We start from the raw sequence: 60,932 nt of genomic DNA, 5'->3' as shown, positions 1-60,932 counted from the left end.
TTCAGTTTTGGTAATCTTACTTATTACATAATTTTATTTAGTCTTCAAACTAATTTCATTATTTCTTTTCTTTACAAATGAGCCAATTATGCACTATAGCAGTGGTGTTAATTAAGGCTTTCTCAGTTACAGGTAACAGAACAACATTCAAACTAGTTTAAGCAAAAGTGGGCACTTACCATATAACTGGGAAAGATACTAGATTGGTACACCCTCAGGTACAGCTAGATTCAGGTGCCCAAACACTATTCTCAGAGTTCTGGCTCTTCCTTTTGTGTTGTTGCCTCTCTTAGTGTATTTATTTCATTCCAAGGTAGATCTTCAAGGAGAGAAATTTATGAGGTCCACAGACCAATAGATTGAGATTTAAAAAGAAGATCAACCCTTTTCTTCTCCAAATGTTCATGTATATGTGGCAGTACAGGGTATCATGGTTGACTTAGTCTGAGCCATATGCTGGCCCCATAGAAATAATTATATCCATGAGGATCACGTTTTCTGTGAGTACCAGACATTCAAAATAACAGTGACTTAAAGTAGAAGTTTATTTCTCTAACACAGGTAAGCAGCCCAAGACTGGTGTGGCAGCCTGGCTCAGTGCAGTTCTCAGAAATCCAGATACTTTCTATTTTTTAATTTGCTTTTCCCAAGGTCACCACATGGCCCCATTTGGCAGCTCTCACTCTGGCCATTACATCCCCTTATCAAGTCATTAGGATAGAGGAAGGGACTGTAGGTGTGCACCAAGACTCCTTTAGGAAAGGTTCCCAGAAGCTCACATGCAACATTCCTGCTTCCATTCCATTGGCCTGAATTTGATCATACTACCTCACTGTGTCAGTCTGTTTTCACACTGCTATAAAGAACTACCTGAGACTGGGTAATTTATAAAGGAAAGAGGTTTAATTGACTAGCAGTTCTGCAAGGTTAGGGAAGCCTCAGGAAACTTACAATCATAGTGGAAGGCAAAGGGGAAGCAAGGCACATCTTACATGGTAGCAAGACTTGAAAGTGAGAGAGCAAGGAGGTGTACCACACTTTAAAACCATCAGCTTTCATGAGAACTCACTTACTATCACAAGAACAGCATGGGGGAAACCACCCCCATGATCCAATAACCTCTCACCAGTTTCCTCCCTCTATACATGGGGATTACAATTCAAGATGAGATTTGAGTGGGGACACAGAGACAAACCATATCACCCATTTACCTGAAAAGGAAGCAGGAGAATGTAAACTAGACTCTGAGTAGCCATTTGACCAGTTGGAGTTTGGGGACTCCATTACTGAGAAAAGAATGGATGTTGGTGGCCATCTTTGTTGGAGGCTGGTATCTGAACATCTCCTCTGCCTCATGCTCTCTTCTCATACCTTTCTTATGACCCCATTTTTCTATTCTCCTTTTGTTCTCTTGACCAGATAGGATCTTTAAATGTTTTTAATGATTTTCATTGAGATGGTGAGCCACACATGGGTCAATTTGTCCTAAATTTGTCCAGGCCCTAAGTGATGCTGTGACCCAGATGAGGCCCATGTCTCAATCCATTCTGGATTCCAGGACTAGTCCTTGGTAAAATTGTGGAAGGCAAAGAGAGATGGGTTTTGTCTTTACTCTGATATCACTGTTAGCTGCAACTCTTACACACACACACACACACACACACACACACACACAGACATCCTGTTGGGCTGCCCTACCCATATCAAATCTTTCCTATCATATTTTTTCACATCAGTACTCATTAGAGGTCACTGGCACCTGACTCCATTATCACCCATCCCCCATTCATTAGAGTTTTCAAGAGTTTGCTAAATGACACTCACAGCTACAGGATAACTATAAATCTTTTCAAAGTTTTCTTTGCTTAGAGACTTTTGAAAAACATATTTATATTAAAACTGGCATAAGAAAGATGTTTTAGCCATATTTATAAACATGTAGAAATTTGAGTAGGTGACTAATCATCCATAAAACTGATATCCCTAATAAGGAAAACCAAGTAAAAAAGAGCTTTACATAGTGTTTGATGTAGATTAGCCTATATTTTATAGCACCTTCCAAACCTCTAATCTTATTAAGGTGTTCGGTAGTCAAACAAGAATAATAGATTCTGCTATTAAGTTGCTCTGTGACCTGCCTAAGGTACCTAGCCTCTCCAGAAATGCCTCAGTTTACCCAAATACAAGAGGTGGACTTCAGAATCTCTAAAATTTCATCAAGCTGTAAAACAGATGATATAATTCATGAGAAAGGAGGAGCTCAAGAAGGGAAGATGTGAGATCATCTGTAATGTGCTTGTAAATGCCTCCATATAGGTATTACACTGTATACAGACTGCAGGGGGACTGTAATCCACACCCTGGGGGAGGTTAAATAGCATGCAAAGTATTCAGGAAAGGAATACACACTCCAATAGCAGTTAGTTAGTATTTGAAAGATCCCAATCAAAAGTCTGTGCTGGAGAAGAAATATGTGTTGCAAAACTTTAAATATTTCTATAGCAAGCTACACCAGAGTGCTTGTTATTAGTATAAAGATGCTTAAAATAATTTTTGCAATTGGTTAAATACAATTATCAAGACAGCTATAGGTACAATACTCTGGCAGGCCCAGTGAACTAACTTTTGGGGTAGTACCTTAGACTAGAAATCTATTTGGTCCTAGTTTTCCCTCACTTAATACAAGGTTTCATTGGCTGATCCAACTAGAGCAGTGATTCCCAATAAGTAATGATTTTGCCCCTCAGGGGGACATTTGTCGATGTCCTAGAGATTTGGGGTTGCCACTACTGGGGAAGTGTGCTATGAGCATCCAGTAAGTAGAGGCCAGGGATGCCACTAAACAGATCACAATGCAGCCCTCACAGAAAAGAATATCCAGCTCAAAATATCACCAGGGCTGAGGTTCAGAAACCCTAGGGTAGAGAGTTGACTGATCCTGGCCTTCAGATTATTTGACTGCATGTGTCTAGAATGAACCTTTAATCCAAGAGGCTTGGTGGTGGAGCACTTAAAAGGACAGAACAGAGACTTCCCTACACATACGAAATAGGTTGGACAGCTATTTGTGGCTTGATGGTTTATCGGGGGAACCAGACCCCAATATTTCAACGTAGGTTCTTTCTATTTTCCCTAAGTGCTGGCCGGTCTGAGAAATAAAGAGAAAGAGTACAAAAAGAGGAATTTTACAGCTGGGCCTCCGGGGGTAACATCACATATCAGTAGGTCCTTTATGTCCCCTGAGCTGCAAAACCAGCAAGTTTTTATTAGGGATTTTAAAAGGTGAGGGGGTGTGAGAACAAGGAGTAGGTCACAAAGGTCACATGCTTCAAAGATCACAAGGTAAATGCAAAATTAGAATTATTGATGAGGGTCTATCTCGCACTGTGCACATACTGTCTTGATAAACATCTTAACAGAAAACAGGGTTCGAGAGCAGAGAACCAGTCTAACCAAAATATACCAGGCTGGAATTTCCCAATCCTAGTAAGCCTGAGGGTACTACAGGAGACCAGGGAATATTTCAGTCCTTTTCTCAACCGCATAAGACAGACACTCCCAGAGGGGCCATTTATAGACCTCCCCAGGAATGCATTCCTTCCCCAAGGTATTCCTTGCTGGGATAAGAATTCAGCGATGTCTCTCGTACTTGCACGTTCACTTATATGCTCTCTGCAAGAAGAAAAATATGGCTCTATTCTGCCTGACCCCGCAGGCAGTCAGACCTTATGGTTATCTTCCCTTGTTCCCTGAAAATTGCTGTTATTCTGTTCTTTTTCAAAGTGCACTGATTTCGTACTGTTCAAACACACGTTTTACAATCTATTTGTACAATAGTCGTCCTGAGGTGACGTACATTCTCAGCTTACGAATATAATGGGATTAAGAGATTAAAGTAAAGACAGACATAAGAACTTATAAGAGTATTATTAGGGAAGTGATAAATGTCCATGAAATCTTCACAATTTATGTTCAGAGATTGCAGTAAAGACAGGCATAAGAAATTATAAAAGTATTAATTTTGGGAACTGATAAATGTCCATGAAATCTTCACAATTTATGTTCTTCTGCCACGGCTCCAGCTTGTCCCTCCGTTCAGGGTACCTGACTTCCTGCAACAATGGTTAACAAATATGAATGTGTAGCAGAATTTAGTTTAAATCTTGATTTATTTTAACATAATCAGAGAGGGGGTTAGAGTTCCCATCCACTTCTAATTATCAGAGGCTCCAGATATTACTGAAATAACCTGACATTCGTGAATGGCCAGATTGGCTCAGGTCAGTTCACAGAAGGAAAGGATACAGATGGGGATGTATCAAGGATATGGTGGGGGAAGCATGAGAAATTTTCAAAATTTCAAGCCACTATGACTTATTCCCACTATGTATGATTAAAGAAGTAAGACACTCAGATTCAGGGAGTATTTCCCACATTTTTCATGTTGCTCATCTAAATCCCGAATTCCACACTGTCTAGAGATTATGAAATGCTTAATTTCTACCCATTCCCCATCCTACATGCCCACTCTGCCATCACCATCCCAACACCTTAAAAGAATAAAGTATCTTCTAGTCCTCCTGGAATGATTGAGGGTTTGGGCTGAAAGAAAAGCTGAATACCATGTCAGATTTACGGTGAGCCAGATCATTAATCAATCAACTGAGATGACCATTAATCACCAAAAGTGATAAACATAGATAGTAGGTATGGTACTGGTTGAGAATCTAGAGAGAAATAAATATCAAAATGCTTTACCTTCATTCTGGTACCTCCTTATCATTATTTTGACCTAGCAGTTTTAATTTGCAGTACAAGATGAAAATACTAGGTTATCTTTGAAATTTGAGCTTCTGCTTCCTCCAGAGAGAAACTCATGTATTAAAGAAATGTTGTGATTGGTTTGGGCTTGGGGCCTTTCCATGTGAGACAGACCACAGCATGCTCCTTTTAATAAAACAAAAGGACAATAATAGCAGCAGCAGCAACAAAGCCTAGAGTTCACTTCTGAGGTCAGCTACTGAGCAGAGTGTTAAGGGCATGGCTTTCTTTAGGCCTAACTGTGAGGTTAGTTGAGGGTTTGCAGGACTGTGAAGCACAGCGAGAAACAAAGCTGGAATCCCTTTCCAATCTGGTCTTTGGAGATAATACAACTGGGCTGGTGACAGGATAGCTTCCTATCTAGTCTGAACATTGAATAGTAATATTTTCATACATATTAAACTCTAAGATAGGTTCATATTCATTATCCCATTGTATTACGCTGCTACTCTGTAAGTGGTAAAGTCATGTGGAAGGAGATAGTCAGCTATTATTTGCATTTGACAAGTTAGTAAACTAAGATCAAGGGCTTAAATGATTTCTTACTAAAATTACCCAGCTAGCTGGATGGGCAATCCAAGCCTGCAGCTAGGATGCTTGGCTTCCAGACCTGTTTTCTATCCACTGGAGCAGTGGTTCTCAAGGTGTCTGTGAGGTGGGGGTTGTGGGGGAGTCAGTAGCAGTAGCAGCATGGCCTGGAAACGTATTAGATTCTGGCACATTCTTATATCTTGTTAGATCCTGGCACATTTAAGAATGCACATTCTTAGATCCCACCCTAGATCTACTGACCCAGAAACTCTGGGTGTGGGGCCCTGTAATGTGTTTTAATCAGTCCTCCCTGGGATACAGATGCACCTCAAGTTTGAGAGTTATTGCCCTCAGGGGTGCTGTTTTCACTTGCTACAAATTGTTCTCATACCTTTGCATTAAAGAAACTCTTGTTAATCTCTCATTTTGTTTCCAGTGCATTTTAACTCTACAAAATTGTCATAAATTCTCTACTTAAGAAACCTTATAACTTAAAGGACCACTCGGAATCCTTAAAATCTTTTCGTTTATTAAACTTCCTGAGCTGACTCATTGCTGATTGGGTATAGAAACTTTAGCTTTTTTTTTTCTTTTTTTTCACTTGATCTATCTTGGAACTTTCTTGCTCCAGCTAGATTTTATCTCCTTAGGAACTATGGAAAGAAAGCATATCTAAAAATACTTCTTTAAAGTTCTCTGATACCTTCAGTTTGTTAAAATGATAATGTACATAAATAGCTATAAAATATACTACTAAACTTAAAAGATCTGGGGAAGAGCTTTTGAACACCCCCACCCTTCAACAGACACATGCACACCCACGCTTACATAAAATACCAGATACAAAGAAGGTGCTAACTCAATATTTATTAAATTTATTAAAGGCCTTCTCTTAGAATCTCAGAGGAAAGCAAATTCTCTGAAGTCTGGCTGCCCAGAAGTACCTTTATTTGAAATCTTTAACAAGATCTTAAAAGAGTAATGACACTACTGTGTCTAATGAAAAAATGAGTATTTGATTCTAACATATTCAACATATGAATTTCATCATATATATTCAATCTGCAATATAAACGAGAGTTTCTATATCTTATTAATTGATTTATTGTTTTATTCATTCAACCATTGTTGAGTGCCCACAATGTGCCAGCCATGCATCTAGGCACTGAGACGAGCATGGTCAATGAGAACATGTGCCTGCCCTCATGGAGCTTACAGTCTATAGGAAAGACAATGAAACAAGTGATTTACAATGAAGTGTGATGAGTGTTGTCACAGGACACATTAGATGCATTAGGAGCACATAGCAAAGTAACAGAATTATGTGGGGCAGAAAGATGACAAGAGTCACACATGGGGCTGGAGGCCTTAGTCCTTGGAGGTCCTATCCAAAGCAAGGCTGATAAAAAAGCTGCCCCAAACTGCACTGACCATGGGAAGGTAAGGCCTGCATGGAGGAGGTGCTGCTGTGGTCTGGCCAATGCCAACAGGCAGGTCACTTCCTTGGCCTTTGGGAAAGGATGGCGATGATGGAGAAGGTCAAGAAGATCATGCCAGCCGTGCCTCCGATCACCATGCCCAGGACGCTGCCGTGCACCTGCATGGCCTGACAGCGCTCCCCCGTGTAGAAGAAAGCGTGTCCAGAGATGCACCTGAGGGAAAAGGACATGAAGGGAGTGTGGGAACTACCCAGGCCTCAGGTGCCTCCTAGCAACACTCATCTCCACAGCAATAAAAACAGCAAACACTCACTGAGCAGGTCCACATGGTACCTGGTCCCATTTCAAGTGCTGTATATGAACCAACTAATTTAACTCTGCAACAACCCTTTGAGGTGGAGGCTATTACTTGGCCATTCTCATCATCTTCATCTTACAGGAAGGTTAAATAATTTGCTCAAGGTCACATTGTTAGTAAGCGTTTCACACTTGAAATCTAATCTCAAGAGGTATGCCTCCAGATCCAGGATTCTCAGCCACCAAGGATTCAGGAGGAAGGTCTGAGACACTTAAAGGAATACATTGCCTGACACTGGCTAAGAATACAAGCTACAAAGGAAATTCCCCAGATACAGTCTGACTTAGAGCATCAGTGGTAGCTTGAAAACTTCTAAATAATATCAAATAAAGTGTTGCTGTAAGGTTAGTGTACTGTCACTATCTCACAAGGTTGCCCTGAAGTTCACATGAGATAATGAGGACACGGTACTTATCAAGGTATTTGACACAGAGTAAGCACATAATGGCCAGCCCTTAGTTTTTTTCTTAATGTTGTCTGGTATAAAGATAACTAATCTTATAACCAAGGCATATAACTGGTAGTGTCTCATCCATACCTTTGTAACAATTCCAGCCTTTGTTTCAAACATTCCCACTAGAAGATCTACTCAGCAGAATTCTAAAGGGCAGAGTGAAACAATCAGAAGTCAGCATTTTCTGGCTGGGCACGGTGGCACACGCCTGTAATACCAGCACTTTGGGAGGCCGGGTGGATCACCTGAGGTCAGGAGTTTGAGACCAGCCTGGCCAAGATGGCGAAACCAGCCTGGCCAAGATGGTCTCGTCTCTACTAAAAATACCAAAAAAAAAAAAAAAAAAATAGCCAGACATGGTGGTGGGCACCTGTAATCCCAGCTACTCGGGAGGCTGAGGCAGGAGAATTGCTTGAACCCGGGAGCTGGAAGTTGCAGTGAGCTGAAATCGCGCCATTGCCCTCCAGCCTGGGTGACAAGAGCAAAACTCTGTCTCAAAAAAAAAAAAAAAAAAGAAAAAAAAAAGAAAAAAAAAAGAAGAAGAAGTCGGCATTTTCTTTTACTAATCCTGAATGATTTTACCTTCCAAGGCCTCACCTCTATCCTGAGAATTGACTTCTTAGAAATCAGTGAGTAATAGCAAGTTTATTTCATTTTTTTCTGACCCAGTCCCCTCTAAACACAACTTAGTGATATCCCCTAGTGTTACCTTAGAAAAACTTATTCTGCCAACTCTCAGCTGCAGGTTTCTAGGAGAGGAATAGTTTGGCTGAGTAGAGGCTGACATACAAGTGGCAACCCTGGCATCCCTTAGCCTGGGAAGGATGAAGCCTGTTGGGGGCACATAATGGAATCTGGCATCTAAGGGCCTGTCAGGCAAAGATATGCAGACCCATGGCTTTGGAGCCCAGAAACAGATGGGCCTTTCCCAATAAAAGGAACCAGAGGGCTTCTTGGAAGAGTGATTGATTCTACGGGTGGGGCAGGAAAAATAAAAGATGAGCCTCGAGCATGCTATGGTGCCAGAAAGTAACACTGTGTTCATAAAATCTGATGTTGAAAGAGCACAGGAGCCAACCTGGAAGAGCTCCCAAAGGCCAAAGCTGGGACAATAGAAGCAACAAAATAAATCATGAAATTATTGCAACAGAGCCCACTGAAGAAAATAAATGTTTATGATTCCTTCGTGATGTAAATAAAAAGACGCATAAACGAATTAACGGGGTGAAGGGGCCATTCTTCTTTACAGAAGAATTCTAATTCATGAATGTGAAGGACATAGGAAATCAACATTAGAAGATCTCAGTGGTGAGTATTGCAGCAGGATGTGTCAATAGATGCTGAAATTAGCGTGTGAGGATTTGAGGAAAAGCAGGATGTCTCCATGGTCTTGGAATATCTCTCCCAATATACGTATTAATTACAGAGGGAGAAATAGCAACTCTTCAGTGGAGAGGCCTGGTGGACATGCTGTTGGCCAGATAATGAAGGTTGACATCACCAGTAATGACATGTATAGGCATCATGTACCTGCTCACGTGATGCAGACAGGAGGCATAGGACATCTTTACTAATCTTGCCACAAATGTGAAACTTCAATCTAATCATGAGAGAACAAGATGAACCAAAAAAAAAAAAAAAAGATTCCCTGACCAGTAATCTTCGAAAGTGTCAAGGTAATGAAAGACAAGAAAGAACTGAAGAATTGTCCCAAAATGGAGGGGATTAGGAGACAGGAGATATAAAAGCTAAATGTAACGTGAGATCCAGAATTGGATCCTGAAATAGAAAAAGAACATTAGTGGGAAAACTGGGAAGAGCTGAATAAGGCCTGTAATTTATTTACTAGCATTGTACCAATGTTCATTTCTTGGCTATGCTAATTGTACTATGGTTTGTGTAATATGCTAACATTAGGGAAAGCTGGGTGAATGGTATAGAGAAAGCCTCTATAGTATTTTCGCATTGTATCTGTAAGTCTAAAATTATTTCAAAATAAAAGCTACAAAAAGAAAAAATAAGGAGACTAAAAAGAACTCAGAAGAAATGTAAATTTTTGGGGCAGGCAGAATAGCTCCTACATCTGCTACTGTTCAAATGGAACTGTTGTTTCTGTCATCACATACCTCCTTTTGTGAAACAGTTTTTAGGGTTTTATGCAAGCAAACATGATAAAAAGAACTATTAAATATAGCAAACTGTGCTGCCAGACAGACCTAGATGCAAGTCCCAGCTTCAGCATTTTCTATCTGGGTACATTTTAGATAAATTGCTTAATCTTTCTAAGCTTCAACTTCTTGATACACTAAATGGGGATAAGGAGAGCCCTTATGTCACAGGTGGCAGTGAGAATGAATTTAGATCATGCGTGTAAGATGCTCAGGAGACTACATGATGCATAACAAGGGGTCAGAAATATCAGGTGTTCTTACTACTATTATTGAAAATATAATTGTAATAATAGTACAGTGTAAATGACAGACTATAGAACTAATAATCATTAGGAACTAATAATAACATCTGTAGTCAGTAAAGATTTAAGCTGGGTCTTGAGACCCACTCTCACGGAGTAGAAAGTCCCTAGGCTAGAAGCCATCTTGGGTGTTGTTAGAGTTAGAAATTCCAACAACATCCAAGATGCTGCCGACAATACCCCAGAGGAGGAAAAGAGGTGAAAGTCGAGAGACAAGGTGACCTGGGACGCCTCTGTCCTGGCAGCATAAGCCCATGAATCCAGGGCACACCTTTGTAGAGTCAAAGAAAACCGCATTCAGTTGACCATCTGAGGTAGTCTTCGCCCTACTCTGCAAACAGGAGCCTTTACCAGGAGTAAGCATGCACGCGGCCCGGGTCTGCTGGCCTGCCTGTCTCCCCAGCCACAGAGCCTACCTGCAGCTCGCCATCCCCTTCACGTTCACACAGATGCCGTCATTTTGGCAAGGGTTTGGGTCACATGGGTCTCTGAAGTACTGTGGCCAGTTATGGTCCTCCAGGGGGCCTGTGTTCTCCACTGACCGCTTCTGTCGGCTGGGCTGCCCCTGGCTCAGGCTGACAGGCAGGGCTTCCTCTAACACGGCCTTTCCCGAACCTTCTTCGGAGACCTGCTGCTCCTGGCCTTGAAGAATGAGGCCTTGGGGGCTCAGTCTTTTGCCTTTAGTGGGAACTTCAGTCTGGCTGAGGTGGGTGATATCTTCAGGAAACAGAGGGTCATGAGGAAGATCCAGGATTAGTAACTGACTAAATTAACTCCCACTTCTGGTGAAAGTTCCCCAGCCGGCTTCTATCTCCCATCACCCCTAGTGACATGGGAAAGTGGCTTTGAATCCAGCTGATTCCCACAGTATTAGCTATTTTTATTTTAAAGTAATCCAGTCACATTTTTATTTATTGAATTTGCAAAACGAAGCATAAAGTTAGCATGGATAGACTGATGGAAGCTAAATTGAAATCAGTAAACTGTTACCTCTGATAAAATTATCAAAAAGATGACACTAAAATTTCAGTTTCTTTCAAGGACAGTTAAAATAAAGATGTGAGTCCTTGACCAATTGAATAAAATGTGGTTCTCCTACAACACATTTTTTTAACCCCTTCCCCACCCTCCATGTGTGCTTTAAAATCAGGATACAATCAGTAGAGTGCCAAGAGCATAGGATTATTTACTCAGGAAGACCAACAAAAGTACCTTCAAAGTCCACAAACATTATGAGGTCATCATTTTTCAGGAAACTCCTCCTTTTCAGCATTTGGTGGGAGATGAAACCACTCCAGCCCATGTCGATGCTTCTAAAACAATTACAGTCCGTATGGTAGGTTCCCACCCTGGACGGCCTGTCCCAGATGCAGGTGTCATTTATCGCTGCAAAGTTGTAGGTAACATAAAATCACATTACCTCTTTAGACTTCACTTTCCAGTTTGTATTTAATGAGGATACAGGGCTTTGTGAATCAGAAATAAATAAATAAATAAATAAATATAAAAATAAAAAACGTGTTGGAAAAAAATTAGGCTATTTACTCTTTCCAGGAGAATTGCAATTCAGAATTGAAAGATGGGAGAGGCAGAGAATCACAGCTCTGAGTGATCAGTTGTCTGCTACTGAGTGACTTTCTTAATGAAAAGAGAGGGACAGCTACAGCTTCTTTCTTCTAAGGCTTAGGTCTTCTCTTTTGAAAAAAAAATTAATGCCAGGCGCAGTGGCTCACGCCTGTAATCCTAGCACTTTGGGAGGCCGAGGTGGGTGGATTGCCTGAGCTCAGGAGTTCAAGACCAGCCTGGGCAACATGGTGAAACGCCGTCTCTACTCTGGAGTCTGAGACAGGAGAATTGCTTGAACCTGGGAGGTGGAGTTTGCAGTGAGTCGAGATTGCACCATTACATTCCAGCCTGGCCAACAGAGCGAGACTCCATCTCAAAAAAAAATATATGTAGTTTGCCCATTTCTTTACGGTTGTAAGTTTACTTCATGAACATAGTAACATTGAGTACTATTTTAAGAGTAAGTACATTAGCTCTGCACAGAGCCTAGCAAGTTCCAAGTATTTGATAAATGATTAGCAGTATCTGTTTCCTCAATCACAATGAGCTCAATGAGGCAGGGATCACCTGATTCACTTGTATTCTAAGTACCTAGCACTGAGTTTGGCACATGGTAAGCCCTCAATAGATGTCTGATGAGTGAATTTAGGAAAGGGAAGGAGGATGTGATGGCAATGAAAATCTTGACTTGAAACTCCAACACGCCTATGTTATTGGTATTCCCAAGCGGACAATGTGAGGAGAACGTTACTCTTTCTTGCACCACAGAATCACATCTGTGGGCCTCTCTGGTTCAAGGGGGCAGTTCTTATTTACGCTGAAACCACCCACCTGGAGATGTGTGCAACTTCGAGGTGGTGAACACCATGCTTGAGGACATCCTGTTCCGGACATCAGGCTCCTGGTCGAGGATGGTAATTATCACCTGTCTGTTTTCTACCGGCCACTCCAGGATAGCATCGTTCTCCCCACTGCACACGTGAAAAGCAAGTCTCAAGTAGCCAGAGCTTTCTCTGCCATTTGGGTATAAAGTTAACCCAAAACCATATCCCTCTGAATTATAGAATCGAGGGCTCTGAAGCCTGTCCCCTTCACTGGTGTTCTCAAGGACTTGGGAGAAATTCCGCACTGTCCAGACCCCTGTGGGGCAGGGGGTTTCTGTCAGAGTGATGTCATCCAGGTAAATTCCCCCAGTTGAGTTCTGAGGATTGCCTTTTGTGCCCTGGAAAAGGTAGCGAAACTTCTGTTCCTCTTTGAGCACCACATGGGCAATTTTCCAATTATGGTCATCATCTCCTGAGGACAGAGGACAAGGCTGATGAGAATTGTGGCCAACACTTAATGAGTACTTACTATGAGTTTGGCACAGTGCCATGTGCTTTCCATAAATGATCTCATTAAATCCTCACAACAGCCCTATAAAATAGGTACTATTATAAACTGGTTGAGTAACTTTTCCAAAGTTACATATCTAATAAGGAAAAATGGTTTTTTAAAATACTATGATTTATTTTAAAATTCACATTCAAATCTTAACCATGAATTTGTTTTCCACTACCAGTATAAGAATCCAGGTTCTGGATTTCCTCCTGGGTTGGCTGGTTCAACTGTAACCCCTAATGTTAGCAATGAATACCCAAATGTTAGGCTGAATCGTATAAAATAGCCATTTTCTAAGCCAAAAGTCAAAAAATAGTAACTCCATATGGTCCGACCTGTCACTTGTTGCCAGAGAGATATAAGGAACGCTGAAGAGCAGATAATAACCTGTAGGACTGACTGCATCTTCCCTACCTGAAACTGACTCCCTCTCCAACATCTAGACTTTTTTCTCTTCCTTATATTATCTGAAAGTCCACCATGCAGGGGAGCGAAGTAAGCCAAAGAGAGTACTATTGTCCAGAAATTCACGTTCTAATAAAGATTAGGTCTACTTGCTTTTTCTCTGAGCATGAACTAGAAGTGGGACTTTTGAATTAAGAGCTGAGGAAAGATGGTGTGAAGCCTGTTCTAGAACATAGGATCCTGGGTTGAACAGCATAAGATGCCAGACAGGAGCTTGGGGGTACTGGAGAGAGGAAACTGCGAAAGCACAGCAACTCAATTCCGCAAAGAGATGAGCCTACACTGATATTTTTGCACAGGATATTCCCTAGAGCTGGGCTTGAAGAGGACAGGAAAAATGCTTCCAAGTGGAAGTCATGTTGGCTAAACTGAGTTCCTACAGATGAGTGTCTTTTCCTTCTTCTGTGTCTTTTAACCCGAAATCTGCTTACAGAACTATACTTTCCCCGAAAAGGAGAAGACTTTTAATCTCCCTTTGTTTTCAGGCCATTCTCTCTAAGGACAACTTCAAGGGATGGGTCTAACAATGTTCTGTTTCTCAGGGTGGAGCTGATTATGGCCTGTGTGGTTAGGTTACATGGGAACACAGGAGAGAGGTAGAGAAGGCACACGACCACCTCTGTAACATACAAATCTATGCAGCTGCCATCTCCTGGGGAAAGCACGGCAGCTTAGTGGAAGACACATGGCCTTGAAGGGCAATAGGTGCCAGAAAGTCTAGGAATAGGAACAGAAATATAGGATTTGAACTATTTATCCAGCAGGTTATAGATCATGGGAATTCTGTCAAGAGAACAGGATTCCGTTCTTGCTGATGAGTACCTGCTTTGTTTTTTCTTAATATAAGATGTCAAAATGAGGCTGAGATGGGGGAATTTGGCACTGGGAAGGAGACCCAAGAGGCTATACCATATAGGCAGAGATTCATCTATGAAATTATTAAGACGGTTTCGTTTACATGCTTCCACGGGGCCGCCCTAAATCAGTCAGGCAATAATGCTACTAAGATTGTTTGAGACAAATTTAATCCCTGTTAGTTCAGAATTGTCATCTCTAAGGAAGTCCTGGACTCAGTAAAAACCCGTGTGTGTGTGCATGTGTGTGTACATACACATAGTTGTATGCAAACATTTTTCATGTAAGTTTGTATGTAAGCATTATGTATGTAACATATATTATATACAGATATGCATATGGACACATTTTGTGTGTAAGTGTTTTGGTCAAAATATACATTTTGCAAAACTTAAAAGCTATTCAAATTGGTTGCAACTGTCTTAAGTTGAATATCACATAAACAACACTAAGTGATATTCAACTAACCTTTTTGAAAAGTTTCATTAACAAACGAGTATCAGAACAGACTACTTAAAAAACCCATTCATACAGTGTTCCCAGGGAACGTATACAGGCATACTCTGAATTCAATGAAACACAAAGCACAGCAGTGTAAGAAACTAAACTAAGCATGGGATGTTTGCTTGATTGATTTTGTGCTTAGAAGTAAGACTTTTAGCTTTAGGTGAAAGTGAGTGATAATAGGTCCCATCAATATTATTGAAACTCTAACTCATTTTCTCATTAAACATTTACAATCCTTGGTAACATAACACATCCCCAACTCTTAAAGAGTATCTAGCTGTCATCCTTTCATCGTATAAACTATGATAAATTTCAACCAGAAAAGCGAACCCCTCCAAACTGTGATTTGTAGAGTTCTCAGGCAGCCCACAGAGTGGCTTGGATATAGGCGATTTGGGCACCTGTTCTTACAAGTGACCTCTAAGGAAAGTTTCTCCTTCAAGAGAAGCAGATATATAAAAAATAATTCCTTTCTCTGGACTCATTTCAACTGATAAATTACATGCTAAGGTAGGCAGTTGGATGCTAGGATAATTTGGCCATAAATCAAGATCCAGGGTTTTAAACAAAGTATTTGCTTTCTTTTGTTGTGGTAGTGGTTCATTCATAACTAGGAAAAGGGAGACAAGCCTTCTTACTTTTCAACAAAAAGTTTCTCTATCTATAATCGTTTACATGCTGACCTTCTTATATAAATATACAAAGTGACACTTAGGAACATGTTAGTTATTACAGGAAGTTAACATATACCAATGACTTATTGGCCACCGACTTCACAAGTAGGCTTCAAGTTACTTCAGCATATTAAATAATGGTATCATTTATTTTTCTGAAACAGATGCAAAACACTATGGTCAATTTTTTTTTTTTTTTAGATGGAGTCTTGCTCTGTCACCAGCCTGGAGTGCAGTGGTGCAATCTTGGCTCACTGCAACCTCTGCCTCCCAGGTTCCAGCAATTCTCCTGCTTCAACCTCCCAAGTAGCTGAGACTACATGCGCGCGTGCCACCATGCCCGGCTAATTTTTGCATTTTTAGTAGAGACGGGGTTTCACCATGCTGGCCAGGATGATCTCAATCTCCTGACCGTGTGATCCACCCACCTCGGACTCCCAAAGTGCTGGGATTCCAGGCGTGAGCTGGTCAACTATTTAACTACTCTCTCTCCAGCAGCATCAATTCCCACAGGTCTTTTACCTTCTTATCTCCGCTCCTGAACCATCCATTTTCTCAGTCTTGGCCTTTGCTTCCTCTAAATTTCTAGTGAAAACTGGATTTGTATATTCTGATTGGCTTCTTACAAAAGTATATTTCATCCCTACCTAAGCCCAAGATACTGCTTCTAATTTCTCAGTGGTTAAAACATTCATAGAGTAATTAAAACATGCCATACATTATGATAGCCTCTGAGAAGAGGAGGAAGTGGGTGGAAGAAAAGGAGGAGAGAGAGAGAAGAAGGAGGAATAGGAGGAAAGAAGGAAGGAGGAGAAGAAGCAGGATCCCAGATTTTAACCCAATCCATTCCTCGTGTGAATGCCTCTAAGTACCTTGAAAAGTCTGCACCTTCACCAGCTTGCGAACATTGCCTGTGCTGTCATCCCTCCTCACCCAGACAACGAGTCTGTCTGAAGGACTTCCTGTCATTTTATAGAAAAACTGCAGGCACTGCTGCTTCCTCTTTGGGTAAAGAATCCGAGACTCCAGTAGGGCTGCCTCTTCCGCGGACCCCGAGCTGGTGCTGAACTGCATGAAGTAGCCGGCACCTATGAAAAGAGAAGCCAAACATCACACATCTGGCTTCCCACACCCCAGGGTGCTGTCACCCAAACACAGTGAAATAGTGAACCACAGCCATTGTCCAGGCAACAAAAGCTAGAACTCTTCAGAGGAAAATAAAAAGAAGGACATTTGTCAGTAAATATTCTCTGTCTCAATGGACTTAGTCACCGGCTAAAGCTTGCTCTCCACTGTTGAGTTTGAGTGCCTTTGTTCCAAGATTGTGAGATATATACCTCTGACTTAAAGAAACACAGGCTCCCAGCAATGTTTGATGGAATTTGGTGTCTGTGAGATGAATTCTATTTTTCTCATTGACTTCATTGTTTAAATTAGAGATTCATTCCAAGGAAAAGAGTTGGGTTGGTTTGGTCGTTGTATAAGACACTGGAATTCAAAGATTTAGGATTTGGTTTTAAACATTGACAATGATAAGGGTTCAGTTTCCCCTGTTGCTAGCCTAATAACTGGGTGTATTGTCAGTGGCAAAAAAATAATCTTTACTATATTATAAGAAGGGCTATTCAGGACACATTACAGACTAAATGGAAATTTCCCCTGAATGTAAAGGAAGGCATTGGAAGGACACTGAAGAGAGTGAAAAGTGTCTACATTAGTGCCAGAGATAGGGTTTACCTGACTCAGATATCTCAAAACTCTTTCCCCTAAGAACAATCAAGCAGCCAAACAAATGTACCATTTGGTAAACCACACACTCGTCAAAGTCAAGCACAATGAAAAATTCTTGCATATGAAGAGGTTCTTTATACTGTGTTCCAACACTCAAAGCCATATCAAGATGCTTCAATCAAAACATTTCGCAAGATAAAAATGAAGTGAGTGTACAGTATAGTAGTGGGTACTCCAGCGTTGCTCCGTGATGCTCCCAGCTTCATCCTGCCTCACACTGAGGCACTTGCCTTTCATATAAGCAGCAAGCAACGATGGTTTAAATAAGCTTCCCACCAAGCTTAAAATATCAAACGACTTTAATATTAAATCAGGGCAAATTATATTCCCTTGTATCTTCTTCTCAATATTTGAACTTGCCTGAGACCTCTGAATTATAATTATATATTGAATGCCTGGGTTAGAAAAAAAAAAAAAAAAAGAGCACACGAGGCTAAAAAGGTTTCTAGGTAATTCTTACTCAGGAATTCTAGCCCAGGTGTATTATGAAGCATGAATTGAGAGTCAAATAATTCAAGCCCAGAACTCAGGAGGTCTGAATTATCCCCAGCTCTGCCAATACCTAGGTGTTTATTTCCATGGGTTTTGAATGGGAGGGATCCTCCCAACGGATCTTTCAAGCTCTTCATATCTACGCATCCACCTGTAACTATGCAAGAGCTCTCTAGCAGAGGGACATGTTCCATTAAATACCTCTTCTGAAAGAAGCATAATAGCTGCTCAAGTTAACCTTATACAGCTTTTCCAGATCTTTCTTCTGGGCTGTGGTCCTTTTCTCTTACTAGAACATTTTTTCAGCAGATTCCTCTCACAATAAAGATCACCTTTGTGTTTAGCTGGCAATTGTACATTAGCCTAGCAGCAAGCCCACAGAATAGGTTGGATTAGAGGCTACAGTGGAAATTTAGAGAGCACTTCAGGTGTGGATCAACCTTTGGACACTTGGGATAATATGTTTGATAATCTGATCTGTGACAGAAACTTTTACCCTTTTCCAAAGATGGAGGAAAAGTATCAGTGGCTTATCACCTCTGACATTCCCTGTGGTGGCCTGGTATCTGGGTGACAGGCTGTGTTCCTTCTGGGAAGGGAATCTCACCAACTCTCAGACGGTTATGGACTAAGTGACTTCGCAGTAGTCTAGTCTTTAAAAAGCCGTAATAATCTGTAACCTCACCTGCTTCCAAATATGGTTAAAATGATTTCAATGGCAGGCACAGAATACTAGAAGGCTAAAATAGAAAAACAAAATAAATGGAACCTCTGGAGAGAAAGGGAAGATGGAAAAATGGGGAGTGAAGCTGCTGGTCTACAGGTGGGGGCTTTGTATGCATTATCTTCTTCCATTGTCACTGTGAAGTAGATATCAATATCTTGATGTTTACAGAGGCTTGCAAAGGCCAAGACTTTTAGAAAAAGCACACACATGACAACAACTTCCTGTGGTCACAATTAGTAAGTGGTGAAGCTCTATTTCAAACCAGGTCTGTCTTTTTCACTACACCATATATAGGAAGTATCTGAAGCTGTGCTATCCAATACAGTGGCTACCAAACCTATGTGGCTATTGAGTGCTTGAATTGTGGCCAGTGCAAACTGAGAGGTACTGTAGGAGTAAAATATGTGTCAAGTTTAAAATACTTAGCCTGCAAAATGTGAAGCATCTCATAATAACTTTTATATTGACTACATGTTGAAATGCTACTATTTGGATATATTGAGTTAAAAAATACATTATTAAAAATAATTTCACCTGTTTTCTTTTACTTTTTCATGGAGGTATTAAAAGTCCCAGGTGTTATCCATTGTGCCACAGAGCCAGTTCACGTGGACACTAGAAAATTCTACATTACATATGTGACTCACATTGTATTTCTGTAGGAGGGTGTGGCTCTAGAGACACTGCCTTTATTTATGAGGTTTTATCTTATCAATCATATACCAATATCAGTTTTGCTTAAATGCATCTTTCTTTTGCGTGCCCAGAGACTGGATGCTTTTTATTGAGTTAATAATGAAGATATGAGAAATGTTTTTTGTCCTTGTTCAGATTTTCAAGTTTGGTAACTAACATTCTGACTGAGGCAAAACATAGTGGCTGGCATAACCTAATTGAACCTGGTGAACCACATCAACATGTTTGCTTTCCACTTTCACTGACCTGTGCATTGTCCCAACAAGGTGTGATCCACTTCTCCAGCTTGAGCAGTGTCCTGATGGACCCAGTCAGTGTCATCTCTGGTGCCCTGAATCATTCCACAGATGTTTGCCTTCTCGAAAGTACAGTGGTCCAAAAGAGTGTGAGTTGTGGCTGCAAATGATATTTTTATCATCTGGTTAAAAATGAAAGATAGTCATTCCGAATAGCTAATGTCTTAAGCCATTAAAACCTCCTTGTTCAGATACAACAGGCTCACAAGCTTGTTATCTTGACTTTTTCTCAAATGCAAATCTTACTGTCATCAAATCTTAGTACTTGCTAATATAGACACAGCCCTACCTACCTCACAGAGTCAAGATAAAAAAAAATCTATAATCATTCTCTGCTATGTAAATACCAACCATAAACTCCTTTACATCAAGAACAAGATACCTATAATACTTGGCTTTGCACTTAGTAGGTCTTTTGTATATACTTATTGAATAGAATCAAACATTTTATCTCTAAGGGCTAGTGGGATCATCTTTAGCAAACACCCTGCCCCAGAGGATTAGATTACTCTAGGAATAACTAACGTAGGTAAAGAATTTTACAGGGTACAAAATGCTTTCAAGTCCATCACCTATCTTGACCTTTACGTAATAATGCATCCTCCAAAAGAAGCAAAAGAAGCTAGACAATAACAGCTCCTTACATTTGTCCAGTACTTTGACTTTACAAAACACAACTACATAATTGGTTTTTATAACCATCCTATAAGGTTGGTGTTACAATTTTGTTTGTTTGTTTTTTGTTTTTAACTACTCGACTCTGCCATTGTAGCACAAAAACAGCCATAGACAATACATAAACAAATGGGTCAAGAGGTAGACCAACAAAAGTTATGCAGTTTGTTCTTATTCTTTTAGCTGGTACATTAAAGAAGAATAAAGGAAAATGTAAAGGAAATCTCTAAGGCTGAGGGAATCTCTGCTGAGGCTAGTTTACCAAGCTCTCAGAAACTGAGATACTCACTGCAATTGTACATTCGGTTCAGCCTCTCTAAATCAATGGCACTGAAATCCAGGCGCTGTCCGATAATGGAGTTAAACTCAGGGATCTTGGCTGTGATGGTGGGAACACTTGCATTCTTGTTAAATGAGAAAGGCTGGTAGTGCATCACAGACTCATAATCATAGGGTGTATTGAGGTCTGTGATTAAGCTATCATCATAGGTGTCAAAGTTGTGCTGGTAACCTGTTAGGGAGAGAATCCACAAGTCCTTCTCAGTCATGTTATTTTCCCCATGCTGCTGTTTGACTAGATACCCAGAGACCCTCCAAAAAAGGAAAATAGTTCTATTTAAATATATAATTTATATATATTTAAATAGATTTATTTAAATATAAATTATATTTTATAAGCAATATAATGTAAAATTACTATGCATCATTATTATTAGTTAATATATTAATATACAATAACATATATAATATTGTAATAACTATACAATACATATTGTAAATTTAAATAAATATTAGAAATTACTAAATATATGTACATGTTTACACCAAAGATACATTATAAATATATATAAATATATGTGTATCTGTGTGTGTGTATGTGTGTGTAAGACTTTCAGAAAGAGAAGGTAAAATAGCAAAGCTGAGGAAGATACTCCAAATGACAGGAAAAACAATTTTTGAATTCAGGAAAATGTTCACAATCGATTATGTTCAAGGCACATCGTTCTAACAGCCAAGTACCTCATCCACTGAGTCTGCCCAGAGCTGTACCTGGCTTACTCTTCACAGGTTAGGAGAAGGAAATCTGAGGGGCAGAGGGAAAGGTAAGCAGTTGAAGGCAAGACAGGAGATCCTGTCAATCAAGGCTCACATCTTTCTCTTTCAGAAATAGCCTCATGGAGAACAAAAATAAAATAGGAAGAAGAAAACTTATTTTCCTATCAAAAGAGGAAAGGTAAATATTTTTCTGAGATTAGTGAAAGTGAGATAAGATGTGCTGCAATGTTAAAAGCTGAACAAAATAACTGATCAGAGGGTCTTTGAATTGACTAATAACCATCGGGAATTTACTGTTTGGGCTGCATTAATGGAAAAGTTTGCAGATTTTTTTTATTTTCTTCTTGTGTAGTGATAGGAAAACTGAATGCAAATGCGGCTAACTCTTCCAGTCGTAACTTCCCATCCTCATATTCTTCTCCTCTCTAGCTCCTTGTCCAGTCGCTTTTTGTTTGTTTACTTGTTTAGTTTTGAGACGGAGTTTTTGCTCTGTTGCCCAGGCTGGTGTGCAATGGCAAGATCTCAGCTCACTGCAACCTCCACCTCCTGGATTCAACCAATTCTCCTGCCTTAGCCTCCTGAGTAGCTGGGATTACAGGCACGTGGCACCACGCCTGGCTAATTTTTAAATTTTTAGTAGAGATGAGGTTTCACCACGTTGGCCAGGCTGGTCTCGAACCCCTGACCTCAGGTGATCCGCCTGCATTGGCCTCTCAAAGTGCTGGGATTATAGGCATGAGCCACCGTGCCTGGCCTCATCCAGTTACTTTGAACAGTTAGAGAGAAGAAAATGTAACTGCCTCATACAGAGCTACATGCAGGACTGCAGAAATGTGGTGTGGCCAGGCAATGCTCCAGCAGGTGCCAGAGGGAGTGTGTGAATGCTTCTGGAAAAGCTGAGGAGCAAGACCACGTTTGAGCAATATCTTGCTTTAACTGTAAAATCTGAATACTGATGTTTCATTCTCCCAACTCATGGGGATTATATTGGGGATTACTTGACAGGGATCAAAACATTTTTGAAGGTGGGACAGGTCTAAAAGAAACAATGGCCCTAACAGGGAAGGGGAAAGTTAATCCCTCCAGAGTACTTGGTCCTAGGATGTCATTTGAGGTAATGAGATTGTAAAGGGCATCAAGAGTCTACAATCTCTTGGTAACTCTCAGTGGCACCTGAAGCAAAGCACTTTCAACTCACTGGATGTGCTTTACTTAATTTTCCATAAAACCATCTGATTAGAGGCTGGGCATGGTGGCTCACACCTGTAATCCCAGCACTTTGGGAGGCTGAGGTGGGTGGATCACTTGAGGCCAGGAGTTTGAGACCAGCCTGTCCCACATGGTGAAACCCCATCTCTACTAAAAAATACAAAAATTAGCTGGGCATGGTGGTGGACGCCTGTAATCCCAGCTGTTCAGGAGGCTGAGGCATGAGAATCACTTGAACCCGGAAGGTGGAGGTTGTAGTGAGCTGAGATTGCACCATTGCACTCCAGCCTGGAAGACAGAGCAAGGCTCTGTCTCAAAACAAAACCAAAATTCCCATCAGGTTAGAATAGATTATGTTAATCTGTATTACTCATGGATTCTTATGAGAATACTTAGCAAACAAATATTTTGAATAATTTTTAAAAATGTATTAAACATGTTTTTGTTGGGCCTAGTATGTACTAAGAGCTGTGCTAGATTGGTAGCGGCCCCCAACAGTGAATAGGATAGGGACTCACAGCTGAGAGCTGAAAAGGGGCTGTAATCCGGGGCATGCGATCCTGTAAACCAGGGGTCAGTCAGCAAACCTGTTCTAGAGTAGATAGAAAATATGTTCTCTGTTGTAACTACTCAACTCTGCCATTGCAGCACGAAAACAGCCATATGCAATACTTAAACAAATGGTTATGATTGTGTTTCTATAAAGCTTTATTTACAAAAGCAAGTAGATATGGCCCATGGACTATAGTTTGTCAACCCCTGCTAGACCTCAAAAGTTGAGTTTTTTCCCTAGCATAAGGAAAGAAATTTCAAAAACACAATTCTGATTCAAGAAATGGAGATGGACACTGGGAGAGAATTACATTGCCAGTACAGTGTCTTCTTAAGTTAAACAGAAAGCTTGTTATTGACCAAAGTTAAATCAATAAAACTCATAAATTACCCTGATAAAAAATACTGCCTGTGTTGATAATCTTATTGGATTTGATGTCTCTTTTGAGAACAGTTCTCCCGTGGTTGCAGGCAATTTAGATATATGAAATTGTACCTGATGAAAACACAGATAGGAGATGAGCAAATATGTGTTGAGCAATCCGTGCTCAAACCAGAGCTGAGCAAGTCTGCACTTGACCCTGGCAAATGTCCCTCACTCCGATAAAGGGAACCTCATTTGGCCTAAAACCATCTTAAAAGCACTAAGTATTGTCTTCTGTAAGACTTGGAAATAGAAATGTTTTCTGCTTTCTTACAAAATTTTCATCAAAGCCAAGTATATGTACAGGAAGGTAAGAAATTGAGGCTTACAGGCAAATACAGACAAAGTCTAATAGTCCCCTGAGTAGTGCAATCAGAGATTCAGTCCTTTGACCTATTACTCCATTTCCTCCTTCCTTCTACACACACACAGTTATAACACAATTACTACTGACAGAGAGGTACATGAAGTCTGAGTTATTATTTCATCTCTGGGTGAATATGCTCCAAAACTTTTCTAGATTGGACTGGGAGGCAAAGAAGAGTGCTATCTGGCCTCTGGTTCAGTGGGTGGTGGTAAGATGGTTGGAGTATGTGGTTAGGCTCAAACCTGGTGACCTATTAGACTATTATAAGTTACAGTTTTCTTCCTTACTACACCAATCCACATTCATAGAATTACCAGAATATAAGAGACCGGGAAGGCACAGGATGAGAAACCTCACAGGTGATTTTGATTAGCCTGCTCTACCCTGATCTCATGTGAAAATCATTGACCATCTTACTCCAAAATGAGCTATTACAGTCCTGGCAGAAAAGTTTTGAGGATTCATATTTAATTTTAAAGCTTGGTCAGTTCTTCCAAGCCTCCAAAAGTAAAATTATTATAGATGTACTGCAATATATGAATCCACATATAAAATTGGGATCTAAATAAAACAGATACCTACACAAGGCTATTATTTGTTTTATAAAAGCCATGCCGGAAACAGTTAAGGCATTTTAAATATATTAAAGTTTCATTAATCTCTTACTGCCAAAAACAATGTTTTTGCATTCTCTACACTAATTCCTTCTTAAAAACTAAGTATCTTCAGAAACATAGCATTGACTTTTTTTTTTCTAGCACATCAGGAAGCTGCTCAACAAATGTTTTAGTGTACTCAAAAGCACTCTACTTCATCGTCTCAAACAATTAAGGAAAGTAAGGGCCGGACACGGTGGCTCACGCCTCTAATCCCAGCACTTTGGGAGGCCAAGGCAGGCCCATCACCTGAGGTCAGGAGTTCGAGACCAGCCTAACCAACATGATGAAATCCCATCTGTACTTAAAAAATACAGAATTAGCCAGGCGTGGTGACGCACACCTATGATCCCGTCTGCCTCCCTGAAGCAGGAGAATCGCTTGAACCCAGGAGGCAGAGGTTGCAGTGAGCTGAGATCGCACCATTGCACTCCAGCCTGGGCAACAAGAGCAAAATTCTGTCTCAAAACAAAACAAAACAACCTAAAAAACAATGAAATTGTTAGAATAATATAACTGAATAATACGTAAGACAAAATTGTTATCTTTTGCGTAGTATGAGGTGGAGGCAGAAGAAGCAAGGTGCTTAGAAACAAGGAAGAAGAAAACATTCACCTTTGATTAATCAGAATCCAGATAACTAGCCAGAATTAACATAATTGGGGTGTTATTTCAGATAAAAGCATTTATTTTTTGTTTTTGTTTTTAAACATTTTTTACTGATTTGGTAAAGCAACTGAAAAAAATACTTCTTGAGTATGCCCTATAGTCATGGAATAATCAATTAAACCTCAAACAGCCTTCTAGAGGCACAGGAGATTTCACATCCAGAGAAATGACTTTAATGTCTGGATTCACTTTCCTCATTAAGACAGGAAAGTAGAGATTTAGATAGAGTTTTAATGAAAACACTGATATAAAGCAAAACTTCTGGTTAACTTTCAGTTGACCCCCACAGTGAGTTAACACCATTCCTTGAGACCTTTATCTGCGATGAATTACGGTCAGATCAGCACAACCCACATAAAGAGCCAACAAATCATAACCTCTTCAGAGTCTTTTTCCCACTAGAGAGGCTGAAGCTCCTGTCCACACAGATTTGGCTTGCTCATCCCAGGATTGGTCTCAGCCAGTGATAAATGTGATAGCAATTTCTACCCAATCACACCTGAAAGAATCTGGTCCCACCAGATGTTCACATAATCATCCCGGTCCGTCCTTGACTGCTCGTGGTAAAATCCCAAAGCATGCAGGATCTCGTGTTCTATGATGGCCTTATAGGCACATCCTTGGCCAATGGAAAGGTTCTGTCCCACGTGTTGGTCACCAACCTCAGACCAGCACCTTTAAAGAGGAGAAGAGGAAAAATTTCTTCTAGAGAATTTTTAAGTGGCTGTCATTCACAGTACTCCAAAACATAAATTAGGAGGAAATTAGGCTTGATTTTAAAAAGAAATTACCAACAGCATTCTCATATGCTAATGGTCCAAAGATGGGGACTGCTTAAAGAAGGAGCATTCCCTAGAGGGAATACTATGCAGGCTTTAAAAGTGAAGATATAATACATTATAAAAGTGGCACATACTCAGAAGCAAATCAATCATATTATAACAATTCGTCAAGGTAGAAAGCGATAAAAATTGGCATTCCTCTTCACCTCCACAAACCCACAGGGCTCTCCAAAGAATAATACCATTGCCTTTATCTAAAAAATTGTTTTCTGAGGGAAAGCTGGGGTTGATTTAAATTTTTTTCTTTTCTTTTCTTTCTTTTTTCTTTTTTTTTTTTTTTGAGATGGGGGTCTCACTTTATCACTCAGGTTGCTGTGTAGTGCCACAATCACAGCTCACAGCAGCCTCAGCCTCCTCTACTCAGGTGATCTTCCCACCTCCGCCTCCTGAGAGGCTGGGACTTGGAACCACAGGCATGTGCCACCACACCCAGATAATGTTTTTATTTTTTTGTAGAGACAGGGTTTTGCCATATTGCCCAGCCTGGTCTCAAACTCCTAGGCTCAAACGATTTGCCTCCTTGACCTCCCAAAATGCTAGGATTACAGGTGTGAGCCATTGCACCCAGCCCTTTTATACTTTAATAAATTTTCAAATTTCCTATAATGAACAAGCATATATTTTATGACCATAAAAAGAACCTCATTAAAAAGCAAATTAATAAAATCCATGTCTTTGGAAATAGCAGATCTATAGTGTTATGACAGCACAGAGAAGGCTGCCTAACTTATTTCTGAGGGGTATCAGGCAAGGAGGACCTTTAGCTTCCCTGTGAAATCAGTGGGCTCGGGAACCTCTGTCAGATTCCCTAAATTCCTTGTGGTAGAATGTCTTCCTCTTTCCCCCTCCGCCCAATTATTTTTTCTCTTCTCATAAACCCAATTTTTCACCTCTCTTAGCAAACCCAAAGCTTTCCACAAATTGTCTCCTACTGGCTTTAGATTGTCAAATGAAGATCTATATTTTAACCAAAGCTGAGCAGAAAAGAGAAATTTCCTGATAGTCGTAAATGCAACCAATGGATTGCAAGTTTCATGGTGACAGTCACAGTGTCTTACCTGCCACTGTTCTCCCCAAGATTGCTGACATAGTATATGATCCTTTCCTCCCCTTCTTCTTCCTCCTTCTCCTCCCTCACCCTTTCCCTCTCTCCCTCTTCCTGCCCCCAATTTGTCCTCCCTTCTTCTCTCTAACATTCATCACAAAGGCTAACAGATTTGATTTTTACTCAAAGATGAATCTTAGTTATTTATTTTCTAATAACTTTATTAAGGTATAATTTACATACTATAAAATTCTTTAATTTTAAGTATACAATTCAATGACTTTTAGTAAATTTACAGTGTTATGCAAATGTAACCATGATCAACTTGCCTCTCTGATAGTGGCATTTTATTACCAAATCAGAGTTTACTCTGCAAAATATTCACAACTCAGAGAAAGCATTTATTATTTATCTTTCTTTTTAAATTCCTCCCCCAAAAGAAAGACATAAGTTACAAAAATACCATACATTCCACCTCACTGAGAACTTTTGACCTTGTCTTTCTGAAAGAGTCCCAGTTAGCCTCCAACTTCAGGAGACCAGTGCCCTGAAGGGCTTAGGGGCACTTTGGGCCAGTCCCTTCCCAAAATATCTGTAACAGAGACATCTCCTGGCCATAGGTGATAAGGTTTCCCAGATTCAGTGCTTTTACAAACAATGTCTCTCAAAGCTGACCTACTCCTTAATCAAGTAGTTGGAACTCACTTGAAAACAAAAAAGAAGCAGAAGCCTGGAGAACTTCACTGTGAAAGTGAGAATTTTGGAAAGTAATTATGTGGATTTTGTTTTATTTTTAAGGAGTTTCTTTGTGAAAAAAAAGGATGCAAAAGTGGTAGCTGAAGAATGGAAATAGATTTGTTAATGAAGTTAATTGTTTCTCTGACGTTTTCAATGAAAAATCAAGGGTTTTAGCACTTTCTTGAAGGTCAGAGATTGCCAAAGGACAAAATGCAGTAGTCAAAAGCAGAGAGGCTCTAAAATGTGTGGTATTTGCAAGGCCTGAGATATACTTTAAATGTTTCCCCTTTACAGAAAAATAAACTATCCAACTACTATTGGTTATCTCCATTTATATGACCTGCAAAAACCTCAAGCAATAAAACACGTGCAGTAAGATGAGTTTACTCTCCTACCTCATCCCCAAAGTTATTCTTTCAGCAATATTCCCAGCCTCAGCAAATGAAGTTACCACCTGCCAGTCATCCAAATCTGAAATCTCAGATACTTTTGACTCCTCTCCCTTCCTAACCCCTCCCACTAACCAATTTGATAAGGTTAGATTCTGATAAATCTACTTTTTCACAGATTTCTGAAATCCATTCCCTCTTCTTTATATCACCTGCCTCTTCCTTGGTGTAGGTACCTTCCATTTTTCCCCTAGAAAATTGGAGCATCCGTTAATTGATCTCTTGCCACCAGTCTTGCTCTATTTCAATTCTTTATCCACTGTTGATCAAGTAATCTTTTTACAATGGAAAACTGAGCATAGAATGAACCTTGCACCAAACAATAGTTTCCCTCACACATGGCTCTCCATCACCAGGCTCCAGCTCACCTTCCTGGCTCCTGCTCATTATGGGATTATGGCTACCTCTGCTGAGTCATACAGGTTGCCAAGGAAGTGGGGAAAAGCCTGCAGTCACAGGCCTCACCTTGCTCCCATGCAGCCCGCAGTCCTAAAGGCTGGGCTTATTCCCACGGTGCCCCTTCAACAGCACTGAGTCCATGAAAAGCTCCTGACATGAAAAGCTCCAGGCACACTGAACTTAGGGGGTTCTCCAAGTAACCAGGTTCAGGTTCGTGTTTGCTCTCTTCTCTCTCTCTCCCTCTTCTTCCCTTTGATCCTCTCCTCCCCTTCTTCTTCCTCCTTCTCCTCCCTCACCCTTTCCCTCTCTCCCTCTTCCTGCCCCCAATTTGTCCTCCCTTCTCTCCAACACACATCTCAACTCTCCCTGATGCTTCATCCCACACTTTCTCAGTGGCCCCACTCCTGCCCTGCTGCAACTCAGGACACTCGTTGTCATGTATTAAGACAATATACTCATTTCTCCACCACCCCCACCTGCTAACTGTAAGCCTGCTGAGGGCTAAGACCGTATTGCATATTTTGTTGCACCTACAGTCTAGCACACTTCCTGGAATGTAGTAGGTGTGCAATTTTTTAAAAAATAGAAGAATGAGGCCAGGCGCAGTGGCTCATGCCTGTAATGGTGGCTCACGCCTGTAAACCCAGCACTTTTGGAGGCCAAGGTGGGCCGATTACCTGAGGTCAGGAGTTCAAGACCAGCCTGGCCAACATGGTGAAACCCCATCTCTACTAAAAATACAAAAATTAGCTGAGCATGGTGGCACACGCCTGTAATCCCAGCTACTCAAGAGGCTGAGGTAGGAGAATTGCTTGAGCCCAGAGATGGGGGTTCTGGTGTGAGCTGAGATCATGCCACTGTACTCCAGCCTGGCCGACAGCGAGAGACTCTGTCTCAAAATAAATAAATAAATAAATAAATAAGCTCCAAAAATAACTACTCAGGTAAGTTAGGTATTTAATTTGTATCTAAGTAGTTGTCAGTATTTTTCTTTTATTTAACGGCTATTTTTTGCATTTTTTTTCCTAAGAGGCTAAATCATGTGCTAACTACCATTTTCATCATACTATCCATCCATCATTATCAAAACCCCATGGTCAGGCCTCGGGATTAAGATGGCAGATAAGAGGCAGGACTAGCTTGCAGCTGCCTGGACAGAGCAGTGTAGGGAGACTCACATCATGAATTTTTGCTCCAAGAACTACTGCAGGAACATACCAGGAAAGCCAAGACAATCCATAGACCCTTTGAAGCAACTGGATCACAACTGCAGGTTGCCTGAGATGATGAAAACCTGTGAGTCTGCTTGCTTTCTCAACAAGGAGGCTTGTGGTCTGGGACAAGTTCTCAACCCTGGTCACCAGCCACCTGGAAATGGACTCAGTGCTGTTGAAGGGGCTTGGTGGGAATAAGCCCAGCCTTTAGGACTGCAGGCTGCATGGGAGCAGGGTGAGGCCTGTGGCTGCAGGCTTTTCCCCACTTCCTTGGCAACCTGTATAACTCAGCAGAGGCAGCTATAATCCCTCCTGGAATATAACTCCACTGGACTGGAAACCACACCCCCATTCCCCACAACAGCCACAACAAGCCCTGCCCAAGGAGAGGCTGAGCTCAGACATGCCTATCCCTGCTCCAACCTGGTGATATTTCTCTACCTGCCCTGTTAGCCAAAGACAAAGGTCATAATCTCTCGGGAGCTCTATGGCCTTGCCCACCAGCTGAGAAACCTGAATACTTAACCAGCTATCCCTAGGGCAGGTTTGCATCCTTCCTATAGGACTGTAGCTGATGCACTCTTGAAAGTGCCACCTCCTGGCTGGACGATTGCCAACAGAAAACCAGCACACTAAACAAAAACACAACCAAGGACCTTCACAGAGTCCATTTCATTCCTGTGCTACCTCCACTGGAGCAGGTGCTGGTGTCCATAGCTGCAAGACCTGAAGACAAATCACATCACCAGACTCTTTGTAGATACTCCTCAGTACCAGCCCAGAGCCCAGTAGTTCTGCTGGGTGGCTAGACCCAGAAGAGCAAAAACAATCACTACAGTTCAGCTCTCAAGAAGTCCCATTCCTAGGGGAAGGGGGAGAACACCACATCAAGGGAGCACCCTGTGGGACAAAAAAATCTGAAAAACAGCCCTTGAATTCCAGATCTTCCCTCTGACACAGTCTACCCAAATGAGAAGGAACCAGAAAAACAATTCTGGTGATATGTCAAAACGAGGTTCTTTAACACTGTCAAAAGATCATGTCAGTTCACCAGCAATGGAGCCAAATGAACACAAAATCTCTGAATTGCCAGAAAAAGAATTTTGAAGGTCAATTATTAAGCCAATCAAGGAGGCACCAGAGAAAGGTAAAGTCCAACTTAAAGAAATCAAAAACATGATGAGACTATGAAAGGAAAATTCTTCAGTGAAATAGATAGCATAAATAAAAAACAATCACAACTTCTGGAAATCAAGGACATACTTAGAGAAATGCAAAATGCACTGGCAAGTCTCAGCAATAGAATCGAACAAGCAGAAGAAAGAACCTTAGTGCTCAAAGACAAGGCTTTTGAATTAACCCCATCCATCAAAGACAAAAAAAAAATTTTAAATGAACAAAGCTTCAAAGAAGTTTGGGACTATGAAACATCCAAACCAAAGAATAATTGGTGTTCCAGAAGAAGGAGAAATCCAAATATTTGGAAAACGTATTTGAGGGAATAATCAAGGAAAACTTCCCCAGCTTTGCTAGAGATCTAGACATCCAAATATAAAAAGCTCAAAGAAAACCTGGGAAATGCATCTCAAAAAGATCATCGCCTAGGCACATAGTCATCAGGTTATCTCAAATCAAGACAAAGGAAAGAATCTTAAGAGCTGTGAGGCAAAAGCATCAGGTAACTCATAAAGGAAAACCTATCAGATTAACAGCAGATTTCTCAGCAGAAACCTGACAAGCTAGAAGGCATTGGGGTCCTATTTTTAACCTCCTTAAACAAAACAATTATTAGTCAAGAATTTAGTATCCAGTGAAGCTAAGCTTAATAAAAGAAGGAAAGATACAGTCTTTTTCAAACAAACAAATGCTGAGAGAATTTGCCACTACCAAGCCAATACTATAAGAACTGCTAAAAGGAGCTCTAAATCTTTAAACAAATCTTCAAAATATACCAAAATAGAACTCCTTAAAGCATAAATCTTACAGAACCTATGTAACAGTAACACAGTGAAAAAAAAACCAAGATATTCAAGCAACAAACTGCACAATGTATAGAATAGTACCTCACATCCCAATAATAACATTGAATGTAAATGCCCTAAATGCTCCACTTAAAAAGATACAGAATGGCAGAATGAATAAGAATTCACCAACCAAGTTTCTGCTGTCTTCAGAATTGTCTATTTGTACGCTTTCAGACTTTTGATGTAGGCATTTAATGCTGTGGAACTTTCCTCTTAGCACCACTTTTGCTTTTTGCTGTATCCCAGAGGTTTTGATAGGTTGTGTCGCTAATATCATTCAGTTCAAATAATTTTTATATCTCCGTCTTGATTTCATGGTTGACCCAATGATTACTCAGGAGCAGGTTATTTAATTTCCACATATTTGCATGGTTTTGAGGCCTCACCTAACACATAAGGACTCACATAAACTTAAGGTAAAGGAGTGGAAAGATATTCTAAAAATATATTTACCTAATGCTGGAGAACCCCAATTTATAAAACAGTTACTACTAGACCTAAGAAATAAGGTAGATGGCAACACAATAACAGTGGAGGACTTTAATACTCCACTGACGGCACTAGACAGATCATCAAGACAGAAAGTCAACAAAGAAACAATGGACTTTAACTATACCCTAAAACAAATGGACTTAACAGATATTTACAGAACATTCTACCCAACAATGGCAGAATATACATTATAGTTATCAGCACATGGAACATTCTCCAAGTTAGACCATATGATAGATCACAAGTCTAAGTAAATATAAGAAAACCAAAATTATATCAAGTACACTCTCAGACCACAGTCAAATAGAATTGGAAATCACTCCAAAAAGAACCCTCAAAACCATGCAAATACATGGAAATTAAATAACCTGCTCCTGAATGATCACTGGGTCAACAATGAAATCAAGATGGAAATTTAAAAAAATTTTTGGACTGAATGATAATAGTGACACAACCTATCAAAACCTCTGGGATACAGCAAAAGCAGTGCTAAGAGGAAAGTTCATAGAATTAAATGACACCAAAAAGTCTGAAAGAGCACAAATAGACAATCTAAGGTTACACCACACAGAATTGGAGAAACAAGAACAATTCAAACCCAAACCCAGCATAAGAAAAGAAACAACGAAGATCAGAGCAGAACTAAATGAAACGGAATAAAAAAATACAAAAGATAAATGAAACAAAAATCTGGTTCTTTGAAAAAATAAATAAAATTGATAGATTATTAGCGAGATTAACCAAGAAAAGAAGAGAGAAGATCCCAATAAGCTCAATTAGAAATGAAACGGGAGCTATACAACTGATACCACAGAAATACGAAAGATTATTCAAGGCTACTTTGAACACGTTTATGTGCATAAACTAGAAAACCTAGAAGAGAAGGATAAATTCCTGGAAATATACAACCCTCCTAGATTAAACCAGGAATATATAGAATCTCTTAACAGACAAATAACAAGTAATGAGATTGAAATGGCAATTCAAAAATTGCCAACAATAAAAAGCCCAGGACCAGACGGATTCAGCACTGAATTATACAAGACATTCAAAGAAGAATTGGTACCAATCCTATTGACAGTATTCCAAAAGATAGGGAAAGATGGAATCCTCCCTAAATCATTCTATGAAGCCAGTATCTCCTTAATACCCAAACCAGAGAAGGACATAACAAACAAAGAAAACTACAGACCAATATCCCTGATGAACATACATGCAAAAATCCTCAATAATGTACTGGTGAACTGAATCCAACAGCATATCAAAAAGATAATTCAACATGACCAAGTGGGTTTCATACCAGGGATGCAGAGATGGTTTCACATACAAAAGTCAATAAATGTGATACACCACATAAAGAGAATTAAAAACAAAATTCACATGATCATCTCAATAGATGCAGAAAAAGCATTTGACAAAGTCCACCATCCCTGTATGATTAAAACCCTCAGCAAAACTGGCACAGAAAGGACATACCTTAAGGTAATAAAAGCCATCTACAACAAATCCACAGTCAACTTTATAGTGAATGACAAAAAGTTGAAAGCATTTCCCCTGAGAACTGGAACAAGACAAAGATGCCCTCTGTCACTACTATTCAACATATTACTGGAAGTCCTAGCCAAAGCAATCGGACAAGAGAAAGAAATAAAGGGCATCCAAAACAGTAAACAGGAAGTGAAATTATCACTGCTTGCTGATGATATGATTGTATACCTAAAAAAACCCTAAAGACTCATCCAAAAAGCTCTTAGAACTGGTAAATAAATTCAGCAAAATTTCAGGATACAAAATTAATTTACACAAATCAGTAGCTCTGCTAAACACCAACAGTGACCAAGCTAAGAATCAAATCAAGAACTCAACCCCTTTCACAATAGCTGCAAAATATAAAATAAAATAAAATACTTAGGAATATATCTAACCAAAGACTGAAAGACCTCTACAAGGAAAACTACAAAACACTGCTGAAAGAAATCATAGATAACACACACAAATGGAAAGCTATCCCATGCTCATGGATGAGTAGAATCAATATTGTGAAAGTGACCACAATTGCCAAAAACAATCTACAAATTCAATACAATTCCCATCAAAATACCACCATCATTCTTCACAGACCTAGAAAAACCATCCTAAAATTCATATGGAACCAAAAAAGAACCCACATAGCCAACACAAGACTAAGCAAAAAGAACAAATCTGGAGTCATCATGTTACCCAACTTCAAACTATACTATAAGGCCATAGTCACCAAAACAGGAAAGTACTGGTATAAAAATAGACACATAGACCAATGGAACAGAATAGAGAACCCAGAAATAAACTCAAATACTTACAGCCAACTGATCTTCAACAAAACAAACCAAAACATAAAGTGGGGAAATGACATCCTATTCAACAAACGGTGCTGGGATAATTGGCAAGCCACATGTAGAAGAATGAAACTAGAGCCTCTTCTCTCACCCTATACAGAAACCAACTGAAGATAGATCAAAGACTTAAATCTAAGAACTGAACCCCTAAAGATTCTAGAAGGTAAAATCAGAAAAACTCTTCTAAACATTGGCTTAGGCAAAGACTTCATGACCGAGAAGCTAAAAGCAAATGCAACAAAAACAGAGATAAATCAGTGGGACTTAATTAAACTCAAAAGCTTCTGCATGGGAAAAGAAATAATCAGCAGAGTTAACAGACAACCCACAGAGTGGGAGAAAATCTTCACAATGTATACATCCAACAAAGGACTAATATCTGGAATCTATAAATAACCCAAACAAAATTAGCAAGAAAAAAAACAAACAATCCCATCAAAAAGTGGGCTAAGAATGTGAATAGGCAATTCTCAAAAGAAGATACAGAAATGGCCAACAGACATATGAAAAAATGTTCAACATTACTAATTATCAGGGAAACACAAATCAAAACTATAATGTGATACGACCTTACTCCTGCAGAAATGGCCATAATTTAAAAAATTTTAAAAATTATATATATTGGTGTGGATGCAGTGAAAAGGGAACACTTTTACACTGTGGGTGGGAAGGTAAACTAGTACAGTGACTATGGAAAACAGTGTGAAGGTTCCTTAAAGAACTAAAAGTAGAACTACCATTTGATCCAGCAATCCCACTGCTAGGTATCTACCCAGAGGAAAAGAAGTCATTATACGAAAAAGATACTTGCACATAGATGTTTATAGCAGCACAATTTGCAATTGAAAAAATATGGAGCCAGCCCAAGTGCCCATCAATCAACAAGTTGATAAAGAAAAAAATATATATATATATAATACACACACACACACACACACACACACACACACACACACACACACACCATGTGTTACTACTCAGCCATAAAAAGGAATGAAATAATGGCAATCACGGCAACCTGGATGGAGTTGGAGACCATTATTCTAAGTGAAGTAACTCAGGAATGGAAAAAACAAACATTGTATCATTGTATGTTCTCACTCATATGTGGGAACTAAGTTATGAGGATGTGAAGACAAAAGAATGATACATTGGACTTTGGGGACTCAGGGGGAAAGAATACTTTTTATGAACCAAAGTATGCATGATTTTCACTCTGCAAAATTTCATACCAACCCATCAAACTGTTGAAATATGATATATGAGCTCTCTCCTTCATAGGGCTTGAAATCCACACAGGACTTGAGGCGGAACATCTCGAAGGCATACAGAATGGCTCCTTTAGCATTCAGCTCTGCAGAAATCAGTAAAAATATCAATGAGCATTATTTGGACCTTAGATAATATCTATAACTTATAGTTTAGAGAAAACCATGCTACCACGTTAAATCCACAGAGGTGCATGATAGGGTTTTTGGTAATAAATAGATTTCCTGGTAACTAAAACTGCGAAATTGGTTGGGGACATCTGTAAAATTAGTTGTGGGCATAAACATTAAGTGCATACCTTAAATGCACAATGCAAATATGTCTACAAAATAAGAATATACACATGTGTATATGGCTAAATAAAATAATAAAATAACTTCCACACTTTCTCCCTTTGCCTTTCCGCCACTGAAGCAGAGATTTAGAGTGCGTTGCCTCAGAAGAGTCACATGGCAGAACAGAAAACAGAAGTGGCTTGTGAGTAGCTCTGGCTTTAGTTGACATAGATAAAGTACCTCAGAGTGAGGCAGTGAGCATAGTGTTCCTTACCCCAATCTGAAAAGACATTCTCTCTTTCTGGAGGAGGAAAGCAGAGCTTAGAGAGGTTTGTGGGTTCTGAAAGCATAAGAAGCACATACGGTATTTTACCCTGCTTCCAAGTCAGATGCCTGGGAGATGGCAAGACTAGACAGCTAGTACTGCACACAGCCTTAGAAAAGATTTCTATATCCCAAGCTCAGCACCCAAGCAGCAGAAGCCTAGTGAACTTGAAGGGGCAGGAAAAATAGATGCTGACTAGTAACCTATGGAGACCAATGACCAAAGATTAAACGCCTTTCCTTTCACCTAGCATGCATGCACTTTGGCATTGTAAGATAAAGATGGGGTAGAGAAGAAAGATATTCCAGAGAAACTGAGATTATGTTTTACTTTGTGTGCATTTTACCCTCCCATCAACTCACTGAAGTCGTTAGAATCTAAGTTAAAAATTAAGCCAAGTTACATAAAATTAAATTATATTTCTTTCACATTTGATTTAGTGCTTTCTCTCAAAGAGTTTATAACTATTGGCCAGGAAATTACATCATATTTTCTGGCCTTTATTTCATTTAATAAACTATCAAGTTGGAGATTCCACAGCCTAAATGTCATATAATGTCATATCAAGATCATTAAAGAAATAATCCTGGGAATAGCCAATAAACTAATTGTGGAAACTACACAGATAACAATAACAAGAGCATTCATTACATCTGCTGAGAGATTTTCATGCACTTTTACCTATTCTTACTTAGTTACATCTGCAGTATGAAGAGATGTACCCAAGATAGCTGTGGTGTCACAAAAATGTGAGAAAAAAAGTGATTATACTGAAAGCAAGCTTCCTAGAAGGCTATATGGCTTTTGTTATTCTCAATCCAAATGGTGGGATTGCTGAGAGTGATTAATTTTAAAATTATACCTTTTCTTCCTTCTCCATACCTAAATAAGTTGTAAAGAGGGAGCTAAGCAACTCTGTAATAACTTTGTAAAAACTGCCTCAACATTATTAGGATAAACGGAAATAGAGCCCATTTGAAGTCTTCCTCTTCTCCATGAAGGCAATCCTGAGTGCCCCTCCTCTGAATGCAGGAGCCACATTTGACTGATTTCTTTCCTTTCTTTCTTCCTTTCTTCCTTCCTTCCTTCCTTCCTTCCTTCCTTCCTTCCTTCCTTCCTCTTTCTTTCTCTTTCTTTCTTTCTTTTTCTTTTTTCCTTTCTCCCTTCCTTCCTTTCTCCCTTCCTTCCTTCCTTCTCCTCCTTCTATTTTCCTCTTCTTCTTCTTTTTTCCTTCTCCTCCTCCTTCTTCTCTTCCTCCTCCTTCTCTCCTTTCTCTTTCTTTCTTTCTTTCTTTCTTTCTTTCTTTCTTTCTTTCTTTCTTTCTTTCTTCTTTCTCCCTTTCTTTCTTTCCTTCCTTCCTTCCTTCCTTCTTTCTCTCTCTCTCTTTCCTTCCTTCCTTCCTTCCTTCCTTCCTTCCTTCCTTCCTTCCTTCCTTCTCTTTCCTTCTTTCTTTCTTTCTTTCTTTCTTTCTTTCTTTCTTCTTCTTTCTTTCTTTCCTTTCTTTCTTTCTTTTCTTTCTTTCTTTCTTCCAGACGGAGGTCTCACTTTGTTGCTCAGGCTCAACTTGAACTCCTGGGCTCAAGTGATCTTCCTGCCTCGGCTTCCCAAAGTGCTGAGATTATAGGTGGCCAAGGCTTGAGTTGTCTTTATGTAGGTGGTTTGCTACACTTAAGATGCTGTTAGCTCCTTGAGAGAAAGGGATATACTTTTTGTCTCATTGTAACTCTTGTTCTTAGCCAACTGCCCTGACATAGTAAGTTGTACATAGTTCTGTGTCAAACAAGTTAGTTTTGAAAACCACTAGCATTCCTTTAACCTTGGATCAAATAATATAAGAAGAGTTAACTTTATTTGTTCTTTTTTTTCCTTTTAAGAAGAGTTAACTTTAGATACCAATGGCTGTACGTATTAGAAGATAAGCATAAGAAGGCTACCTAGATTCAGTTTAGGAATTCCTTTGAGAAAATTTCTGGTGCTCATAAATTGTCAAGGAGCTTGAATCTAATTAATCTTCCCACAGATAACAGTTGTAAACTTGAAAAAATAAGAAAATAAACTCTTTAAATATGCTGGAAAATGGCTAAAACAGGCAGAAACTGGAGGATTTTTTCTTAAAAGAAGGAAAATCTCATTGGGTAAGATTCACATTTATACAGCTTTTTGCATGAGGGCATGCTCTAATTTCTTCAATGCAAGAAAGAGAACTCAAGTATAAATCTACAGTTGTATTTTCTTAACATACCGCAAGGACAAGTTTGGGGCTGAGTTTTAACCCGAGTGGCTGAAAATCAAGGGAGGAAGTCCTAGAAAGGAAAGTCATGGTAGATGAGGAGGAGATTCATCCCAAAGTCTGTGTATAAGTGCCCCTTCAATCCTTGTCTGACTCATGAACTTTGCATAAATGGGAGAACGCTCCAAGCCCTTCAGTAGGAAGTAGCCATTGGAAGGCTGAGCAGCCTGAACAGATACATCAGTTGCTGCCCACTGCAGTGGAGGAAGAATTTGGAGTTTGAGTCATGCAAAGTTACAGGGGTTAGGGAAACTTGGGCATTCCATTGAAATCCCAGAAGGACCATGACTTAACAGTAAAGACTACATTCCAGCACTAAGAGATTTGCCTTGAACTAAGGGCAAGACCACAAAATCCTCCACAAATTCCAGATGATCATGCAGTAATTTAACTGCTCTAACAAAAATTAACACAATTCAGAGGAGAATGAGAATATGCATAATCAGTACAATGTAATACAATGTCTAATATATAATAAAAAATTATGAGACCTGTGAAGGAACAGGAAACTGTTATCGATAGATAATAGTAAAAGCAATAACTAGAAAGAGAAACAGACCCCAAGGTGACTAAAATGTTAGAATTAACAGACAAACACTTTAAATCTCTATTGTATACTTGTTAAAGAATTTAATGGAAAAAAGATAAACATACAAATAATCTCAGCAGACAAATGGGAATTATATAAAAGAACTCAGTGAAAATTTTATCAGTATTATATCAGAAATAAAAAATTCACTGGATAATTTTAAAAGCTGACTGGCGATGGTAAAAGAGACAGAGAGAAAAACGTTCAGAAAAATGAATAGCACTTTAGTGACCAATGGGAAAAAACTACCCAGTCTAAGATACGTGCAGTTAGAGTCTTTGATGGACAGGAGAAACACAGAAAAATATTTGAGCAAATAATGGCCTAATATTTTTCAGATTTGGTTATTTAAAAATCACCTTAAAGATAGAAGAAATGTGGTGAGCACAAACAGAATAAATAAAAAGAAAATCAACATGAGCACACCTTAATCAAACTGTTATAAAAACAAAAATAAAGAGAACATATTGAAAACAACTAGAGAAAAAAGACATTACATACAGGAGAACAATAATATGAAAGTATGAAAGATGGATGATTTATTATCAGACACTGGAGACAAGAAACAGTGTATCTGGAGCAAAATATTTGCAAAATATATATCTGATAAAAGACATACCCAAAATATATAAAGAACACTAAGAACTCAAGATTAAATAGCAACTCAATTTTTAAAATGGGTTAACAGAGCAGATATTTTATAAGGGAAGATATACAAATGACCAATAAGTAACTTTAAAGGAGGTCAACATTACTAGTCATCATGTAAATATAAATCAATAAATTAATAAAATAGCACCACATGCCCAACAGAATGGCTAAAACTTTAAAAATTGACAACACCAAATGTTAGCAAAGACATGGAGTAAACGAAACTCAAGTACATTGTTTGTGGTTGTGTAAAATGGTACCAGCACATTGAAAGAGGTCTAACACTAAACCTACACCTATACTATAACCCAGCAATTTTATTCTTATTTACACCAGAGATATGAGAATATACTTTATAAAAGAATATGTGCAAGACTACTTATAGTAGCTTTATTCATAACAGCCAAAACATAGCATCAATCCAAGAGAATAATTAAACAAGCTGTGATATACTAAATTCAATGAAATGACAGTAACAAAAAAAGAACAAATTGCTGATAAACACAGCAACACTGATGCATCCCAAAAATGTTTTACTGAGTAAAACAAAGCCTTACTCAAAAGAGTATATAACATATGATTCCATTTATATGAAATTCTAGAAGAGGTTAAATTCACCTATGAAGAAAAAAGAAAAAATAGAATAGCGCCTTCTTTTTCCGGAAAAGTGAGAATAGCTTGGAAGGGCCATAAGAGAACTTTCTGGAAGGACAACAGTGTTCCATCTCTTCATAGGAAGTTAGGTTTCAGAGGCATATACGTTATAAACATGTTCCATCTCTTGATAGGAACTTGGATTACACAGGTGCATAGATCTTTAAGAACTCACTGAATTGTACATCTGAGACTCATGCATTTTACCCTATATATATTTTATGTAAAAGGGAACTATATACAAACATTGAACTGTAGTTAATTACATGCATACTTAGGTGACTGGGGTAAAGTGTACTAGTGCCTGAAAGCAACTTTGAAATGCATCAAAAATACAATGGATTGATAGATTCATAGAGGGATATTGGGATGGATAGATGAACTAAAGCAAATAAAACTGTTAATTGTAATTTAGGTTGTGAGTATGTGAATGTTCACTGCATAATGCTTTTAACTTTTTGATTATTTAAAAGTTTTTATAATCAAATGTTGGAAAACAAAAAGACAATGTATTACAACTTAAAAATGTTAAAATAATAATTTTTAACACTACTATAAACCCAAATTCTATTTCCAGTTAAAATATCCTCAAAGTTTAGGCAAAATAAAGATAATTTTCAGGTAAAAGAAAAACCAGAATTTGTCATCAACAAATCTGCTTTACAAGAAGTGCTAAAGGAAGTTCTTCAGACTGAAGAGAAATGATACTAGAGAAGAACTCAAATTTCCAGGAGGAATGAGGAGCACCAGAAATTTCAAGTGTAAAAGTAAATATGAAGACTGTCTTGTTTTTCATCAATTACTTTAAAAGATAACTGTTCAAATCAAAAATTCTAACACTATAGTGTGAGACTTATGAAGCATATAGATGGAAAATATAAACCAATAAAGTGCAAAGGGCAGGGGTATAAATGGAATTATACTATTGTAAAATGCTTTCATAATATTAAGGCTAAGGACAATATTTTTAAAAATTTAAACATACTTTTATCCCATCCATGGATGAAAATATTCACAAGATAAATTATGAAGTATCTATTAATAAACTACACTTTAATAAGCATACACCATATCAAAATTTGAAGAAGGCAGTAAAGCAGTGCTTCAGATAAAATTTATAGCTTTAGTAGCCATGCTGTAGAATATATTACATTAGAAAAAATGAAGATTTAAAATGTGATATGAATTTTCATCTTAAGAATATAGAAAAAGAAGAGCAAACTAAACCTGAAATAAGTAGGAGAAAGGAAATAATAAAGATAACGTAAAGTAACTAAATAGAAAGCAGAGAAGCAAGAGAAAATTAACAAATCAAAAGTCAATTTTGTAAAAATATTAACAAAATCAGTGAGCCCCTAGCAGGACATGTCAAGAAAAAAAGAGTGAAAACACAAATTGCCAATATCAAAAATGAAATAGGACTATCACTAAAGATTCTACAGTCATTATAAAGATAATGAGATATTATGCCACTATTTTGACAACTTAGTTGGAATAGTTGTAGAATTTTGTCAAATGCTTTTTCTGCATCTATTAAGATAATCTTAATTTTTTATTACTGAAAAATACAATTAATAAAAGCATAATAGAAAATAAGAATAATTCTATAATTATTAAATAAATTGAATTCATTATAAAAATACTATCCCACAAATAAAATTGCATTACTTGGTTATTTTATTTTATTGGTGAATTTTACCAAAAAATAAATTTATTATTTATTTTATTGGTGAACTTTACCAACATTTAAGAAAGAAAAAATTTTAATCATACACAAACTTATTCAAAAGATAAAAGAAGAGGAAAAATTTTCAAGATGGTTTTGAGAGCTACATAACTTTATTACTAAAGCCTAATAAAGATATTACAAAAAAGTAAATTAGAAACCTATACTATTTATGAATATAAACACAAAAATCTATAACAAAATATTAGGAATCCAGAAAAATAAGAAAAGGATACTACATCATAACCAAGTAGGGCTCATCTGAGAAATGCAAAGTTGGTTTAGCATTCAAATTTGATGTTATTTACCATATTACACAATAAGGAATAAAAATTATACTTATCTAGATTGTTGCAGGAAAAGCATTTGATACACTGTAACAACTATTCATGATGAAAACCTGCCATCTGACAAAGAGCATCTGTGGAAAACTTATCGTGTCCCACATGAATGAAGTATTGAATACTACCACTAAAACAAGCCAATGAGGCAAAGATGTCCACTCTTACCACTTCTATTCAACATGGTAATGAAGGTCCTAGCCAGAACAATAAGACAAGAAAAAGCAATACATGGTGTAAAAATTGGAAAGGAACCAGTAACACCGTCTATATTAATAGGCAAGAAGAATTTTTACTAAAAGTACTAAAAAAGTCTACAAATCAACAATTAAAATTAATGAGTAAATTTAGCAAGGTAGCAGAATACAAAATCAATATATAAAAATCCATTGTATTTTTATATATTAGCAGAAAACATTATGTAGTAAAATTTTTAAAATTTCATTTTAATAGCATCAAAAATATAAAATGCTTAGAAATGAATTTACCAAAGACACACAAGATCTCTAAACTGAAATTTATAAAGCATGGATTAGATAAATTAAAGAAGACTGAAATAAATGGATTGATGTACCATGTTTATGGATTATAGGACTCAATATCTTTAAGATATTAGTTTTCTACAAATTTATGTACAGAATCAACACATTCCTATCAAAATCCCAGCAGGCTTTTTAGAGAAATTGATTATAAAATATACATGAAAATGCAAAAGATCTGGAGTAGGCTAAACTGTCTTGAAATTGGAGAGCAAAGCTGCAACACTCAATTCAAGGTTAACTATGAAGCTAGAGTAATCAACACAGTGATTTTTGACATGATGATAGACAAGTAGAATAAGATAAGAAAACAGAGATACCAGATCAAGAAATAAGCAGTCTTGGCAAACTTGGCAAACAAGACTCTTGCAAAGAGTACTTAATGAGGAAAGCAAAGTTTTATAGCAAATGTTGCTGGAACAACTGGGCTAATAAATACCAATCAATCAGTCTCAATCTCTTCATCCTGTTGTACACAAAATTAGTTTGCAATCGATTATAGACAAAAATTGAAACCACACAACTTCAAAAAATATTGGAATATATCTTTGTGACTTGGTTTAAGCACATATTTCTTAGAATATAAAAACACAAACCGTAAGTTAAAAAATTGATAAATCACACTTTATCGGCATTTAAAGCTTTTGCATTTCAAAATTCACTGCTTGAAAAACAAAAATAGGTAAGTAACAGACTAACAGAAAATATTTATAATACGTATATCTGACAAAGGGCTTCAGCCATAATACATAAAATCCTACAAATAATCAAAAGACAAACAATGTAATTTTTAAAACTCATGAAGGAGTTGGACAAACCCTCGTAAAAGAAGATACAAAAATAGCCAGTAGCATACTAAAATGTGCTAAATATCACTAATCATTAGGGAAATGCAAATTAAAATCATAGGGAGATACCATTTTACAACTACTAAAATGGCTATAATTACAAAAGATTAATGCTATCAATGATAGCGAGGATGTGGAGCAAATGAATCACTCATATATTTTCAGGAGGAGTGTACAATGCCACAGCCACTTTGGAAAACTGGCGCTTTCTTACATAGTTATCCATATGACCAAGCAATTATATTCCTAGGCATTTACCAAAGATAAAAAATGTATTCACATAAACTTGTATAAGAATTATCACAACAGTTTTTTCATACTAGCCCCAACAGAAAAATGGACAATAATTTACAGTATATTAATACAAAGAAATATTACTGAGTAGTTTAAAAAAAGAATTTACTGTTGATCCACAACAATATGGAAAAACTTAAAAAACATAAGTCAAAGAAGCCAGACACGTAGTATTTATAAAATAAATACTATGGTATATGAGCTCATTTATCTGTAAATCAGTTGTAAATCAGGTAAACTAATCCATAGCAGAAAATCAGAATGGTGGTTGTCTCTTAAGGAGTGGGGATGGGAACTGCCTAGAAAGGAACTTTACGGAATGATGGAAGTGTGCATTATATAGGTATACGTGTTTGTCAAAAGCCTTATATACTGATTTGTGCATTTCACTCCATGTAAGTTTAACTTGAATAAAACAATTCTACACAAATATTGAACTCTAGTTAGAAAGTTTGCTTTCACAGTGGTCTGGGTCTGGGCATCTGAACTTTAACACTAAAGGTGACCTTCATGTGGTATTGCTTGAGAAATACTGCTGTATCCTTACTACCTTTATCTTATGTCAGTTCACTTGTCTCAAATCACTCTCAAATATAATTTCTTACCTACCTTGCAACTAGAGAGACCTTACTACTTAAGCTGCGGTCTACGTGGGGACCAATAGCATCAGCATCACTAGAGGACCGTTGGAAATGCAACATCTCACACACCAACACTGACCTACTCTGTAGGTTAACAAGATCCTCATCTGAGTCCTATCCACATTAAAGTCTGAGAAGCACTGCCTTACACCTCACAGAGGCATGGTGAAGGTTACATAAAATATCAGATGAAGGCACAGAGCCTGGCACGTAATAGGGTGGTGCAGATGTGACAACCAGGATAAAAAAAATTGTAATGGGAAAGAACCCTTTTCAAAGTTGGTGTTTCTTAAATCATGTTCCGTTAAGTATTGGTGTTCCATGAATTTGCAAGGCAAACACTGGAAAAAACAAGTCAATTTTCCAACTAATAGCTGAGAACAATAGCATTTGTTTATATCTAGCTGTTCTCCATAAAAAGGGATTCGAGGCAGCACTGATAAAGAGGATGGAAAATACTGAAACATAATCTACATCTCCTGAGAGTAGGAGCAGCTTAGCAGCCCAAAAAGATTAAACAACCTTGTCGGCCAGGCACAGTGGCTCACGCTTGTAATCCCAGCACTTTGGGAGACAGAGGCGGGCGGATCACGAGGTCAGGAGATCGAGACCATGGTGAAACCCCGTCTTTACTAAAAATACAAAAAAATTAGCCGGGCGTGGTGGCACGCGCCTGTAGTCCCAGCTACTCGGAGAGGCTGAGGCAGGAGAATGGCGTGAACCCGGGAGGCGGAGCTTGCAGTGAGCCGAGATTGCGCCACTGGACTCCAGCCTGGGCGACAGAGCGAGACTCCGTCTCAAAAAAAAAAAAAAAAAAAAACTTGTCCTGGCCTCCCTTCTTCACTCTAATCTTGTCCATCTGTCTATGCAGGACGGGCCTTGCAGGCATTGAGTCATCATGGCTGCTCAGCTGTCAGTCAACTGCTTGAGGGTCAGCCGGTGCCTACATGTGGCTTCTAATATTTATTTATTTCTACCGGTTGTTAGTTCTGTACACAATCTTAGCTAAAAGGCAGAGAAGTGATTCTACTAGTCATTATTTCTAACAACGAGTAATATGTAACATATTCAGATCTTTTCCTTAAGAGAGAGAAAAGAGTAGACATTAATAACATCAAGAAAAAAGGATTGTGAACATGTGAAATATGGACTTTTCTATTTTTCAAAGTGTGGCATGTTTCTCTTGTAAGAAAAAGGGAAGAAATCAATATGCTGAAAGTAGTATCCGCACACTACATTTAGATTCACCTAAACAAAGTGCAAACTTTCCCTTCCTCTGATGCAAATTATATTTCATTGGGTTTTGCTCTTTTATGTTCTCCTGGTTATACTAATACTTTAATGTGTGTTGCATTTTAAAATTTATTCTTGGATTCTGTGTATCTCAGACTGGTTAAGCAGCAATGGTTTTGATGTAATGTTATGTCTTTCTCCCCATTAGATAAAGATTCATCAGGACTTGAAAACTCTGTTAGATCCTGGTGGTTACTCCCAGTGTGAAGCCCATGAACAGGCTGAGAGGAGAGAGAGAGTTAAACCAAAACCTCCTAATTAAGAACAATTAATATTACCCAAATTATCGGCCAAGATGTAAGGAATGGGGAACGTCCACCTGGTGTCTGGGTCTCTCAGGCCATTTCTGGATTTCTGTGAAAACAAAGGTCAAGGTGAGTGGGAAGCCTAGTCTTCAAGGTCACCTCGACCTCCTCCTTCGCTAAACTCTCACACAGCAAACAGTCTATCACACAACTCAAACAGTTTAGTGGCAATTTGTCTTCTGATTATGAAAGCAATAGAAATCCTTGGGAGATAATTTGAAAAAATCAGAGAAATTACTAAGAACAAAATAAAGGGGGCCTGCAATCCCAGGAAAATTGGATAGACAAGCCATTTAATTATTTTAGACTCTTTTGGGCTATTTGCCTATTTTCCCTCTGTTTTTGTCCTTACCAACTACAGTGGAACTCCTCACTGGAACAGATTATAGATGAGATTTCTCTTATCTCCTTCACAGTGCCCATCCCAGGGCTGGCCACAGAGCAGAGACTCACACCCAGTGGTACCACCTGGCCTGAGGAACTGACTGCATCATTGACAGGTACTCACCCGCAAGAGGATGTCCCCTTGAAAGAGGTCCAAGCCTGCAGCTGGAAGTGGAATTTTTTTAAAAAAGAATATTTGAGTGAACATTATTAAAAGGCATCTTTCATAATAAAATTAATCTTTGCCATTATAAATCTTTGAATATTAATCTTTATGTGGCAAAACTTTTTGAAACAATGCAAAAATTCCAGTTAAGCAAATGTGAATGGCCAATGAGTATCACACATTGTCATAGCCTCTGTTTTCAATTTGGAACAAGAAATCTTGTCTAAGAATCTTAGAAGTAAGAGATAAGTTAGAAGGGATTTTATTGATCACTGACTATAAAAAAGAGATTCGATGCAGCACTGATAAGGAGGATGAAAACTATTTAGAAAATGGCTGGGCATAGTGGCTCATGCCTGTAATCCCAGCACTTTGGGAGGCCAAGGTGGATGAATCACCTGGGGTCAGGAGTTCAAGATCAGCCTGGCCAACATGGTAAAACCCCGTCTCTACTAAAAGTACAAAAATTAGCTGGGCATGGTGGTGTGCACCTGTAGTCCCAGCTACTCGGGAGGCTGAGGCAGGAGAATTGCTTGAACCCAGGATGCAGAGGTTACAGTGAGCCAAGATAGTGCCACTGCACTCCAGCCTGGGTGACAGAGCCAGACTCCATCTCACAAGAAAAGAAAGAGGAAGAAAGAAAGAAGGAGGGAAGGAATGAAGGAAGGAAGGAAGAAAGGAAGGAAGGAAGGAAGGAAGGAAGGAAGGAAGGAAGGAAGGAAGGAAGGAGGGAAGGAAGGGAAAGAAAGAAAGAAAGAAAGAGGAAGAAAGAAAGAAAGAAAGAGAAAGAAAGAAAGAGAAAGAAAGAAAGAAAAAGAAAGAAATAAAAGACTATTGAGAGAAATGGAGAAAGAAATAGAGTCCAGAGACATGAAGTGATGTACTATGTAATCCAGTGGCCAAGTGAGCATCAAAACTCCTGCCTTTCCATTCAGGGCTCTTTCTGCCACTGTACCATTCTGCCTCTTGTCCCAAGGTAAATGAGTGTGTTTTGCTCTTTCCCATGAAAAAACGATGATACCCTCTAAAACCAAGCTCAAGGTGCTGCCCGCATCATGAGGAAGACCAGGGGAATATGGATAGATCCACTCTAAACCATATCTCCAAACATCTGTTCTCAAGTGCTTAGCAGAATATACTCTCCCACTGCTGGTATTGCTTAATCCTTGCCTCATCCTGTTTCAGTAAGCAAGATTCTTAAAAGGGAAGATCTTTGTAGGAAAATTTCTCAAGCATTAAAAGAGCATCACTTATCATAACTCTCATGTGACATGAAACATTTTCTGTAAAATGCAACAACTTCAGACAGAATCACTGGATTGTACTTCATTCTGAGGACAGCCCTGATTTACAGGCTGAGAAGCCAAGGCAGAGATTAATTACCACAGTCTCATGAGCCAACAGAGGCCCCATTTGACAAAGCCTGTGGCTCATTCAGGAACCAGCTCCATTTATGCATAGGACACCAAGGAGGTGTTAGGTATTAGCAGGCATCATAATTTCACTTGCCAATGACTAACTAGGGCTATCCCTGTATCATTCCCTTCCTCATGCACACATTTCCTAGATTGCTTAACCTCTTTATCCCTGACCTATTCCTGTGGCAGCAGTACAATTAACCACAAACAGTAATGACATCACTGTCCCACTGTCAGTAGGACCCAGATTTGAATAATCTTTTAAACAGAGGGACTTTGTTCTGGTCCATCTATTTTTACATTGTGGTTTGTCCTTAGCAAAAATCTGTATTTCCTGACACCCGGCCTGGATTATAATGGGATCGAGGGAGCTCTTCCAGAGTGAAGTGAACAAGCCCACTTTGGCCCCAGTGGTAGGTCAGAATGGATAGGGTCATGGGGGGCAGGGAGAATCTCCCAAAGATGTGCACATCCAGGAAAGCAAGCCTCAATCTATTCATTACCCAATTTGTTAATGTAGTGCACACTTATTAAATGCCTAATGTGTCTTAAGCATTTTTCTAGATGCTGGGATATAGCAGAGAATAAAACAAGTCCTTAAGGAGATGACACTCTTGATTGGGGGAAGAGGGAGACATACAAATAAACAAATAACTGTAAAGTATGACAAATGGTGAAAAGTACAATAAAAAAGAAACAAATGAAAGGTAAAGTGGGAAAGAGTGCTGAGGTGAGATAGGTTTGCTATTTTGTTAAAGAGTGGTCAGGGAGGGCCTCCCACAGGAGGTGGCATTTTAGCAGAAATATGATAGAGGGAGGGAATGAAGGAAGAGTAGTGGAGGTAGAGGAAGCACCAGATAGAAAGGTCCTGTGGCAGGAAAGCCTTGATGTCTTGGGGCAGTGGTCCTAAACTTGAGCATCAGAGTGCCCTGGAAGGCTTGGTCAACACCCGCTGATGAGCCCCCACCCTTGGATTTCTGGTTCATTAAGTCTGGGGTGAGGCCTGAGACTTAATGTTCATTCCTAACAAGTTTCCTGATGATGCCGATGCTGCTGGCTTGGGGACAACACATCGAAAATCACTTCCTTAGAGGAGTAGCTGTGCAGTCAGGGTGGCTGGAAAGCTCAAGTAGGAAGGGGAAGAGTAGTCACAGATGACGTTGGAGAGGCAGCTGGGGCAGATTGACTCACACTCTAATGTGCATAGAAACCACCTGGGTCTATGTGAAGATGCTAATTCTGTAGGTCTGGGGTGGATCCTCAAATGCTGCATTTCTAAGAGAAAGCTCTTGTGTGACACAGATCACTTTGGCCTGTGGACCACACTTTGGGAATCAAGGCTCTAGGGCCTTTACTTTGTGTTGAAGGAGAAGTCATTAGATGGTTGAAGAAGAGAAATGACATGATCTAAAGGATATTAAAAGGAGAGCTCTATGTTGTGCAGAATAGTCTGTAGGGAGCAGAGGCAGAAAGGGAAGTACAGTTATGAGGCCTCTCAAAGGACCAGGCCAGACATGAGGTGGCTGACCAAGGTGGGGGCAGTAAAAGTGCTGAAAAGTCTCAACTGTGGTATGATTTGAAAGTAGATCTAGGCTGGGCATGGTGGCTCATGCCTGTAATCTCAGCACTTTGGGAGGCTAAGGTGGGCGGATCACGAGGTCTTGAGTTCAAGACCAGCCTAGCCAACATAGAGAAACCCCATCTCTACTAAAAATAGAAAAACTAGCCTGGCGTGGTGGTGGGCACCTGTAATCCCAGCTGCTCGGGAGGCTGAGGCAGGAGACTCGCTTGAACCCGGGAGGCGGAGGGTGCAGTGAGCCGAGATGTCACCACTGCACTCGAGCCTGAGTGACATAGCAAGACTCCATCTCAGGAAAAAAGAAAATAAAAGAAAAGAGAAAAAAGAAAAGTAGATCAAGTAGATCAAATAACATTTGCTGACAGATTGTGTGTCAGGTATGAGAGAAAGGCAAGAGTTAGGGGCAACTCTGACATTCTGAGCCAAAAATCTAGAAGGAGTGAGTCACATTTACTGAAATGAAAAGGACTGAGAGGAGCCGGTCTTGGGGTGGAGGACAAGAAACGTTAACTCAGCCTTGCGAGGCAAAAAGAAGATGGTGAAAAGGTGGCAATTTTCTCTATATGATTTTCCCAATTTATGGTGTTAGAGTCTGGCCATATGGCTAACCCAATCAATCCTGGTGGTTTGGTTGAAATGGCCTGAAAAGAAGATTTACATGGTAATGAGATTTCTCCACTGGGGTCAAGGATCAGAGGTGGTGGTGGGCCTAAAGAGTACAAAATGGCAAAGAGGTAAAGAATTAATTTTTATTAGATAAGTAATGATGAGATTAGAAAAACTCTAATTCTAATCCCAGCTCTGTTGTAAAATACAGCAGATTCTCTGAACTGTTTACACAATGGCTAACTCTAAAGAGAGATATTTTAGTGCCTGGCTCTGAAGTCTTGGGACCCATTTATGCATTCACCCATTTACCTTCCTAAACTATTTCTGCTCTGCCTATGCAGCCATTCTCCAGCTATTCCAATTAAATATCAACTAACTGGCTTCTCTGTGAGTGAGACAAAGCCAGAAAAATTGACCCTTAGTTATTGGTATGTTAGTTTTGCAGCCTTCAGATAGCACTGAACTATTACGGTATGGGCTGCAAGATCTGGAAGTGAGCCCCATCACTGCTACCTATGATCTTGAGCAAGTCACTCTAACCATGAGAAGCCACCTGTCCCTTCCCAAAAAAATGAAAACATCACTTACTCCACGACAAGACTGAACAAATAAATATGCAATTGGATATAAAAGCTTTTGTAAACTGAAGATACTTATGATCATGAATAGCTCTGCTTCCACAAATCCTGACCTAAGACACCGGGAATGCAGAGGCTTCTCTCTCATTTCAAGAGCAGGACAAGAGAGAGAAAACAGAGATGATGACTCAGCTTCTCTCTCCTCTCAGTAATGGATGAGACTGATGAATTTCTTCAAGAAATATATTTGTAAACGAGATGTCTAAGTGGAGATTGCTTTACACTCACCTCTAAGTCTCAACCAAAGAGTTGTTAGTGAATATGATGGGCCAGTGGAGGAGTTGGGTTTTGTTTCCCCACTAAATATAACCAGAGGCTTATTCTTTTTTTTTGAGACGGAGTCTCGCTCTTTCACCCAGGCTGGAGTGCAGTGGCACAATCTCGGCTCACTGCAGGCTCTGCCCCCCGGAGTTCACGCCGTTCTCCTGCCTCAGCCTCCATCGTAGCTGGGACTACAGGCGCCTGCCACCTCGCCCGGCTAATTGTTTGTATTTTTAGTGGAGATGGGGTTTCACCGTGTTAGCCAGGATGGTCTCGATCTCCTGACCTCGTGATCCGCCTGCCTCGGCCTCCCGAAGTGCTGGGATTACAGGCGTGAGCCACCGCACCCGGCCTATTCTTATATTTTTCTTTAACAATCAGAATAATTATCTATTTGCTTTCCTTTTCTTCCAAATACAAATTGGAAAAATAAAATTTTTATAAAGAGAAACTTGTTATGTATTTCTAGATCCACTGAGGACTTCCTAGCTCTCCTAGAAAGTCTGATCTAACTATCTTCTCTTTCCACATTTTTATCTTTCAGAAAATGCAATTTCTCACAAAGCACCAACAAATATTTCTCCCCCAAAGAATCACAATACAGTATTATGAAGGAAAGCGTTCTTCAGTAATCCCACCACTGGGTTTTAAGTAATTTCAAGACTTTAATAACACAAAAATTGAACTCACCTAAATTGATTTCTGAAATATCCTTCTGTTCACCAAAATCTGCATCATGTACTGTTAAAAGTGAGAAGAAAAATTATTATTAGTCTTGCCGAATGAAAAAAGTTCAAAAACACTCTCTGTGCATTTGAACTAATTCTTACCATTTTCTTTAGGAAGATACTTAATCTGAAAAAAATAAATATACAGAAAATGGATAATGTATACTAGAATTAATATTTCTAAATATCCAAAAAGCAGGACTCTACTTACCGGTACAGCTGCTATGTGGGCAAAAAATAAGGTAAAAAAGAGAATGCAAGTGGATCTAGTCCAAGCCATTGCTGCAAGTGAGCTGATTTTAGCAGACACCTTGTCATAAACATAAAGTTTAGACTTTACCCTGACGGTCGTATTAGAAACTTTGACCCTTCCATATGTACCGTAGTGCTAATAAAGGTAGTCAAAGATAACACCATTGACTCTTTCGAGGACAAATACTAAGTTTACCTTAAATGCTTAAGCTCCAAAGACTGGGGAAAAGTTTGAAAAATTAATACCGAAATGAGCATATAAGAACTAATAACATTCCTATAGGGCAGCCATAGCCATTCATATCATAAAACAGGATAGAAGATCCCCTTAACAATAAAAATAAAAATAATTTATAAAATTATTATTTAATTCTAATGAAATATAAATTCAAATTTTATGGAAATGTTATAAAGCAATTATTGAAGGACATAAAAATACCTGACTCTATAAATGTACATATATATGAAATATTAATAGATTATTTCAATATTAATCTATAAATTCATTGTCATTCTTGTAAAAAATCTAACAGGGTTTTCAGTGGAACTTGCCAAGCTGACAAATGGTTCAATTAACATTAAAGAGTAAACCTTGAAGAATAGATAAGAAAATTCTGAAAAGGATGAATAAAGAGAAAAGAACTGCCCCAAAAGAACGTCAGGAACTTTTGTAAAGTTACAGTAATTAGAGTGTAATAGTTCCAAAAATAAAGATAAAATGAATCTATAGACTGGAATAGGTAATAGCCAAATAGATGCAAGCATATGCGGGGCTTTTATGAATAAGAGGAACCACAAAGGCAAGAGGGAAACTTGGGTCTCTTTCATAATAATGTGGGAATAATTGCATTTCCATATGAGGAAAAACATTAAATGTTCACCTGATACCATTCACAAAAATAAATTCTAGATAGATTAAAAATGTAAATATGAAAATATAAACTTTGAAAAAGAAAATATAGGAACATATTTTTAACCTTGAGGTCAAGAAAGATTGCTTAAACATGAAAAAACATGGAAATTATAGAGGAAAAGAATAATACATTTGACTGTATGAAAATTTAAACTTCTATATGACACAAACATAACATGATTAAAAGACAAGCCACAGGTGAGAGACGATGTGTATACTGCATATAATTGAATAAGAATAAGTATTCAGGATATGTAAAGAATTTCTACAAATCAATAAGAAGAACAGGAGATTATATAAGGAAAAAATGAACAAAAAATATGAGTAGCAAATTCACAAAAGACCCAGATGGCCAATAAACATGTAAAAAGATTTTTAGCCTCATAAGTAATCAGAAAAATTATAGATTCAAATAGCAGTAAAATACCACCTCCAGCTAAGATTGGCATAAATTAAGAAGACTGACAATATCAAGTGTCAACAAGGAGGTAAGAAAATAGAAAATCTAGTAGGACATCAATTTGATGCTATCTCATGAAGTTGAAATGTGCACAGTTCATAAGATAGAAACTTCACTTCTAGGTCTATATGCTAAAGGAACTCACACATATGTGCACAAAATTCCACATAATATATTCATTGAAGTTTTTTTGTGTTACAGTAAAGAATGGGGAAAATATGTTTATACTAAAAGAAAAGATAAATTATGGAATATATTCAGCCATGCACAGGCAAGTGTTTAACAATCGGCTCTTTTAAAAAAAGTAAAAACAAACAAGCAAACAAACAAAACCAAGCCTTTATTTGTAGCGTTTGTTGATTGCCATGGTCAATTTCAAGCTACCAACACCATATCACCGAATGCAGTGTTGGGAAGAGATGTACACAGTGGGATCCATCTGCACCAGCACAATACTAAATGTATGCACACACTCACCTATTCTTGCCTGCACCAGAGATAAGAATCTTTGGTATTAGAGCAATCTTCAAGATCTAGAGCCTGCATCTCTCTACCTCAGACTTACTACTGGGCAGGTGGACTAGTCCTGCTGTCAAAAAAGCATTTCCTGTCACAAAAGACTTTTAGAAGGTGAACAGTAGAGCTTCTTGAGCTGCAAAATAGGAGGCATGTCAACTGGGGGCCTGCTTCTGATGGGCAGAAGAGTTCTATGGCTGATTTTTGTTTTACCTAAGCCACTGATGGTGAGGTGATAAGAGGCCATCTTCCACCGTCTCTAACCACTACAAACCACTAATATTATTTTTTTAAATGAAACAAAACAAAACAAAAAGCCAAATTTGCCCGACAGCTGCAATGACTTAAGTGAGCAACTACAATCTATACCATTTAAAAATTGGGCAATAATCAAACCTTAAAATTGGGCAACATCGTAAGAACAATTGGCTTTAAGTATCAGGGTGGAAAACATATGAGACTTTTATTTCTTAAATGTGTTGTTTAATTTTTCTCAAATTCTGAAGCAATTATGGTAAAACTGAATATTTGCTAAAACTGAATATTTGTTAATCTTGGAAGCCAGGAAGTAGGAGTTTGTTATTTTATTTTCTAAAGAAAAAGGCAGTGCTGTTGCTTTGGTACACCTCTCTACTAAATCTCAGGTATTAGGATTTCAAACAGGGAATAGTGAGGCTGTTTAATTCTCTCCACCTTTTCTTGCTTCCAGCCAGATGTGTTTTTATCTTTCCCTGCCTTCTTAAACTTATCTGAAATATACTACAACACTGGCTTTGGAATCAGATAAACAGAAACTCCACCTCTACCATTGACTAGCTATGGTAATTTTAGCACCTGCTTTTTATGTGTAGAATGGATAGTGGCGCCTACTTCATGGGGCCAATGTAAAGATTCAATGAGATAACATATGTAAACCACAGTTACTAGAAACACAGGAAGCACTCAATAAACTGCTCCTTCTACCTGCTAGTTAGCAACTGCCTCCTAGCAAAACATGGGCAATAAAAACACAGCTCAGCCCACTCCTCGCTCAGTAGAATCTCCAGTGATGAGAACATAGGTCTTCAGCAGACACAACCTGCCCCCAATTATTTTATTGTCATAATCTTAATGGCAGATGTTAATCAGTTACCAGTTATTTGCAATCCTAGTCACTTCTTCATTGTGTCAGGGTATCAAATGAGTAAGGATGGGGCCTTAAGTCCTTCATTTGAAAGGCTTATGGCTTTTCAGTTTAAAGAAGATTATGCACTCTGCGGTCAAGGTCCATGCCTTATTTCCTATATCTGCCCCAGTGTTTGGAAACATAGTAGGTAATTAGTTCTCATTTTAACTGAAAAACAGTAAATAGAAATTTCTCTGAAGGTATTGGATGGGGTGACTTGCTTTGATCTCAGGAAGGGCATTTCATAAACTGACCAGTTGAGAAAGTGGTCTGAAGCTTGGAGGAAGAAAGCCATTGACAGGTAGAAAATGGAAAAACCCTCCCCCAGCTATTTCCGCACACTCTCCAGCTTCATAAAAGCTCAGGCCAGGAGTTGGGTTAAGAGACTTGCAAAGTCCTCTCACCCAAGCCATTTCTCAAGGATGTTCTCTGCCCTCTTTCTACTCTATTGCAAGATGCTGATTCCTTCTGCTTCACTCACAGAGTTCTGCCTTCAACCAGCTGTCAGCTAACCTGAAACACAGCAGTTCTTGTTGTTCCTCCCAGGGCAATCAGCATATTAACAGGGGCCCAAAGCTGTATAGAGCAAGAGTCGGCAAACTCTCTGTAAAGGGCAAAGAGATATATGTCAAGCATTGTGGACCATATGAGCCCTGTTGTTGCTATGTAACTTTCCTGTTGTATGTAGCACAAAGTAGCTGTAGACAAAAATAATGTAAAGGTGTGAACGTGGCTGTGTTCCAATAAAACTTTATTCACAAAAACAAAGCAAAGGATCATAGTTTGCTGACCCTTGGGTTTTAGAGAATAACCTTCAAGGTGGTGGAAATTGAAATGGTGATAATAATTATAACAGAAGCAGTAGTGGCAACCAACATGTACATAGTACTTACTATGGGCCAGGCAGTATTCCAAGTATCTAAGGGTAATTACCCATTCAATCCTCACAACAATCCTAAGAAGAAGACACTATTATTATCTCCACTTTATATATTAAGAAACTGAGATGAAGAAAAATTAAGGAACCTTCTCAAGGTCATGCAGATCCTGAACAATGCTCCTAAATTCCACCTGAGAGGCAGTTCTTTACACCTATGTCTGGCCCTTGACAGCCCAGGAGTGAGACCTCCACCATCATGCTGTAGCATGCAGACCCCTGGTTTCACAGGGTTCCATCTCCAACAGTTTACTAAGAAGACTTCACCCTGAGGGAAACAGTTCCCAAGCTATAGATTCCTTCAAAATCCTCTGGATGATTTGTTGAGGTACAAATTTCATGGCTTGGAATTTGGAAATCCTGACTCACGTCAAATGGTGAGTTCCAGAGATCTGCATTTTTAATAAGCACCCTTGTGACTCTGACGCAGGTAGTCTGTGGACCACAGTTTGATGAACAGGACACTGTGGAATTTGCATCGGTCAGATGCTTCCACTCTCATTGTGGTTATTGAATAGCTTTCCTCTGATTCCCTTTGTATAAGAAAATCAAAAGATCATAGAACCTTCAGTTTCCTAGTAGGGAATATATCAGATGTTAAGAATTCGAGAGATCATCAACACAGAAGTCCACTTCAGAAGGCCTCCAGGAAACAGCCCCTCTGTGGTGTGGTTTGAGGACCTGCATTTTTAACAAGCTTGGGGGTTATTTCTATATGGAAAATGTGAGACCTGCTGACCTTGGCAGGCAACTGTGTTTTGGAGTGTGTACAGACACCAATCCCAATGGTTGGAGAGGCAAGGGGGACTTCTTACTTAGCTGGGCACTGAGAACCCTAATAAGCCACTCTTTAGGGCCAGGTGGGCATTCAATGGGTTTGGTTTCAGCCTTTTCCCTTTTATAGAACCCAAAGAACACATTGTTATCTTTCTCTTATGACATAAGGAAGAATCAGACAAGCAGCTTACTTTGTGTTTTCCCAATTCTCTTTCTACTTATCAAACCCTCATAAAGTATTTAAACTGAAGCCAACTCAGCTATGAGCTACAAGGTTGTCCCCTGATTTCAGGAAAAGTCTCCAACCTCTGCTAATTAGAGGGATTATCACTGCTTACACGGCCTAGTTAGACTGTGACGTCTGGGAGAGAATACTTAACACATGGGAATTGTTGAGTGAAGGGAAGACACAATTGAGCTGGACTTTTCTCTGAAAGGAAACGTGATTCCTACGAAGAAGTTTTTCTACTGCTTCTGAAATAAGGGTACAAGGAAACAGGCTTAAATTGTAAAAGGGACACTTGATTGATAGCTATGAAGACCTTCCAGGGCATCTGAGGATTCTTGGATCCTAAAGTATTTTAAGGAGGGAGACAATGTTAGTCATAGAAAATAGTGCCATGGCTGCAGCCTGGGTGTGAGGCAGCCACAGAGAGATAAAATTCTTCAGATAGGAGTGGTATTGGAGAAAGAATGGGTAGGGCTTGGTTTGGGGATTTTTTGTTTGTCCTAGAAAAGTCATTCAGTTTTGAGGTCTTTTAATGGAAGCAAGATGATAATAAGTTACATATGAAACTTGATCCAGACAACAGGAGGTTTAGCCACTTAAGAAAATAAATAGTATCTGTAATCCCATTTCCCTTTGAAAATGGCAAAATTGTTTTTGGTAAAGCTGATTCTTTTATGCAAATGGACAACAGCTCTCTTTAGGGCCAATTGCATTATCTGCCACTTTAACAGGAATGTCAGTTGAAGTAACAAAGGGAAGGTGATAGGAGGCCTCTTGGGGGCATTTTTGGAAATTCTCAGAGTAATTGATCAAAGTTGATAGACTGGCAAAGGAGGCTTCCTGAATTGGTAGCAGGTGAGATTATACTCATATTCTGAATCAAATTTTAAAATATAAGTTTACCTTCTAATTTCCAATGATGGGAGTGGGAAGACTGCAATGGCAGCCACTTTCTAAAACAATGTCACATATTACACTAATAAGGACAGCTTTGCACAAACATGCAAGCAAGAGTGTCAGTCACCGATGACCTGTGAGTAGAAGTGTTACATCTCTTTAAGTACAAGGAAAGGAAGAAAGCTATTAATAGCTACACCTTGGTTTTTTAGTTGAATTTCTGGGAACAGGAGTTTGCCAACTCCCATCTAAGTTCCATAGCTTGAATGGCATTTCTTCTTACTAAAATAATAGCAATTATTTTAATACCCAGAGGAGTCATTAGGTGCTTATTACACGGCAGGCACTGTGTAAAGTGTCTTACATAGGTTATCTCATTTAATTCTCATAACAATCACATAAGATAAGAATTGTTTCTCTCAATTTATGAAAGACTGAGCTTAGTCTAGTGCTCAGAACCTGAAAAAGGTCAAAATAGAGAAATTAGCTAATAATGTGTTCTTTTCGTAGGTCAGTCTCCATTCTCAGTTGATTAGCTAAACCAATGTGTTGATGCATGTGTTCATTCATTCATGCATTAATTCATAAAATCTTTACTGAGTGCCTCCTCTGTACTGAACATTGTATTAGGCACTGGGGAAACAGTCGTGGCCTAGACAGACACTGTCACTACCCTCATAGAGATTACATAAAGATGGAGGAGGCAAGTACCCACCAGCATTTTAGTAGATCCCAAAGTAAAGGTGGATAAACAGGTAAACAGATGAACAAGCTGTGATATATTCATATATTCCCATAAAATTCTACTAGAATAAAATACACAACAGAATACTGTCACCATGGACTACTACTCAGCAATAAAAATTGAGCTACAAATACAGCTAACAGCATGGATACATCTCAGAAAGTGTTATAATAAGAGGCCAGACACAAGACCATATGGTGTGTGATTTCACTAATATAAAACACAAGAAAAGGCGAAGTTATAATAATAGAATCCAGATCAGTGGTTGCCAGTGGCCAGAGGTTGGGAGTGGAAGGAGATCTGACTACAAAGACAAGAGGAAACTTTGGGGGTGATGGAAATGTTCTATATCTCGATTGTGTTGGTGGTTACACATCGTAAAATTTTGTCATAACTCATGGAATTGTACATTTAAAACTGACAAGTTTTCTTGTATGTAGGTTACACCTTAATAAAGTTGACTCTACAAAAAATTAGGGACCCTGGGAGCCACATCCCACCTCTTCCACTGACACACCAGGTGACATTGGGTGAAATACTGAATCTGTGTTTTTGTTTCTTCTTTTCTTAACATGCGCTAATGAGACCTTGTCTGCCTCTCTTATTACTAGGTCAAGAGAATTTCAAATGTGCAAGTAAAAGGCTTTGCAATGTATTAGATGCTATGTAAATATGTAACTTCATCGTTATTGTTCCCTCACTGAGGACTATGCTTTCATGATTCTCAGAGGTCTAGAGTCGATTTATTTTGATGGATTTCATAACAGTTTGGTTTTGATCTCCTTGTAAGAAGGGAAGCTTTGGAGGCTGAGCCCGGGCTTTGTGGTTCCGGGTCAGCATGTTTTAGGGAAGACCCAACCCTTGGTGCTGGATTTGGCCCATCAAGTGGCTGAGCAGATGGGAACAAGATCTTTGGAAGCTTTTTACCAATAACCACACATCCCTAAATAATCAACAAGTCCATGTCCCCTGTGTGACTGGATGAGAAACCAATGCTGCAGGTGATCCGCGCAGAGTCTGCTCATGGAACAACATGAGCAACTGATGGTTAGCTTTGTGGTTAGAAACTTCCTTGATTCTCATCCAAGGATTTATCTCCTTACTGCTGGCTGTTTTCCTGAAGAAGCAAAAATGTGTTCTCCATTCTGAAAGCAATTCTTCTCCCACCAATTTTTATTTTATTTTATTTATTTTAGAGCTCAATATGCCACTGATTTCAAAACTGTTCACACTGTAAAGAAACATGAGTAGCACAGATAAATCCATCTTGACATATCCAGTCAGTATTTGATCAGGTCACCAACATGCACTTGGGCCCATATTGTATGCTAAGAGGGAAACTAAGAAGAATATTGCACTTTCCTTGTTCTCAAGGCCTTTAAATTTAATTTTTCCTGAAAGTGCAGTCCCTTCATTTACTGAGTCAGTGGCAAAAAAAATGCTATGACATTAAAGCATGTCCATTATGAAATTAAATCTTTCTTTAAAAATATAAAAAGAAGAAAAG

The 60,932-nt window shown here is 38.9% G+C and overlaps 1 protein-coding gene across 2 annotated transcripts; it reads right to left on the bottom strand.

Moving 5' to 3' along the window:
* Positions 1-6,204: 6,204 nt before the first annotated feature.
* MEP1A (meprin A subunit alpha) lies at positions 6,205-52,824 on the bottom strand. 2 transcript variants are annotated; one of them, XM_055263690.2, is made up of 14 exons: positions 52,746-52,824; positions 52,637-52,661; positions 52,497-52,547; positions 47,260-47,300; positions 46,725-46,800; positions 35,948-36,065; positions 25,633-25,808; positions 20,490-20,711; positions 19,476-19,625; positions 16,396-16,611; positions 12,474-12,938; positions 11,289-11,462; positions 10,493-10,793; positions 6,205-7,004 (listed from the first exon to the last, which is right to left on the bottom strand). In XM_055263690.2, the coding sequence occupies exons 1-14, from the start codon at positions 52,812-52,814 to the stop codon at positions 6,848-6,850; spliced, it is 2,241 nt and encodes a 746-aa protein (XP_055119665.2). In that variant the 5' UTR covers positions 52,815-52,824; the 3' UTR covers positions 6,205-6,847. The 2 variants fall into 2 exon arrangements, with proteins under 2 accessions (XP_055119665.2, XP_055119664.2); XM_055263689.2 differs by having other exon boundaries at positions 6,292-7,004; positions 52,637-52,814.
* Positions 52,825-60,932: the final 8,108 nt, after the last annotated feature.

Source organism: Symphalangus syndactylus, chromosome 23 (genome assembly GCF_028878055.3).
Source record: "Symphalangus syndactylus isolate Jambi chromosome 23, NHGRI_mSymSyn1-v2.1_pri, whole genome shotgun sequence".
Lineage (NCBI taxonomy): Eukaryota > Metazoa > Chordata > Mammalia > Primates > Hylobatidae > Symphalangus > Symphalangus syndactylus.
The sequence above is the reverse complement of the archived record's forward strand: the minus strand, read 5'-3'. Positions and strand labels throughout refer to the sequence as shown.

Bases quoted from the DNA above. Each gene is read 5' to 3' on its own strand.
- MEP1A (XM_055263689.2), bottom strand. From the start codon at position 52,814: ATGGCTTGGACTAGATCCACTTGCATTCTCTTTTTTACCTTATTTTTT. The intron at 36,066-46,724 runs GTAATATTAATT...TGATTTCTGCAG, and splicing joins CATCTTGGCCGATAATTTGG to AGCTGAATGCTAAAGGAGCC. The intron at 19,626-20,489 runs GTGAGTATCTCA...TATCATTTGCAG, and splicing joins GAACCGAATGTACAATTGCA to CCACAACTCACACTCTTTTG.